General features: G+C 41.2%; 4 protein-coding genes, 1 long non-coding RNA gene and 1 pseudogene across 5 annotated transcripts; 3 read left to right on the forward strand and 3 right to left on the reverse strand.

The window, feature by feature from the left end:
* Positions 1-7449: 7449 nt before the first annotated feature.
* Positions 7450-8685, reverse strand: htr1ab (5-hydroxytryptamine (serotonin) receptor 1A b). Its single transcript, XM_062434759.1, has one exon. The coding sequence runs from the start codon at positions 8683-8685 to the stop codon at positions 7450-7452; it is 1236 nt and encodes a 411-aa protein (XP_062290743.1).
* An 11122-nt stretch (positions 8686-19807) lies between these two features.
* LOC133995754 (uncharacterized) lies at positions 19808-23517 on the reverse strand (annotated as a pseudogene).
* Positions 23518-30957: 7440 nt separating this feature from the next.
* Positions 30958-32792, forward strand: LOC133995756 (uncharacterized). The gene is made up of 3 exons (XM_062435228.1): positions 30958-31035; positions 31162-32197; positions 32635-32792. Exons 1-3 carry the CDS (start codon positions 30958-30960, stop codon positions 32790-32792), a joined length of 1272 nt encoding a protein of 423 aa, XP_062291212.1.
* An 11457-nt stretch (positions 32793-44249) lies between these two features.
* On the forward strand, positions 44250-52345 carry rnf180b (ring finger protein 180b). The gene is made up of 8 exons (XM_062434622.1): positions 44250-44320; positions 45152-45255; positions 45931-46026; positions 46366-47127; positions 47991-48119; positions 48278-48497; positions 49175-49300; positions 50225-52345. Exons 2-8 carry the CDS (start codon positions 45199-45201, stop codon positions 50419-50421), a joined length of 1587 nt encoding a protein of 528 aa, XP_062290606.1. The 5' UTR covers positions 44250-44320; positions 45152-45198; the 3' UTR covers positions 50422-52345.
* Positions 52346-52661: 316 nt separating this feature from the next.
* Positions 52662-57074, forward strand: LOC133995484 (regulator of G-protein signaling 7-binding protein B-like). Its single transcript, XM_062434894.1, has 6 exons — positions 52662-52793; positions 53008-53180; positions 53892-54022; positions 55408-55546; positions 55683-55753; positions 56983-57074. Exons 1-6 carry the CDS (start codon positions 52662-52664, stop codon positions 57072-57074), a joined length of 738 nt encoding a protein of 245 aa, XP_062290878.1.
* Positions 57075-61098: 4024 nt separating this feature from the next.
* On the reverse strand, positions 61099-63040 carry LOC133995643 (uncharacterized). Its single transcript, XR_009927160.1, has 4 exons — positions 62958-63040; positions 61994-62142; positions 61580-61664; positions 61099-61185 (listed from the first exon to the last, which is right to left on the reverse strand). It is a non-coding gene; the product is annotated as an uncharacterized LOC133995643 (long non-coding RNA).
* Between the last annotated feature and the right edge of the window lie 964 nt (positions 63041-64004).

Below are 64004 nucleotides of genomic sequence, written 5' to 3' on the forward strand. Positions count from 1 at the left end.
ATCCAGTATTAGGCAGGTGGTCATAATGATATGGCTGATCGGTGTAGCAAGATACATTGTGACTGGCCTAATTTATTTTGACATAAGGATTAATTTCAAAAGGCTGATTATTATATACTGCAGTGTGAGAGATCAAATTGAGAGTCCAATTCACAAACACACAAAGATGATTGTACTACAAGCATTGTACTGCTAGCTAGTTAGCAATATGCTACTAGTATTGTACTGTACAATACTAGTAGTAGTAATAGTACAATGCATGTAGTACAAATTGTACTACATTCAGTGTACTGCTAGCATTGTACTACTGCTACTAGCTAGTAAGCAATATAATAATATTGCACTACAAACATTGTACTGCTAGCATTGTACTATTAATACTAGCTAGTTAGCAATATGCTACGAGCATTGTACTGCTAACATTGTACTACAACTACTAGCTAGTTAGCAATATACTACTAGCATTGCACTACAAGCATTGTACTGATAGCCTTGCACTACTACTAGTTACCATTGTACCTCAGCATTGTACTACAACAACTACTACTGGCTAGTTAGCAATAAACTTGCATTGTACTACAAGCCTTGTACTGCTAGCATTGTACTACTATTACTACTAGGTAGCTAGCAATATATATAGTCGGCACATGTGTGCTTGGGGTGAATAAACTCAAACAGTGGAAACAGCCTAGTGGTCCAATTTCTGTGAATAACGCAAGACCAAAAAATAGCTTAAAGTTCTGAAAACACCTTTACAGTGTTAGTGGAAAAATATTAAGTTTATGCTGAGGGCAGCGCTAGAAGAAAAGAAATACTCAGTAATCATCTATGGTGTTAAACCTCTGGGGACCATGAATGAACATCTGATCAGTAAGATTAAGATTATCTGACTTGCTGTGTGTGTAATTGTTGGACAAGTGGACCAAAACAACATAACGATCCTCAGGTTGCTAAATGCACTCTTCTTTTTACTATCCTCCTTGCTTTTTCTTGCCTCTCCCTAAATTACATGACAATGCACTTTTGAGTCACTCCTCATTATAATTTAATGTCCTTTTGGGTTTAAAAAAATAAAAAATAAAAATTAGATAAGTAAGATTAAAAATAATCACATTTGGTGAATCTGCATAATTTAGCATTTCTTGTAATTTCATTTGAAACTCTGATATGTCCTCTTAGTAAATGCAATCAGTAGACACATCCAGACTAAATGCTGACATTATTAAGTTTCCTTTTATCTTATTTGGCTTAAATCAGCTGGAGGAGAGCGGGAACACCTGCAGAAGGTATCAAACAGCACTACAACAAACAATGAGCCTCTGTTTCATGTCCTGCTAAAAATGACTTGACTGTGAATCCAAACAAAATGACAGAACTGACACCTGCAACTGAGGCAGAAGGGTCAAGTTCTGGTCCAGGCTGCCAAAAACAGACCAGACTTTAAGCTTTAAGAAAGGACTGAAGAGAGAAGAGAAAAGCAGCCTGAGAAATAGCAGTTTGCAGAGACAAAGTTACAACATGTAAAAACCCCTAAAACCACACAATGACTTTGCAATAAGTGAGATATTAGACCATTAGACCTTTGACTGTGAACGTACTGTGGTTGTGAAATATTCCTGTAACTGTTAACTTAGTGTTGTAGTGATATTTTCCTGTCACTTTTATCTTACTTGTAAAAGAGACTATGCTCCTATCTTCTTTTTCATTTATGACATGGTGCTTTCTTGTATGCTATGGGTCTATGTACAATTTATGTGGTTTTATATGTATCTGGTTCTGAAACATTTTATGAGGGATATCTTCATGTTTTACATATTTCGTACATATATGTATATTATTTCACAAATATTGTCTTTTTTTTTATCTATTTTTTTTATCACACATGGTTACTTTTATTTCATAGTACTAGTTTATAGTTCTACCATTATGATTTTGTATTATTTATTTATTTATTTACGTTGTTCTATAAGTTGATAATTATTGTGACAGGCCTATGTAACATTGTATTTAATATTAGTAGTTAAAGAGATTAATTGTAATACTGAAGACAGATCATGACCACTAGATTTAAAATATGTTTTCCTTTTACTTCACTTCACATGCAGGACCAGAGCAGCAGAGAACTGAAGTCAAGAAAAATGAGCCCAACCCTTGAGTTGGTGAAGTTAATTTAATAAAGATTGGACAAATAATAAGGCATGACTTCATTACCATTGGAGGAGCCCTTTGCTACACAACATCATGACCTCAGAGCAGACACTTCATTTGTTTGCTTCCAGCTCGAGGAGAGACACATGACCAGGAATCCATGTCTTACATTCCATTGACAAACTTTTCATCACCCCAGAAACACAAGTTCCAGAGGCTATTCATGTCACAATGGCTAAGCAAGTAGTGTTCTCCATTCCTCACTGTGTATGTCCTGAGTGGAGACTGCAGAAATTAGTGGTGCTGCTTATATGGAATTAAAGGTAAATAATTCTGTCCCAGCCCATAATTGAAGTCTGTGTTTTTACATTATTATGCAATTATATTATCATTATATCAGTGGTATAAAATGATCTTCAAATGACCATAATATAATTTATCCTGATTATTTCTGAGACAATATATCCTCCAACAAAAGTATTTATCGTGACAGGCCAAAATGAGAGTATTAATTCTAACATCAAGATGAATTCTGAATGAAAACTTTGGACTCTTACCTTGAACAGTAAGGATAACAGATTTTAAATTCATTCAAAATGGAAAACAAACATGCATCAAATGAATTGACAATTGGCCCTGACCTAATACTGTTTATTTTTGTATTATAAGTATTGTGAGTAGATGATGATTATATACTATATTGCACATTTGCCACAGTGGTTGCTGTTAAGTAAAAGTTATATCCTTGCTTTAAAGTCTAACCCCCTGCTAGTAGCCACATGAAATGTTCATTACATCCTCAAAGAGTGAGAGGGTTTGAAAGAGTGAGCAACATGAGCTAACTTCCATGGTGACAAAGCTTTTCTTTGAGCCTTAGCAGCAGAAGAGCTTCAAGACTTTCTTCATAAATTAATACACAGAATAATGTTCATAAATAGTGAATTTGTTTTATATGATTTGGCAGTACAGTATATTATAATAAAGTTTAATCAGTTCCCTGACAGCAAATATAGTAAATGCTGTTTCACCCCTATAGTGTTCATGAAATATATACAGTATAAGTTCCTATTTTAAAAGATTAACCAAAAATCAAAGGTTGTCTCCTTTTTAAAGAGAATCCTCTGCAGCTCCCGTTCTGTTCTGCTGTTTCTCTCTAAGCTTGTTAACAACAACAGTTCCAAGATGAAATCCAAAAGAGATGAGGAGGGCTGATTCTCTCTCGGTGGGTCCTGAGAGGCTGTGAAAGCCCGTAACGTAATTCCTCTGACAGCAGAATGCCACCAGCAGCTCTGCAAGGGAAACATGACTGAACAGTTCAAGAGCGTATGGATGAAATTTAATCCACACTATTCACCTTCTCCAATATGCAGGCTGATTTACAGCCAAGTGCACTTGGCAGCAGTCTCTGAGGAGGCACAGAGAACAAACTTGGAGAATACACAAAGCGACCCTGATGATCATTTCCAACCATGTCACAGTCTTATGACTGCATGTGGTTTTAGTATTGTCCTGCTCATTTTTCATCCATGGAATGTGAGTAATATCAGTGAAGTCAGCATGTCATGCATTTACTCAGGCTGTTGTTTTGAAAATTGATTTTTTGAAATGTCTCCTGTCACTAAAGCGACAGTTAATCTAACTGACAAATCCTGCTGTTTGTAGGAAATAAGACTTCAGGAATTGGGTAGAGCAAAAGCATAACAACTGTGTTGTGAAGTCAATGCGTCAATACAGATTTTGGTCTTTTTTTTAAAAAATGTTCTGGATATGACAGAGCACAATACATTTTTCATTTCATTTTTAACCTCAGAGATATACTGATGTAGAGACCTTATTTACAATATAGCCAGGCAAAAAAAATACAAACAATACATCCCAGGCACAAGATACACAGATAACATAAGGATGACGGTAAAGCATGATAAAACTAAATGAATGAAATACTAACGTATTAAAACCGTAAGCAATTAAAAATTACAAGTTAAATTTCCTTCGGGATAAAAATGAAGTAAGCTTTAAAATGTTCTGTGCCATACTGCAGAAGAAGTATTGTTGACAGTAGACACAATTTGCAAGACGGAAAATGTTACTAATTTTTCATCATCAATGTTTGACAGAAAATAGATAAAGAAATAAAATCTTAACTCATGATCCACATTCTAGCTTTTTCTGAAACCTTCACCTGCATCTAAATGTCTGTCTCAGATGATGGAGTTGTCCATGTGACAGGACACTGTCTGTGGACATCAGCCCAAAACTGTGTTGTCTGAGAGGGGGTCAAAGGCCATTGACTAGGAGTCAGTAGAAGCCAAAGAAAGATAAAGGATTGCATCCACATCCAATACCAGAAAACATCTTTAAAAGACGTGAGTAACCATCTCCGCCCATAAACCACCACCTTTAATAACCTAGTGGAAATTCCATTTGCAGGATAACTACATCTGCTGAGGAAGACTGTGAGATGCAGTGAATGCTCTGGAAAGAGCTGACTGTGCTTGAATTAAATCTGCATTAACTGCTGTCGTTTTTGTTATTTTTGTTTTGATTTTTAATTGTTTGTTTGCCACTGAACACACATTTATAATATGTATCACATATATAATATAATATAATATAATATAATATAATATATTATATTATATTTCTTTAATTCTTTAATTGGTGCACATTCATTGTAGTTATTTATTTTTAATATTTTGGCATACATTACATAGGCCTACATTTTTGCTTGGCGGTGGTGGTGTACTAAAGCCATGAGTGTTTTGCTCATGCTAGCTGTTCACTTGAAAGCTATAATATATATCAAGCTACATAATATTACATTGCTTGCACCACACCTCTGCCAACATTGTACATATTCTATATTTACCCAATAATCCATTCTATGTGAGAAATATATATATACTTAAAATATACTTTTGGTTTAAAACAATTTAGGTCTTGTATGACTGTTTGTGCTGTAATTAATTTCATCATTAACGAATAGGAATAATGGGAAAAAGTACAAAAATGAGACCCAATTTGTAATAAATCAAAATGATCCTTTAAACTGTCTTCATAAAGAAAAAGTTTTAGACACTTTTGTTGAGAGAAAATTGGCTTCCACCTCACTATACGATCAGTCAGTGTGTAACACTGTGAGACAGAGAAAACAACAACAACAACAACAACAAAACACTGGCTTATTGTCTGTGGTGACTGCCAGCTGTGGGCCCCTCATCCACACCTCTGTATTCCTGTGTTGCAGCAGGCCTTTGATCAGGTAATTGCCCCTTCGGCCCCCGGAGTTAGCATCCCCCATATGTCGCTATGGCGACCACCTCTCCAGCATCCATCTGTGTGCCCCCTTCACAGCCTTTTTAAGATGGACTTATATGTTATGAGGCTGTGAGTGACAGAGGGAAAGGAGAGTGAGACACTACATGGAACACCCCAACCACTTCAAACTTTTTATGACTGCTCAAATGTCTTTTTCTTTTTGTCTCTCTTTCTGTTTTTTCCCCCCTCATACTACCAGTCTCCTGCCTCTGTACACTCTTCCACACATATCCAAGATGCTCTTCATATTAGTATTACCCCTGGATTGATGAAAAGCAGTTTCTCCCCCAAACTGTAATAAGGATTCTCTTTGTTTCATAATCTAAGACACAGCAGATCCACACATGAATGTTATGAGGGAATCAGAGCGCAGGTGGAGCTCAGGGGGGGAAACAGTTTGGGGGCTCAGGATGCTGTTTGAATACACTTTGAGGAGCGTGACACACTCTCTGATGCAGGGCACTGTGAAAACTGTCAGACACAAACTAGTCACGTCCCCCTGTGACAAATTTAAATTCACATTATAAATAGATTTTGCTCTTTTATTTCTATTCAAATAAGGTTACTAAAATATATTTCCACACTAACAGAGTCATATTATGTATTGTGCATCATGTTCCAGTTTTCCACTGAAGCTGTGTGTTTTTGCATCATTCCATCAAATATAAATATATAGCGTGCATTAATTTTAGACACATTTCCCCAAATGTTATATTTGGTCTCTCTGAATAGTGGATTTCAACCAGAATGTAAATAAAATTTGAATATTAATTAAATAAGTTTGCAGGTCGTTAGGGAACAAAAACAAAGCAACATTGCTGACAGCTTCAACTGAAAAGTGTCTAATAATGTGCCTTGCTTGAGGGCCCTGCAGTAGTAGACACAGTTTAGTTGGAGGCCAGATGTTTAACGCTATCATTGCCATGCATATCCATGAATAGTTTGCAGGAGCTGCAAAGTGTGACCATAATCTGAACTATAAGAGGAGGAAAAAAAAACCTGAAGAAAAGATGTGAAGATGCCTTTCTAGAACAGATAAACAGACCCATTTCAATCTTTTAATATATATATATATATATATATATATATTTATAGAATGGTGCCCTGCATAAGACCTCTGGATAAAATCTGTAAATGTGCCTACTGAGTGCTGTTCATTTCAATCTTGATCTTCCATTTAACTAATTGCATATAACATTTAAGTACTTTAACATGTAGAGTGACATATAGTATCTTTTAGAGTATAGTAGAGCTGCACCTAATGATTATAATGATCATTGTCTATGAATCCCTCTATTTTTTTTAATGAATAGTCTATAAAGTGTTAGAAAATAATCTTTCTTAATAATCAGTCTTTAAGTTGATTTTTTAGTCCAAACAAAGGTCAGAAATCCAAAAATATTCAATGTGCAAATATATAAAAGCACCAAAACTCCACATTTATGAAGCTGGAACATTCAAGCTTCTTAATTTACCTAAATTATTCAATTAAATTATCATAATATATATAATCATTTTGTATTGATTCATTTTAGAACTGCCTAAATATATCCAAGTTAGTCACTTTTAACTTTTGCCTTATTTTACAGCTTATTTTAGAATTCATTCAGTTTGCAGGTGCTGGATTTAAATGCTTGAATTAAAAAAAAAAAAAAGTCTTCAGAAATGTTATGAATAAAAAGTTATTTCTTTATTGAACATTACAGAACAGGATGAGGAACATGGAGCTACAATCAAACGATCACAGCTTTATCTATGCATAGGCTACAGACACCTGTGGGAATATTTCAATAGTGATAACGATGGTGATGATCAACAGTAACGATGATGAGCCCTCGATTCAGTTTTAGCGTCACACTTTAATCACAATCACAGGCTGTTGGCTTTTCGGCCTGCTCCTCTTTTCAATATGATGTCTTCGGATCAATAATCAATAATGAATGATCCGGTGAGTCTATTGTGACACCACGGAAGCCGAAAGCATCACGGTCTGCAGAAATGACACTTGATTATTTTCTTAAAAGCGTTCTGAAAGTCTTTGTTGAAGTACGCGTAAATGATGGGGTTGAGCAGGGAGTTGGAGTACCCCAGCCAGTTTATGACATCCTTCAGCCAGGGGGGCATGTGGCACAATTCCTTGCAAAAAGGCATGACCAGGGCGACTATGAAGAAAGGCAGCCAGCAGAGGATGAAGGTACCCATGATGATGCCCAGAGTCTTTACCGCTTTACGCTCCCGTGCCAGCGCGATCTTCTTCTTGGCCTCGGTCGCCTTCTCGTGCCTATTCTCAAACAGCGGTACAGGGCTCGGGGTGTTGGGCAGCGGCAGGTTGCCTTTGGAGTTGCTGTGAACTTCGATGATCTCCAGAGACTCGCCGTCCTCCGCGTGTTTCACTGCGCCGTTGATACTCGGCAGCGGCCGCGGCTCCACGCTCCGTTTCCAGCTCTTGCCCTGCGCGTCTCCGGCCGTCTTTTTGTGGAACAGGGCGGGAGATAACGCCAAGCAAGAGTCTGACACTTTCTTTTTCTCTGTTTTACGCACAGTCCTCCTGATCCGAAATCTTGCAGCTTTGAATATCCGCCCGTATAAAACGAGCATCAGTGTCAGCGGGATGTAAAAAGCCCCGAAAGTGGAGTATATTGTGTACCAAGGGTCTTCCCTGATCTTACACTCCTTAGGGTTTGCCATGTTCTCCTCCTGGCTGCTGGAGCGAAAGATCAGCATAGGTGGCACTGAGATGGAGAACCCGACAAGCCAAGTGACACTGATCAGAACCGCTGCCCTCCTTGGCGTCCTCTTTTTCATGTACTCTATGGGCTCGGTTATGGCCCAGTATCTGTCCAGAGCGATGGCGCACAGGTGCAGGATGGACGACGTGCAGCATAACACATCCAGGGAGATGAAGATGTCACACGTAACCTGCCCGAGAGTCCACCGGTCTAAGACCTGGTAAAGCGCCGCCATGGGCAGCACCAGCACCGACACCATCAGGTCTGTGACAGCCAGGGAACCGATCAAGTAATTAGCCACATTCTGCAGAGACCGCTCCAAGGCGATCGCTGCAACCACACAAGCGTTCCCAAATATTGCGCACAGGATGAGTGCGCCAAGCATGAAAGATATGACCACTTGGTAACTCAGCTTCACCTCTTCGTCTTTAGGTTTGGACGTTAGGTTGTCATACTGAAACCAGGCAGTCGTGTTGTTTACGTCCTCCATTGTTAGTTAACTCGAGTGTTTTTGGAGAGTTTCGGTTACTTAGTGGAGAGCCCGGTGCGCACCACACCGTCGCACCTCAGAGAGCGCATAGTGGAGTCTGAGCTGTGAGTGTCGGCTGCTGACGAAGAATGATGCTGCATATTTATATCAGTGATGATAAATGCGTCACTTGTCTGTAAAGATGCAAGGAAGTGTGTTTGTGTCTCTCATCAGTCTGGAGCTCAGCCACTGGAGATGTTTGACTTTATTAGATCAACTTAGGAAAACCTGCAAAGGTGTTGTGTTAATTATCTTCTCCTCAGGCTGCAAGTCAATAAGTAAGTTGCTGCTTGTTTTTAGAATTTAATGTTCTTGATTCAAATGCGCCCGATTTGACTGGGTTATCATAACATATCTGTCCCATAGGTTCAGGAGCAGGAGTGGACCTAGGAATTGACAAGATCCGGGGCTAAGACCAGAGCATGGTTTACATGTTCAGAATTGAACTTTACTGCATTTAATGACTACTGGAAAGATTAATAGTAGTAGTCATTTATTTTAGTCCTTATTATCAACTCTCCAGAAAGAATGCACATAGAAATAAATAAATAAAAATAAGGCATTAAATCAAAAGGAAAACAAAAAAATATTAATTTTCTTCTTCTTCTAAATCTCACTCTGTAACACTGCCTCAACTGAAATGTCATCAGAAGTTTTACTCTTAATAACAATTGTAATAAACGTCAGCGGCTTGTTGAAGTCACTGTTCAGAAAAAGTGACTTCAACAAGATTCAGGGCCTTTATAGAATGAATTTTGATAACATTTCTAGCAAAATTTGCATTGTATTTTCATAATCTTTGCTCAGTGAATGTATAGGATGTTTAGTTTGTCAGTTCTTTCAGACTTTTTTATCATTGCTATGGTGATTGCTATGCATGCAACCCAGTGCATTTCATGAAATAGTCACAAATTGTAGATTTGTGTTCATGGACATGAATTTTCAATTTCTTTTGTGGCACTCAGCATGACTTTTAAACAAATGTATTTAAACTGTCTTTCGTTGTTTCCAGCAAATTTTTTTCCCAGTCAGGACTCAGGAACACAGGAGCTGTATTGTTTTTTTCTCATTTATTTGTTTTTTACAGGTAAAGGCTTGATCCCACTGTGTCTGCATCGTGACCCATCTCTATTTTTGACAGGCAGCAGGTTAAAGGTTTTTACACACTGGGGGCATGACAAATAAACAATCTGAATACACAGAATAGTTGCCTCTTAATATTTCGCATGAAAGCTTTTCACACCGGCAGCGATACACATTTGCCACAGAAACACAAGCTCATTCTATTATCAGTCAGCCTAGTGAATGCATTTTGTCCAGGCGCTCTCCTCTCAGCTCCCTATGAGCTGCAGCTGACAGACAGCCGGTTTGTAGACAGAGACGCTGGATGGTGCCAACATCATCCAGTGATGATAAATTCAGTGTCTCTGTCCACAGATGCAGCCATCTGTCAGCTGGTCCCAGGGAGCTGAGAGGACAGCGGCTGGGCAAAATACCTTCACTAGGCTGACTTACAGCTTACATTTACTGAACTGTCGGCTCCATGGAAAGAAATCATTTATATTTATAAATACGGGTGTGCATATGATGGTAAGTGACACATGAATCAATACACTGATTCATTTTATTCACTTAATTTCCCTGCCCACCGTTGCAAGTTAGCATACCTGTCTTTAGTGATGCAGGTGAGCTCACATACTGACTAAGAGTCTTTATCAGTCAGTGTAGATGAGGTAAATAAGTTCAAAATATGCAGTGGGATATTAAAAACCCACTGCCTTCACAATTAACAGCTGTCTATAACAATTTCACTTTGTGATTGGTGGATGCTTCTATTTGCTGTGTAAAAAAACTCAGAAAAACTAACCTTGTTCTGAAAAGAAATGGTTGCTTTTTCACCACATAATATTTGCATTGTGTGCGAAAGTACTCATGACAGTTGCACACAGTCAACAGTTTGAAAACATATATAACATATATTGACATACAAAGTAATCACACTAAGATATGCTCCTGGTTCGGTAAAACAAACCATACCAAAACATATCAACCAGAAACTACTGGCAGCTGCTCTTTTAATTCAGTCATTCAGTTACTTTCATCTTCATGTTAAACTCAACTCTAATGAAGTCTAATGTAGTCACCCAGATGGTGGTGATCAGGCAGTGACAGCATGAACTATACAGCTCCTCTGCTCCATCTACTCTATATGTACTGCTGCTAACGCAACACCACTAACACACCGTTAGCCTAGCCTTCTACTTCCTATGTTGCTGAGTAAAACGCATAAAACGGTTTACAAATCTGTACCACCAAGCTGTGTTAAATTAATCAGGGACACTTTCTAAGGAATGGAACAAGACTAGCTGATGTATTCTGGCAGATAGCTGCTCCTAACGTTAGCCAGCTCAATTCACTCAACACTTGATAAAAACTTCATAAAAACTCACATTTTAATCCCACTGCTTTAGATTAGAAAACTTCATTGATCCCCTAGAGGGGAAACTCATTTGCCACAAAGCAGCTCATACATACATGATACAACCATACGGAGAGTACAATCAAGTAAATAAATAAATAAAACACATTAGAAACATGATCTACAGCATTTGATCAGAACAACAACTAAAAGCGTTCATTAATCATTTCATTGCTGCTGGAACAAAAGACCTTCTAAAACGTTCAGTAGAACACTGAGGCATCAAAAGTCGCTCACTGAAGGAGCTTTTTATGTTGTTAAAGACACTGTAAAGGATGGCCTTCAAGGGGTAAGACTGTTTTTAATTTGGACTTCGTTCTCTTTTAAATAATGACTTGAAGTGAGTCTGGGTTAATGCCGATCACAGAGCCAGCTTTTTTGATCAGCTTGTTGATTCGGTTTTCGTCATCTACACAGATGCTGCCTCCCCAGCAAAGCACAGCACTAGCCCAGATTCCCTGATAGAACACATGTAAAAGGTTCTTGCTAATGTTAAAAGATCTGTTTCGGTTTCCTCAAGAGTCTTGACTGAGCCTTCTTGAAAACCGCCTCAGTGTTCTTTTTAAAACTTAATTTATTGTCCAGAAGGACACCAAGATATGTATATGTTTCAACAACCTCGACCTGTTGACCCTTAATACTGACTGGGGAGAGATCGTCAATCTTCCTTCTGAAATCAATAATAAGCTCTTTTGTCTTACCCACATTCAGTTTTAAAAAGTTTGCATCACACCAGCTAACGAACGCTTCAACCTCTCTTTTGTAGGCAAGGTCATTTGCCTTTGCTTAAGCAGACCCACAAGAGCGGTGTCATCTGAAAACAACTTGGTTGTGAAACTCACATTCAGTAGGTCTGAGACGGTCCAATGACTTTACTGATAAGACTAAAAAAAATAAATAAAAAGGATGAAATCTAGTGATTACATTTTAGTAATGTAGCGTAGCATGTATGGTTAAACAATGAATACATTTTTTTTGAAAAAACAATATAGCTTCTATTCTCCTTAGTCTCAACTGACAGACATGGTGCAGGCACGAAACCTACTTCCACATAAAATACATCGTGCTGATTGTCATAGGGAAAAAAAGGGAACATTTGTGTCGACTACTCAAATCTTTAGATTAAATTTAGATTTTTACATTTATTTATTTCACAAACTGCTGTAAGACTGGGTTGTGTCATTGGGACAGATGTGCGATGATGACGCCTATTCAATAGACTAATAACAGTCAAATCTGAGGGTTTCCTTTTTTACACCGGTTCCTCCAGGATTTACACCATAGTTTGTAAGCACCTTTGGCTATTGTCACATTATATTAATTAGATGTCAATAAACCAAACACAACACTAAAAATTAAAAAAGTGTGGGAGCTTTATGTACCACTGAACATCAGTGCTTTATAGGCAAAGCCAAAATGCTGCCTTCTCCTGCTGTGTTCATAACAATGCAATGGTAGAACAAAAAAATGTTTTTGTTGTTGTTTATTATTATAACCATTATCATTATTATTATGTAAAAAGTTTTCCCATAAATAATTATTTTTATGAATTTTAATAGAAGTTCATGCTGCTAATACGTTTTTTACTCCACTATGATCAGTTGTGATAAAAAGTGACATATGTCTGTAAGAGGAATACTTTAAAATAAAAATCCATAACTATCTGACCAGTATTATCACTTAGGACAGGAGTTGCAGTTATCAGATAATGATAGCAGTATGGGTTTATCAATAGGCAGGTTGTATTCCTTTCAAAACAACAGCAAATTGCTTGTGTTTGCCTCAGTTACGTAACCATTAGACCAAATGAGTGCTGTAAGTGAGACCTTGGAAATATGAATGTAGCTTCTTGGCAGCTGAGAAGCAAAATTTAGAAAACTGTTTATAGGTAAAAACTCAAATTTGACTTTGACAATTAAGGAGTTTTGGAAAATCCTCATTGATTCCCCCATACTGTAACCCAGAGAGACATCAATATAAGGACGTGAACATCATCAGTACCTGACATCACTTACACTCAGACAAACAGTCAGACAAACCTTACGCTGACCTACATTCAATCTCAATGATACTACTATGAAGTTGTTAACTGACTGTAAAAGCTTGTTTCATTTGCCTTTACTTCAGACACATTTTATAACTGTGTATCCTTTGTCCTGCATTTCAGATAGTTAATGTGTAATTTCCAGAGCTGCAACCTAACAATCAGAACAGTCATGTGCAAGCTGAAAGAGACATCAAACAAACAATGACGTACACAATGAATCATGTTACACGATGTGGATGTGGCAATGAAAAAAACAAATTATTGTTTCCCACTGTACAGTTTGCTCTTGCAAACCTCGGCCTCATCAACACTACACATGTGAAGTATTCACTTCCTGTGTGCACTTAAATATAGTTGTGTTTACATGCTTTACTTCAAGCTCTTGTTCAAGGCCATGCACACGAGCACACAGAAGCACACAGATCTATGAATTTACGAAGTTCACATTACAGGTCAACCATGCACAGAACACCTCCATAGGAAGGCACTAAGGAGGTCCTCCATGTGAGAGATGTACAACACTGCCATCTTGTGGATACTCAAAGACATAAACTCTGAAGCAGCACTTCGATACAAAACCTACAGTAAGCATTTCATGGACAAAAATATCTAATGTTCCATTTTTTGAGAATACAATTGACAGAAAATGTTCTCTGTGGACACTTACTCACCATTTCCATTATGTGTCTTTGGTAAATGGCTGTTATAACCCTGCCAAGATTGGTGTCAAATGCACATCACTGTGGAAAAAGGCACTGTTGCCATTGATGCTTCTCATGAATCCTCCAGCTCTATGAATCCGATTAACAGTTTTATTTAGCCTTTTATTGAAGATATTCTCATCAAATGCAAACATCAAATGGTTATGAGTGTTTGCCTAGTCTGTGAGTGTGTATGTGTAAGTGTGTGTTTTTCTGCCAAACTGTGGCAGCTAACAGTTGAACCAGGCATGACTACTGGCTGGTCAAGAACAGGTCAGGTAAATTAAAATTTAAATTATGGGTTGCTCTCTTGATAACTGTCAGCAAGAAGTGTCACATTGGAAACCATTAGATAAGTTGCAGAAAGCTTTAGCAGCGTCTTGATTTAAAGCTGCCGAAATGAAGTGAAACTCAGTCAGGATGTTGTCAACTTCTTAAAGTAGGTCTGGTTGTGATAATATTTGATGGGAGGCAGAGGAACACTGAGGCAGAGATACAGAAAGGGGGTGGGGAGTATATTCGGGATTTAATCAGCTTGTGTGACAAAATGTGACCTTGACGACTTACTTTTTCCTCCCTCAAATGAAGCAATAGCAGAAAACTCATGTGAAAAAACAGGCATGGCCTAAGTAAAGAGATTTAAATTATCTTTTGTCAGGTGAGTCCTGTAAGAGTATACTAGAAAAAAACAAAACACAATAGCAACTTAGGCATGAATGACTGATATGCAGTGCTGTATCATCATCATCCTTTTTACTTTGGGGAATATGAATAAGGACACTAGAAAGTGGAGAAGCAAAGGGTTAAAAAGCTCCCAGATGGACACAAAGGGAGACAGAAAGAGGACATGTAAGAGGTGGGGCAAAATAATTGTTTTTGCTAAATCCTCCTGAAACAGCAGAAGCCAATGTGGTTCCACAGAAGGCCATTACCAGCGGTCAATTCAAATATATTTTCCCTTGGAAACCAATCAGGCAATTTAATTTGGCTTTTTTGATTCACATCATAACCATGACACAGGATAAGGTGGTCCAATTTACAGGAAGGAAGCACAGAAAGCATGGCAGGATAATACATTTGGGAATATGGGTTTTGTTAAGAAAAGAAAAACATTTAAAACCTCCTTGCGAATCAAAGTTTGTTGCAACCTAAGCTTTTAGAAGAATCTACTCAGTAAATGTTTCTTTCCAGTGACTGTAACTCAACATATTTAGCAGCTGAGCATTATTTTTGTTTATTTTTATGTCAAAAGAAGTGATTTATTGTTTAACTAGATGGTAGTGTTGGATGATTATCTTTGCAGCTTGGGGTGCAATGGCCTGGCTTGAGTCATTGAGTCAATTTTACTGGATTATAAATCAGTCAGCTGTACCATCTATCACAGCGAATAAACAGTCTCTCCTGTGGGGATACAATGGGGAACGTGTGATTGTGACAGACAGGAGTTCTGGATGACCACACACAGTACTGCACACACACAATGCACATACAAACAGAGATAGCACACGTAACCAAGAGCAGAACCTTATGAAAAATGGCTTAAATTACTTTATAAAGCTAGAATGAACCCACAGGGGAGACCAATAATCCGTACTTCTATCTTGTTCCTTTTAATAGATCCTTCCCGATCTTTATCTCTTTGCCTTTCCGACCTTATCTAATTTCTCCATCCTCTTTCAGCCAGCTGCATTTCTTGGAGAGGGCTCCTGGCTGCTGTCTGAGAGAGGAGAGCCAAGTAAACCGTTTGAGTTTTTAAAAAAACAGCTCTGGCAAGGCCAATTACACCCAGACAAAGCACTTTGCATGTTATTGTGTTAGGGGTTCATGCTTGATTGACTGAATGGGTTCTAATGAGGCTGGGGATCGACATGCAGGAAAGAAAGAAACGCTCCTTCGTTTCCTCTGATGGATTGACTCACCCATGCACCGAACGTACACAAACACACGCAGGTATAAACGCATTCGCTGGTGTACACTATTAAGCGCAAATGTGTGCAGCATGCATACAGTACATACAGTGAAAATAGTCATACACAGACACAGAAATCAACACTTATGCAGACAGCCCTCTTCCTCAACTTACAACTACATTAAGGGCCTGATTTACTAAAGGTTTGCTTGTGTAAAAACGTGTGCAAACTTGACATCACCCGCAAAAAATGTGTAAGCTGATCTACTAACGCAGCGCACTTAAGGTTTGCGTCTTTCAACTGTGCAAGATAATACGCGGTCCATTTAGTACGTTTGCCATAATGAATATGTAATATGGGGCGTTTCAACCCCAGAGTTTTGTTATAACTCAATATATTTGTTAACCTCTTCCACTAGAACCTGATCACATTTCATTTTGCCCTTGCAGGCTTTCTGCTCGTCCAAACTCTCCATAAAGACACGCAAAATCCTCATTTAAATACTGCTGTCTCCTAGTGACGGGCAATCCGGCTCTTTTCAAAGATTCGGCTCTTTTGGCTCGGCTCCCTTAGAAGAGCCAGCTCTTACGGCTCCCAAACGGCTCTTCATTTAGTATCTCTCTGAGCGTTCTATTTTAGCCTGATTTGGCAATTATGAATGGTTTGTGAATTGGTAAGCAAGTTTTCATTAAGTGTTCTCATAAAAGCCTTATTTGTAAGCTTTTTTTTCATTACAAAAAAAATACAGTTACTTTTGTTTAACACGCAAATCAAACCTTTGAACACCTGAAAAACCTTGAACTGAACACAGAACAACTGAACACATTGACATGCTTGCACTAAAATCCTCCTCTGTCTCTGCTGTGTATCTGGCCTGTACCACTACACTCACTGTCTTTGGAGTGTCTGTCCCCCTTCCTTCTTTCACATAATGGTATGATCCTAGTCTGTCCTGCATGTGATTGACCGAATGGTGTGCCCATCAAAGTAAACTCCCGCCCCCACCTGCATGGGTTCTCAGCCAAACGACTGCTGAAAAGGAGGCTGAAGATTCGGCCCTCTCCGACGCGCATCAGTTCTTCTCGTTCACTACAAAGCATCGGCTCTTAGAGCCGGCTCGTTCGCGAACGACACATCACTAGTATGTACATGACACAAATTGGAGTGCATTTTTTTATGGTATGAGTACAATTTTTGCATGAAGCGTGACAAGTATGAAAAGTACTGTATTGCTTGCCTTTCATGTTTGACTTGCGAGTCATGAATGTGTAGTATGCAGTACTACAGATGCTTGTGTAAAAAAGACTAGTAAAAGCAGACGTACTGATTCAACTCTTTACGCCAGTAAAAGTAAGACTTAGTTTAATGACTTTGAAGTCGCCAAATGACCTACTTAACAAATTTCGTTAGTTTATATAATGCAGGAAAAAAATAAATAAATAAAATAAAAATATTTTTTTTATGAGGGTCACAGTCACAGACAATAAACTTAGCATTTCATAATTGTGGTAGCAGCGGTGCAGCAGATGTAATGAAGTCCACGCAGCACGCTGGATGCAAACTAATATTAAGCCTATAGCCTATTCATTATAATGTCGATGGACATAAATTGAGTTATTTTGCCTTAATAATGATAAAATAAAAAATGTTGCATTTAGTGTTGCTTGAAATGACCAGGGCTCAGCTAGGGTTGCCTTTTAAAAATCGTTGATTTCCCGGGATTCCCTGGATTAATATGTCTTATTTTCAGGAAAAATACCGTGCCTCAAGCACACCTCTTATTATCTCGATAATATTAAACTACAAGGATCCTGCTTTTGTGAGCAATGGTGTACGGGATTGGAAAAATATCGGAATGAAATTACAGAGACATGCTGATTGTGATTCCCATAAACAGTGTATGGAGCAATGGCAATAATATTTGAAAACCAAAACAGCTGGATCCGTTGCTGTGCAGTTAAATACCAAGGAAAAAGTTAAGTCCAACAGGGAATATGCCACCACTATTGTTGAGATGTTGCTTTATCATGGCAAACAGGAGCTTGCTCTACAGGGGCAGTTATGTACATTTTTTTCGAAGCATGATGAGGCGTTCAAATCTAGGTTTAATGGCCCCTTCAATCTCGCTAGCCACGAATCTCAAAATGAGCTGTTGGAAATAGCAGTTGAAAAGGTGAAAAGCCACATCATTCGCAGTGTTGAGGAAAATGGATTTTACACAATTCTTGTGGATGAGGCGCGTTCCTTTAAGCAGTGTGCAAATGACAGTGTGCGTAAGATACGCAGAGGAGCTGGAAACAAAGGAGCGATTTCTGGGATTTGTGGATTGTTCAGAGGTTGCAAATGCAGATGCAATACACGGCCACGTTAAACACTTTCTGGAGGGCTGTGGACTGTACAGTTTACCCATCGTTGCACAGTGTTATGACGGGGCAGCTGTAATGTCTGGGCATGTCAGCGGTGTTCAGGCACAACTGCTTGGGGATCATCCATCTCCTATCTATATCCATTGCATGGCCCACAAATTAAACCTGGTTTTGGTGGACACCTGTGAAGTAAATCGCACAGCAAATGGATATTTTCTCACCCTTGAAAGTCTGTACACCTTCTTCACACAACCAGGAACGCATCATGCATACAAGAAAGCTCAGGAAGACATAGGAGCTACCAAGGAAATTACAGCACTGAGCAACACAAGATGGGCTTGCAGGTGAAAGAACGTTGATGCTGTAAAAGAGTCATTTACAGCACTGACAGCCACTTTGTCAGGATTATCAGAGCCTCCTTATCGCAGGTTTGTGGAGGCGGCTGGTCTGCTGAACAGCGTGAAACGCCCCGATTTTAAACATCTCGTGGGATCTTGTGCGAGATTTCGACAATGTTTACAGCTTTAGCAGTAGCAGCAGAGTAAGTGGTAAGTGTTTATTTTAATAAACTCCTGGTGTACTTATGAAACTTTCCAATGCATCGATTTATGAGTAAAGACCCTATTTGTATTACTGTAGAAGTGTGATAACAATCCAGGCATTATTAGTGGAGTAATTTACGAGATACACTGGTGGTTCCGTTAGCGCGTGTACTAAGCCATTCGGCTGATGGCTCTATCTCCACTATTTTGCGACCAAATGAAAAAAAAGGGCTGAGGCGGTGATTAGATAGACCTCATGGTGCATATGACGCTAGGTCGAAATTACGCCGAACTATCACTTTAACATGATATAAAATATTTTACAGTGGCAGAATATTACGTGCGCATTCCACTAGAGGTCTAGCGACTTCGTGGGCTCTTTTTAAAGGAGTTTCAATTCAAGAGGTGTGCGCAGCCGTGTGTTGGGCCTCGCCCCACACGTTTGCTAGGTTTTATAGGTTGGATGTCACAGCTCCAACTCTCGCACATTCGGTCCTCAGTGCAGGCTCTTCCTGGAGTGTGGCTCCTTCCCGGTGAAGTGCCGCTGGGGACAGTTGTCTTCGTTACAGGCATGTCTGGCAATCCGGGAGTCAGTATTTTTCCCATAGTGAGACACGAAACTTATGCTATGAAAGAGAACTTTAGGTTAAGAAATTAACCCTGGTTCTCTGAAACATGAGTGAGGTATCTCACTATGGGACATGCTCCCTGCGCTTGTCCCCAGAAGCAATTTTTCATTACGCCAGTCCTGACTGGCAGATAGACGTGTGGTCTGCTCCTTGGAGGAGGAACTTCCTCTTCCATATAAAAGCCAGGCGTAACGTCGTCCATTCAGTCTGAGCAAGCACACCTCTTCCTCGCTCCAGGCAAGGAGGGTGGTCTGGTGAGATACCTCACTCATGTTTCAGAGAACCAGGGTTAATTTCTTAACCTAAAGTTCTCTTTCAACATTCGTTTCGGTATCTCACTATGGGATATAGAGACTCCCGTATTGCCAGACAAGTTCACCTCGAAGACCAGTTATTAATACACTGCCAATCAGACAGGCATATTTGCTGCTGAACCCACGCGCAAAACCGTGTGAGACAGTGTAGGCGCAGTAACATCCAATTTGTAAAACCTGGAGAAAGTCTGAGGCGTGGCCCAGCTGGCAGCCGCACATATCTCCTCAATAGAAATACCCTGAAACAGCGCCCATGACACAGCCATGCCGCGAGTTGAATGAGCACGTAGCCCCGCGGGGGGTTGCAAACCCCTGCTATCATAGGCCAGGGCAATAGCCTCTACAATCCAGTGTGACAAACGCTGTTTCGTAAGAGGCTTCCCCAGGTGCGGCGTAGCCCAAGACACAAACAGCTGCTCTGATTTCCTGAAGCCAGCCATTTTGTCAACATAGGTGCGTAATGCGCGCACCGGGCAGAGCGCGGGGTTAGGCTTCAGCAAAACCTTCGAATCCCCCATTAAAAACTGCATACAGGCCGGATTCAACGACAACGGATGAATATCACTCACGCGTTTGGCCGAAGCCAACGCGAGTAACAACGCTGTTTTAAAGGAGAGCACTTTAAGCTCCACCTGATGTAAAGGCTCAAATGGCGGGCACGACAGTGCATCAAGCACCATAGACAGATCCCACGGGGCAGCCAAGCTCCTTGACACCTGTCGAAAGCGCCGAGCCCCCTTCATAAACTGACAAACGAGGGGATGCTGACCCGCCGTTTTGTCTCCGAAGCCTATGTGACATGCTGATATAGCGGCTAAGTACACTTTGACAGTGGAGAAAGCCAAACCTTTGTCCAGCAGCTCCTGCAGAAACGTCAAAATAGCAGGGACGGGGCTCTGGAAAGCCACTACTCCTGTTTTAACGCACCAATTCTCAAACGCGCGCCATTTGCAATCATATGCGCTGCGCGTGGAGGAGGCTCTGGCACTCTGAATGGTGGCAATGACACCTTGTGGGAGCCCAGCAGTAGCCAGATTTTACCTTTCACGGGCCAGGCCCATAGAGCCATGCGCTCCAGATGAGGATGGAAAATCTCTCCGCGTGCCTGCGTCAGGAGATTCCCGCGGAGGGGCAGAGGCCACGGCTGGCTGTACAACAGCTGAAATATCTCCGCTAGCCTAGCAGGATTTACCTGGAAGATGAGCGGAAGAAGTAACAGAATGCCACACAGGACCTCAAAAGAAAAGCAGTGCACAAGGAGATAGAAGACCTGAAAAAGAAAAGAGTGGTTTTGACAGAGGTGTGCAGCTACCTCCAAAAAGATGCTGATGAGTTAGCAGAGCAGGCAGAGGGGAAATCTGGGACATTAATGGCACAACTGATAACAAAGTCCAACACCCTGAGAAGAAGACGTAAAGAAAAACAGGACGAACTGGTCCAAACTGAAAAGCTGCTGGAAACAAAATCAAATGAGCACATGGCACATGTCATGACTGTCCTGATTGTGCGTTGTCATGGCTGTATTCACACTGATTATAAATGTTTAGTTATTTGTTGTTGTTTTTTTACACATGATCACCTGCAGCTGTAACTTCCCTGTTGTTTAACCGGCTCGGAGCTCAGTTATTGATCCATGTTGTCTGTGTATTGACTCGTTAACGGACACAGAGCTAGCTACCTTAGCCACTGGAGCATTGTTTTTGTTTTTAATAAACTTTGCCCTTGAGTTATTATCCCAGCCCATTTTGAATTCTGTTGTATCATAGTGGTATTAGTGGTCTGTAGTCTTTATCACAAACTAAAACAGTTAAGTTAAAAGTGTCACTGATGTAAATGGTTACATATTGAAGTGGCGGTGAGGTATTAAAAAATATTGGGATGGTCTTGAAAAAGTCTTAAAAAGGTATTAAAATTAGCTTCAGCATTACTTTATATACCCTGAGCCAGTGTTTCCCCTGCCAACGGGGGGCTATCAAGATGAGAGTCAGACCCCTCTCCCGCACTCTGGCGAGGGTGGGAGTGATCAGCTCCAATGGGGGAAACGCGTACAGGAGGACACAAGGCCACTCGTGCGCCAAGGCATCCAAACCCATCGGGGCGCTCTGACCGGTGAGGGAGTAAAACAGAGGGCAGTGAGCGTTCTCTTCTGACGCAAAGAGATCTATCTTCGCCTGGCCGTATCTCTCCCATATCTGAGCCACCACCTCGCTGTGGAGTTTCCAATCCTTGTAGCGAGGGTTGCCCCTGGACAGTAAGTCTGCCCCCAGGTTCAATATGCCCGGTACGTGAGTGGCTCTCAGCGATAGTAGGTGGGAGCCGCTCCACATTATCAGTCTGTGTGCCAACATGTGCAGCTGACGTGAGCACAGCCCTCCCTGTCTGTTGATATATGCCACCACCGTGGTATTGTCCTTTCTGACCAGAACATGCTGTCCTCTCAAAAAGGGCAGAAAATGTTTCAGTGCCAGTGACACAGCCTGAAGTTCCAAGCAGTTTATGTGAAACAACTGCATCTGTGAGCTCCTCGTGCCATTTACTATTCTGCCCTCGTAGGTGGCTTCCCAGCCCGCTCGAGAGGCATCCGTAGTAATAACTTTCCGGACTAGGATCGTTCCCATGGTAACTCCTGTCATCAGGAAAGCCGTGCGTCTCCAAGGGCGCAAAGCCAGGATGCACGCCGTGGGGACTCAGACGTGGCGATGTCCGTGGTGCGTCGGGTTCATATTGAGTGACGCAACCCACCGCTGAAAAGGTCTCATGTGTAAACGGCCAAACAGAATGACCGTCAGGGCCGATGCCATCAGCCCCAGCAGTCTCAGACACACTCTGAACTTTAGCCTCGTCCCTCTGCGGAAAAGTGCCAGACAAGCCTGAAAGGCTCCCACCCTCTCCGCTGACAGACGCGCTCTGAATGCGGCCGATTCCAGAGACAGACCGATGAAAGTGATGTTCTGAGTGGGGATCAAAACACTCTTTTCCCAGTTCACCGTGAAACCCAGGGCGGCCAGATGTGACGTGAGCAGTCCGGTGTGAGCCTGCATTTGCTGGGGGGATTGTGCGGCTAGAAGCCAATCGTCTATGTAGCCAAGCGCATTCCTCCCTCGCTTAGAGGGGCAATGGCAGCCTCGGTGCATTTTACAAACACCCGTGGACTTAATGAAAGGCCGAACGGGAGCACCAAATACTCATATGTTATGCCCTGGAAGGCAAATCGGAGATATTTCCTGTGCGGGGGATAAATAGGGATGTGAAAGTATGGGTCCTTCAGGTCTATGGATATGAACCAGGTGCCTGGGCGCACAAATCTTATCAGGGCTGTGTGCGTCAACATCCTGAACTTGTACTGTCTCATGTATTTGTTCAGAGCACGCAGATCTAATATGGGTCGCAGACCCCCGCTTTTCTTCGGGACCAGAAAATACCGCGAATAGAAACCGCTGTTTCTCTCTTCTGGCGGCACTATCCGGATGGCTCCTTTGTTTAGCAGAGAGTTGATTTCCTCCTGCAAAATATGGGCTTTTTCTCCCTGCGCCCGTGATTGTAAAACCATGTTGAATCTGGGTGGAGTGGACGCAAACTGGAGCCTGTAACCTCTGGTTACGGTCTTTAACACCCAGTTTGACGCCACGCATGAACGCCACTGCTGAGCCCGCTGCGCCAGCGGACCTAACGGTGGTCTCGCTGCCACGCTGGGCAGTGCAGCCACAGCGGTCAGCCTGTGCTGTCCAGCAGACAGACTGGCCCGCTGCACCACGAGTGGGGTTATGACTCCCCCCTGTGGCGTTATGTGGGGCTGCACAGCCATGTTCTGTTTCACTTTTATTTTTGTTTTCATTAATAAATGTGGCGGCGCCCTCGGCTTTGAACCTGGATGCGCACCAGAAAACATTTTTATTGACAAGTTCAGGGGAAAGGGACACTGGTGTGTGTTTGCGCACTGGTGTGTGCTTATGTGACACAGCTGGGGCTCTGCGGAGCCCGCTGCAGGTCCGACCTTCCTCCTCTTCGTGTGGCTGTGGACTGTGAGAGCCGGCACGGCCTCTGCACGCCTCTTGAAGGGCCCGGAACATGGCCTCTTTGAACTTGGCAGGAACAGAACATCTTTCAGAGGGGGTGAAGCAGGCGTCTGACTGGACCCGCCAGCCCCCTCCATAGACAGCGCACTAGGTGGCGCGTCTCTTCTTCTTACCCCCGTGAGCGGCAGGGGGGGCAGCTCGGTTCCCCTGCGTCACATTAGCTGCAAAGGGCTTCTTAGCCCATGCACCCTTAAGTTCAGGTGGCTCGCCTGGGCTTGGGGCTGGCGTTTTGGGATGCGGTAACCTGGCCGGGTCACAGCATGGGCAAATGTCTGCCGGGGTGCTGCGGGGGGAGGGGCATAGTTGAAGTGCTTCACCCTCCTTCTTCTTCTCCTCGCATTGTCTCTGCATGGTGGCAGCCGCTGGACCAAATAGGCCCTTCGGGTCTACGGGGACATCGAGGAGCTGAGCCTTCTCCTTCTGAGAGAGGCTGGAGAGGTTCAGCCACCTAGCCCTCTCTTGAGTGACCATCAGGGCCATGGCTCTTCCAGAGGCTTGGACGGCGCACCTGTGTAGACTCAGGCAGAGGTCCGTCACCACGCACACTTCGTTCCACAGGGCTGGGCTGGGTGAGGCCGTCATGTCATCCTGCAGTTCCGCCTAGTAGGCCATTAGCAGCGACGACGCATTCAGGGCCCTCACTGACATGGCCACAGCTAGCCCTTGTCAGTCAGTGAGGACTGAAAACACTCAGCTTTTGATGGTAGCGTGGGGCCAGCCGCCGTCATGGTGGACTTCTGCGAGGGATGGAGGTGGGACGCCAGCAGAGGTTCGACCGGAGGGAGGTGTGAGAACCCCTTCTTTTCCATGTCGGCCCAGTCCAGCGCCGAGCCTCCCTGGGCGAGATTCTTGGCGGAGAGAGGATTGTTCCAAGACCGCATCGCCTCCTCCAGGTACTCAGGGAAGACCGGCAGCAGCTGTCTAGCAGATGCTTTGACCGTGGGCAGCCTTCTCCCTTCATAGCGAGACGTGGAGGCCTCAGTGGGGGCTTCTGGCCACGCGATGCCAAGCTTTGCAGCCGCTCTCTTACAGACATCATGCAGGTCAGTGCCGGCGTGCGGGTTTGGAGACCCGCTGCCCACATCACCCCCGGGCACCGGCTTTGCAGCCGGAGAGGGGGTAAAGGGGTCCTCCAGGTCCTCGTAGTCATAGTCAGACCCGAGGCTAATGGACTCGTCCCCTGAGTCAGAACCGTCGACCACGATGTCCCCGTGCTCTGCCATCAGGCAAGCTCCGGGCTCATCTAAGTTGGTTAGCGGAGCAATGGCATCGAGCTGTTCGCCCCAGCCGGCACTCGTAGGGATGGCATTTCCCTCGGGGCTCTCCGCTAACTCCTGTGACGAGGGGTTGGTTACCCCCATCATAGGATCCGCCGTCGACAAGCTAGCTTGTCGAGCGAGAAGAGGTTTAAGACTGAATGGACGACGTTACGCCCAGCTTTTATATGGAAGAGGAAGTTCCTCCTCCAAGGAGCGGATGCCACGTCTGTCTGCCAGTCAGGACTGGTGTAATGAAAAATAGCTTCTGGGGACAAGCGCAGGGAGCATGTCCCATAGTGAGATACCGAAACGAATGTTGAAAGAGAATTTAAGGTTATGGATATAACCCCGGTTGTCTGATTAGCATGAGTGAGTGTCTCACCAGACCACCCTCCTTGTTATGGAAGCGAGGAAGAGGTGAGCTTGTTTTGAATGACAAGTGCCGCTATGTCAGCCTAATATATAGGAGGAGGGTCCCGTCCCCTTCTGACATAAATGTCACTGATGCCAGCCAATTGGGGCTGGCGTAATGTTATTTGTGCTTCTGATGAGGTCACGCAGGAGGCGTTCCAATAGTGAGACACTCACTCATGCTAATCAGAGAACCGGGGTTATATCCATAACCTTAAATTTTGTGGTTATCTATATAGAAAGTACATCCCGCTATAATCCGTGAATCCGGGAGATCTCGTGGGTCCTCACGGCTCCTGCTGCCCGCCAGGGCCGGGCGGAGCCGAAACACAGACAGAGGTGGTGGGTGTTGACGGACGCCGTAGGACGGAGCTGGAATGCAGCGCGGCCGTTCCGAAACGGATCCGGACCCGGTGGAATTTAGGGGTAACGAAGGGAACTTCTTGGAGCTGCTGAAGTTGCTGGCTCACTACAACTCCATCCTTGAGCAGCACCTGACTAACCTAGTGAGCCGAGTGACATATCTCAGCCACCAATCCTAAAATGAGCTCATTGCAGCTCTTTCCAAAGAGACACTGAGCACCATAATCAATGAATAATAATAATAATAATAAATCAAACTTATATAGCGCTTTATGCGGTGCTCAAAGACGCTTTACAATTTCCCTATTTAAAACTATGAAACAAATGTTTATAAGTTATAAAAGATTAAAAAACAAACAAACAAAAGAAGACAAAAACAAAGGTTAAAACATGACGAGTCCAGTGGGAGCTAGGAGTTGAAGGCTAGTATGAAAAGGTGTGTTTTTAGTGCAGATTTGAAAGAGGAGAGGGTTGGGGAGATTTTGATGTGAGGGGGGAGTGAATTCCATAGGGTGGGGGCAGCAACAGAGAAGGCCCGATCACCCCAGGTCCGGCACTTAGTCCGGGGGACTTGTAGCAGGTTGGCAGAGACGGACCTGAGGGATCCTTAAATTGCTGATGCCAGACTGGATGATTTCAGAGTAGTAGGAGGAGCGGGTAGAGTTCAGGGTGTCTTTGTAGAGCTGTAGATGTTGTTTATACATTTCCTGGTGAACAGTAAGACCCGTTTTTGAGGCAAGCCGTTCCAGTTGGCGTCGTTTGGATTTGAGATGGTGGAGTTCATCAGTGTACCATGGGGCAGAGTGGGTGAATGAGACCAGTTTAGACTGAACGGGTGCAAGCTGGTCAAGGCAGGATGAAAGTGATGAGTTGTAGCAGTTGACCAGGTTGTCGGGGGAGTTGTTGTGGGTGATGGTGAGTTTTGAGATGGACTCAGAAAGACATGTGGAGAGAGAGGATGGGTTGATTGACTTAAGGTTGGGGGGGGAGGGAGTGTGAGTTTGGAAAGTGATGGCCAGATGATCGGAAGTAAAGTCAACAACGTTTTTTCAGTTATTGTCATCGATATAACGACAATGGATCAGTTTTCTCTTTCACTGAGATGTCCCCAAAACAGGGAACAGCATTGAGCGCTTTATTAAATTTGAGGAGTTGACTGATGGCGACGCAGAGTCCTTTTATGATCTCCTGCACAATGCGCTGACAAATGACCTTGGTCTCAATGTAAGTGATATGATTGAGTGATATGATAGGGCAGGCATATGATGGTGCAACTCAGGGTGAAGCAAAACTGCTCAGACAAGGCATTCTATGTCCACTGCTGCGCACACAACCTTAACCTCATTCTTATGGATGCTGCATGTTGTTTGTGTAGCACTTAAATATTTTTTGGTACACTTGAGACCTTGTAAAGCTTTTTAACTTCGAGCCTTCCAAGGTTTAAAATACTAGAAGAGGAACAGGATAACTCTTTCCCCTCATCCACACCCACCAGGCCGTCAGAAAACTGAATCAGCTACTTCCTACACATACACACACACACATATATATATATATATATATATATATATATATATATATATATATATATATATATATATATACACATATATATATAGTAGTTTTTATCAACTTCAAGGATTGTTTGACTCATCAATGTTTTGTAAGTTTGAGCCATGTGTTTATTAAGGTCTGAAATAAAACAAGATGAGAATTTAAATATTCCCAGCACTTTCTGTGATGTAGTATGCTTGCTTATCATAGGAAGTAATTAGAAATGACTCTTTACATTAAGGTAGTAGCCTAGTGAGAACAGTTGAATCACTTTTTTTTCTCTTTTTCATCTAACCGCAGTTCTTGCAATTTCCCGCAATTTTTTCAAGTTCCTGTAATTATTGCAAGTTCCCGCAATTTCATTGCATAAATATCCTGCATATTCCATCGCATTTAAAAAAAAAAAAAAACTGCTGCATAATCAAGGACTTTTGCCCGCAACAAAAAAAAATATTTTCTGGAAGGACTGGTATACATCTGCAACCAACATGGACTGTGACGAAATTACCATTGAAGATGCCCCCGCCACTTTAAAATCCTTTGTGTGGCAGCATTTTGGCTACCCCATAGAAAAAATGAACAGCAACAGAGTGACCGACAAAACATGAACTGCATGCAAGCACTGCAAGAAAATAGTGCCGTACACCACGGCTAATACAAGCACTATGCAGAAACACCTGCAGAATCACCCCAGCTCTCTGTTTTTATTGCAGCTGATATGAGACAGTTGCCAGGAGTGAGGATCTGCTAGGGGACTCTTTCTCTGCTGAGCCACAACAGATTGCAACAGCTCGAGAGGGAAATTGAACACTACAGAAGAGAGGCCTCTATCCCACGCAGTAGCTGCCCTCTGAAGTGGTGGAAAGAAAACTGCCATCAATATCCTTTGCTGTCTCTTGCGAAAGCATACCTTTCTGTACCTGCTACCTCTGTTCCAAGTGAGTGTGCCTTCTCTACTTTAGGAGACATAGTTAGTGCCCATAGGTCTCAATTGCTGTCAGAAAACGTAGACATGCTTATATTCTTGAAAAAGAACCTGACCATATCTTAAGCTGGGCTGTGAAGTTGTAACCATCTCTTATCTCAGTATCATGCATGAAGACAAATGTGGTCAGTCTCTGTTTGCACTTTAATATTAAGTAATAGTTTGATTATGGTTTGCATCTATTGTTTGCACTTTAAAAATAAGACTAAGAAAAATGTAGTTTTATTTATTTTGTTGAAATACTGTTTTTATTTTTTATGTTCAATTTGTGGAGAGGAGTTCAGTTAGGTCACACACAGTTTCAATTAGAGGTTAAAAACTCCTCCATAGTTCACAGTGCTTACATATTGTTCTGTCTTTTACTGTATATAATAATCCATACTAAGAAAGTAGACCTGACATTCTTCACAAGATTAGCTCTGCATCGTTTCTGTATTTTATTACTTTCAGTCAAATAAAACACTATTTTTCTAGTCCTACATTTGGTCATTGACGTTTTCTTAAAAATATTGTTAAAATCTTGTCTCGTGAACCCAATATCGTGTATTGTCTCAGCTGTATCGTGAGCTGAGTGTATTATTACACCCCTAACATTAGGTACGAAATTGACATGACTGTCTGGTGTTGCTGGATGTGACACTAACGTTTTATTGTGGTCAACCCCAAAGGATTTCCACATGGCCTGGTTAGAACTATCTATCGGTGGGGACATTACGCATATGTGACCCTATGGATGCTGCTCTCTGTATTATTTCAATAATTATTGACCTGTACTCTGCTCCTTAGGTGGAATTGCCACTGTAATGATATGCCACTACTTATTTCACTGTGTTTTTTCAAGCCAACATGAACAGCCTGTATGACCTGGCAAAGTCAAAAGACCTTACAGTTTTCCTGTAAGCATGTGCTACTCCACATTGGACATGATTGCCATTTCATCTAAGGTCAACACACGCAACCTTTCAATCTCTGTCAATGTAGCCAGACATTCAACTACTGTCATTATTCATCTATATCATATACTAATTTAATTTGAATTATTTTCATTTGCTCCAGCTGCCTCACTGGGATACTTGAGTGTCCCCTAGAGAATATGCCCTGTGGCCATACCTGTATGTTTGCATATGTGTATGTGTGGGTGGATGCCTCCCTGTGTTCTCCATTTTCTGCTGTTCTCCTTTTGCCCAGCCTTTTTTTATTTGCTGTTACCTGTCCTTTTCTCCAGCTCTCTTCCTTGTCTGACCTTTCTCTCTCTCTGCCTTCCCTCCTGCATCGATAGCCAGAGCTAATAAGGCAATTAAAGCCTAATTACAAAAGTCTTCAGAGAAAGGGAAGGTCTCAGGCAATTTCATGACGATAAGGGAGCAGTGTGTTTACTAGTCTACCTTGCAAGCTCTCTCTCTCGTTCTCTCCTGAGAAAGGCCTAAGGAAGCGTAAACACAATCCCATCACGATTTTACTTAAGTCTTTAGATTTATTTCTGTATTTTTAGTTTCATTAAAGAACAGATAACACAAGATTACTAGCAAATTTGTTCGGCTTCAGGCATATTTATCCAACCAGGATCGGCCCACTCATTGTCAAATTTGTGAGCATGTATCAAAGGGCCCTATGCAGCATGTCAGCCAGGTTACCTCTGTTTGGCACTCAGATTAAGTGGACGTTCATGGGGGTATTCATTGCCATTTGACAGACAATCATCGTCTCTTTGGGATGTGAGCTGCTTATCACAAAGGTCTGCAGTGGAGCTCCAGGTACATACGATCACTGTGTACCTGTAGTCTGAAACTTCGACCTGTTCCTCGAATACTTATCATTTACCTGGCCACATCAACATTTTCAGCACCTCTGTCACCTTAAACTCCTAGAGGCAGTCCAAACTGTGACACACCCTGCTGGAAAAAGTCAGAACTGAACCAGCATTCCAGATAAACTATGGTGCGACTCTATCCATCGATGCATCCATGGAATACAAATCTCCATCCAATTAATTTATGGTTGGAATGAATGTGCCTAGGTAAAGGATGGATCTAGTTAGTAAATCTAACATGCCTTAATTGAGCTGAAACATTATACACTCTTCTCCTGATGGTATATCTTCCTCGAACCATTGTGCCAACAGGGTCAACTGTGGATAAGCATTCCTGCACGCGTCGTCTTTGTATAGAAAGTCCTCTGCTTCGAAGGCTTACTATAGCATTATATTACCCCTTTTCCACTGAGCTGGAACTAGAGCTTGCTGGGAGCTGGTGCTACAGCGAGTGCTCAGTTGGTGTTAACCCGAGCAACTCTTACGAACCTGTTGTGTTTCCACCAGCAAGGAGCCACGCGATTACGTCACTGTATAACGTAGCCAGCGTGCGCCTTTGAAACATTTCCATGATTCACCAGTGAGAGGCAGCAACATGTCACAAGGCATATAGCCCGCCGGAAATGAAGAAGAAGAAGAAGAAAAAGAAGAAAACAAATGAGTAGAAGAAGAAAACAAAGAAGCGGGAAAGAAGAAGGAGAAGATGACGAAGATGGAGCAAATTGCGGCCGCGATGCAAGTGCTGTTCATGTGTTTGCAAGCGCACATAGAAATACAGGAACGGAAAATGTTACTGCTTAGCACCATTCTTCTGCGTCGTCAGCGTACCAATCGCCCACAAAGCCGATTACACGCCAGGAGACAGGTATGTTTGATCGATGACATTGAATGCATGAAGCTAGCCTTTAACTTTGCTTACTTAACTGTATGTTTAATCCAGTTAAACGTGAAACACAGAGACTAAAATATCGCCCTTTATTCATCTCTGTAGCTCGTTCTACGGCTCGTGGCCAGGCGGAGATCGCATGTGATCTGGGAACATCCACGCTCACGCCACTGGTGGGACACGATTGTTCCGGATTTCAATGCTCAGCAGTTTATGCAAAACTTCCGGGTGTCCCGAGACTCCTTCATGTACATCTGCGATCGGACAAAGACCATCCTGGCAAGACAGAACACAAACTACCGCTTGAGTGTACCAGTGGAAAAGCGGGTCGCAATTGCCATCTGGAAACTGGCGACGGGCAGCGAATACAGAACCATCAGCCATCTGTTCAGTGTCGGCCTGAGCACCGTGTTCAACTGTGTCCAGGAGTTTTGTAAAGCAGTCAACACAGTGCTGCTGCCAGAACATATCAAGATTCCTGATGGTCCAAAGTTGATTGAATTGGCCAAATTTTTTTCCAATCGATGGAGAGTCCCACAGTGTGTAGGTGCTATAGATGGCAGCCACATTCCCATAATTGCACCAGAGGAATACCCCAAGGACTACTTCAACCACAAAGGCTGGCATTCAGTTGTTCTTCAGGCTGTTGTAGATGGAAGAGGCCTCTTCAGGGATGTTTGTGTCGGCTTTCCAGGAAGTGTGCACGACGCAAGGGTTTTTCGTCAGTCACATTTGTGGGATGTTTTGAGTGGTGGACAGTTGCTGGGGCAGAACAAAGTGAACATCTCCGGCTGTGATGTTGGACATTATCTCCTCGGTGACCCCGCCTACCCCATGCAGAGGTGGCTCATGAAGCCGTTTTCGGACACTGGGAGACTGACCCCTGACCAACAGAACTTCAATTACAGGGTGAGCAGTGCACGCTCAGTAGTGGAGATGGCTTTTGGGAGACTGAAAGGACGATGGAGATCTGGAGGTCTCCTCAAAAGAAATGACTGCAAGCTGGAACTGTGCAAGACCATGGCCCTGACCTGCTGTGTTCTCCACAATATGTGTGAGGAGCATGGTGACAATTTCATGGAGGAGCTCCCAGGCAGACACATCAATGTTCAGCCTGCTGTCCAAGCCTTACCTGACAATGGTAATCCAGAAGGGAGTGATGTCAGGGCTGCTTTGATGGAGTACTTTTGTCAAAATTGAGACACTGTATATGTTCTGCCTCCTAGGCAGTACAGTGTGTGTATATATAATATTTTTCAATGCATGTGGTTTTGGATTCATAATATGGTTTTTGATTCATAATAAAGTTTATGGTGTTAATTGACTTCTCGCGTGTATTTCTGGCGGGAGTGGGGTTGGAACTAATAAGAAATGAAGATAAGTGTTGCAAGATTTCTTCAGAACTTGTGGTATGTCGTTGTACTCAGTAAAAGACAAGAGGGTTTTGGCAAACAATTTTTATTGTCAAATAATTATAAATAATAAAAAAGTTATACACAATAAAAAAAGTTTTATGCACAATAAAAAAAAGTTATATACATATACAGTTATAATAAAAAAACTGTTCAAGGGCTCAAGGCTTCGTGCATAAGCCCTCCAGCACCGACACCATTCGCCCCATGAGCCCAACCACGGCGCTTGCGTTTTCGTCCATGCGTTGCATGGTCTGGAGCAAAGGTGCCCAACGGATTTCCCTGCTAAAACACCGCTACGCTCTCGGAAAGTGCGGGAGTTGAAGAGTGAGATTGCCGCACAGCAGTCTGTTTTTACCAGACCAAACACCAAGGGTAAGGCTGCAACAACGGCTTCTTATCGAGTTTCTCATGTTCTTGCTTAACACAAGAAGTCGTTCAAAGATGGCGAAGTTGTCAAGGAAGCCTTCATCGAGGCTGCTGATGCGCTTTTTGGCGAGTTTAAAAACAAAACAGAGATCGTTACCGCCATCAAAGACATGCAGTTGTCACGGAATACTGTCACGACGCTGCGAGGGAATGGCAGAGGATGTTGAATCACAACTGAAAAAGGACATCGATGCATGTGAGTGTTTCTCCCTCCAGTTCGACGAATCAACTGATGTGGATGTGGCACAATTATGTGTTTTCATCAGAATGGTTTTTGAAGACATGCGTGCAAAAGAAGAGCTACTCACGATTTTGCCTTTGAAAGGACACACAAGAGGTGAAGATATTTTTTAACTCTTTCATGGACTTTGTTAAAAACAACAAACTGCCCCTCTTCAAGCTCATCTCCATTACAACTGATGGTGCACCAGCCATGGTAGGCCACACTAATGGGTTCATTGCACTGTGCAAACAGAGTGAATCTTTCCCGGACATCCTTAATTATCATTGTATTATCCATCAGCAAGCATTGTGTGGGAAGATTTTAAACATGAAAGAAGTTATGGATGTTGCTATGAAGATAGTGTGCTCCGTTCGGGCCAGGAGCCTACAGAGAAGGTTATTCCGCGCTCACCTGGAGGAGACAGGCGCAGAACACATCGACCTGCTGCTTCACACAGACGTGAGATGGCTCAGTAGAGGTACATTTTTGGCAAGGTTCACCGAGTTGTTACCTGAAATTAAAGATTTTCTGAAGCTTTCAAAGCACACAGAATATGCACAACTGGAGGACTCCCAGTGGCTTTTGGACTTATCATTCCTGACAGATATAACTGAAATGCTCAATGATTTGAATCTAAAGCTCCAGGGTCAGGATAAACATGTGATCAACATGATCAGTTCGGTGAACACAATCAAAAGCAGGCTGCAGCTGCTTTCAAATAGGCTGCAACGCTGTGACCTGCGAAACTTACATGCAAGCAGAACTTCAGCGTCAGGGCAAAAACTCTGCACAGCTTGATGGAGCCCGTTATGAAAAGCAAGTGCAGAGCATCCTGTCAGAATTTGAGAGGCGTTTTATTGACTTTGCATCCATTGAGCCTGTTGCCAGTTATTTGTGTTTTCCTTTTTTGGAAAATATTGACGTGGATTTTGTTGCTTCAAAAATAGCATCAATGTTTCAGCTGGAAACCTCTGCAGTTGAGAGTGAAATACTCACACTGCAAAATGACATCGAAATCAAATCCAGAGCAACACCTGGCACAAAAGGTGACTTCTGGCACCTGCTCCTGGAACAAAAGTATCCTAACCTAAGAAGATGTGCCTTCAACCTGACAGCACTTTTTGGATCAACTTATTTGTGTGAGGTTGCCTTTTCTCACATGAAGATCATCAAGTCAAAGTACAGGTCCACAATGACGGATGACCACCTTTTGGCCTGCCTGAGACTTGCAACCAGCTCCTACTGCCCTGACTATGAGAAACTGGCTTCCTCTTCCCAGTGCCAGAGGTCACACTAAGGTTGAAAAAATAATTGTCATCTGGATGTGTCAATTTCTTATGTGCATTGTTAAATAAATATGTCACTTCACTGTTTTCTAGTAGTTCTTCTAGTTTTCTATTGCTACTTGTAAGTTTACGGATCCCTTTTTTGGTTTTACTGGTTGTAAAGCATGTAGCAAAACATTGTCACCCAATTCTGTGTTTCATCTTGTTAGTCACTCCAACTCAGTATCACCAATTTCACACTTTTTTGAATATATGGTAAACAGACCTCATAGAACCACCACAGTGGTGGGCTGGTCAAACTGGCAGGAATATCACTGACATTGAATAAAATGTGCATAATTCAGTGTAAGTAGTCAAGTAATCAATTTTATTCAAACGTAACGAAGAACCATTTTTAGGCAGTTATATGGAAGAACATTTTGATGTAAATGAAAAGCAAATGAAAAATGAACACAGAAGGATCTACTTATTTACATATTCTTATACTCATAGTATATTATTTATTGTATGTAAATCTTGTATACTCAAGTATTCATATGCTTATATAATGCCGGTACAATGTATCATATCTTGTGTGTATATATATAGATATAGATAGATAAATATATTTATACGTGTTTACATATTATATATTGCAGTTATGTATGTATGCACACCCTGCACAGGCCAAATATGACACATTGCTATGTTATTATTATTATTACTACTATTATTATATGCTGCCATTATTATTATTATTATTATTATTATTATTACTACTACATACTGTGATATACTGCTATTATACTGGCCTTAGTATTATTATTATTATTATGATGTTATACTATATATATTACTGTACTATTATTATTAAAAGCCGTTTACAACCTGATGATGGAGTGACAGCGGGGACAGCCAATCACACAAGAAACGGCAGCCAATCGAGGAGCTTGTGGGCGGTCTAAACTAAGGGAGACAGGCTTCAGTTTGAGTGGCCTTTTCCCGCTTGGTCCTAGTGCTTGACGTGTTTCTGTTTACCATAGCGTAACATTGATTTTGGACGGTAAAAACTGCAGGGGACAAAAAACGGCCTTTTGAAAAAGTGCAGGGGACATGTCCCCCCCCCAAAATTACGTCCGTGCTGCACGCACTGTGGATGTCTGTGTGAATTGGTAGATCTCAACAGACTAGAACATTTTAAAGTAGATCTTGGCTTAAAAAAGGTTGGGCACCCCTGGTCTGGAGGATTGCCGCAGTAACGTCCTGGTCCTTCCGGCTCTGCTCCTGGGTGCGCTCCTCGGACCTCTCCAAGTACTCGAGTAAATCTGAAGACTCCCGCTTCCTTTTCCCTGTGTAAAAACAGTAGAGTAATCAGTTAATACGAAACATGCCTGTTTTTACATATAATAGAGTATACAGTTTGCCTTCTAAACTTTTGGGTAAAAGTGCTATAAGATGCATGGGTCTGAACAAATCCTCCCATCCTCCTCCTCCCAGTCCAAATCTTACCATATCTGGACTAACCAGCTAACACACATTATTTATAAAAGGTGCTTTATCAGTAGGGTTACAGTGCAAACAGATACAGCAGGTGCAGAGGAAGACCAGAGGAAAGGGCTCTGAATAAAGCCGCACTGTTACATGATAGTGTATTGAGTAAGTGACGCTGTGACAAAAAACTGTGGAGCATCTGTACTGTAGGACTGTAGGTGTGGTGTTTCTTTTGTTATATTGTAAAATCTTACCATATCTGGATTGGGAGAAGGAGGATGAGCTGGACGGTACAGGCGAGCTGCACATCAGTGGTCCGGTGGAGCCCGCTCCCTCATCCAACGCAGACAGTCCTGGCAAATGATAAAATTAGTGCTTTAAATGTGTAACCATCTGTAAATCCCAGCCGGCTAATGAACAATGGCTAATGCACGTTAGCCCCGCTAGCCGGCTAATGAACAATAACACCGCAAGCCGGCTAATGAACAATAACACCGCTAGCCAGCTAATGAACAATAACACCGCTAGCCAGCTAATGAACAATACCCTGCTAGCCAGCTAATGAACAATACCCCCGCTAGCCAGTTAGCCAGCTAATGAACAATACCCCGCTAGCCAGCTAATGAACAATAACACCGCTAGCCGGCTAATGAACAATACCCCGCTAGCCGGCTAATGAATGTTTACGTCGCTAGCCGGCTTTTTGTGCTAACATAAATTACACTACAGAATTGAGGCAACAGCGTTTATCATTACATTCTGTTCACAATAGATCAGGATTGTGAATAGGGACACAACTTACCAGGATCTGCATCGCTGGTGGCAAGGACCGACTCGTCCACCAACATCGACTCCAGCATAGCAGTTGCGGAGTTCAGTGCTCCGGTGGCCTGATTTGCTGGCCGGTCGCCGAGAACCCCGTGCATGAGGTCAAAGAACGGCATTATTTTCGACCTCCCACTGCCGCTCCGTTCTAGTTTTTTTTTTGGTCGCTTTAATCTTTTTTCAACTTTTTTAGTTTGTTGATCAGCTGATCCACACTGCGCTGATATCCCGCTTCGACCATCCCCTGCTGGATATTTTGAAAAATCGGCTTTGTCTGGCAGGCCCCGTCCAGCTTGGTTTGGACTTCGGCGGAAGACCACAAAACAAGGAAACACTGGGTCTCCTCCTCTGACCACTGCTGCTTTGTCTTGTCCATTTTGAAAAATGCAGGTGAAGACCGTGTTTGCGCATGTAGTCCTGCTCACATAGCCACGCCCCCAGCCTGCTGACGTAATCGGGTCTTGCTTTAGACCAGCAAAGACTTGGTGCTAGCTCTAGCTCCCATTCTGAGGCTCGGGGCTGGAGCTTTGGCGGTGGAAAAGCACAGAGCAGGTGCTTAGTCAAGCTCTAGCTCCCAGCAAGCTCTAGCTCCATCTCAGTGGAAAAGGGGTATATGTGTTAGCTTCCTAATGTATGCAATTGCTGTAGAAGTGTAATCAATGGGGTAAAGTCATGGACTCTGGGGAAATTTACTGTCTATTATAGCAATGATGGGCATACTCACCTTGGACAAGTGTAGCACCAGCATTTAGTGTCTCAGCAATAATGGTCCTAATGAGGGCATCAAGGTGTTCATCAGAAATGGTGTCATAATTGTCATCCAGTCCGAATTCAAGTCATCGTCATCTAATTGTACGAGTGCTGACCCCCAGCCAAAAAGAGATTGATGTCAATGACATACCTGTCTCTCTCAGTTGCGTTATCTGATCCTGGGTGAGATCAAACTTGCATGTGTATGCTAACACATCACAACTGACACTCTACAAAGAACTGTAAAGAATTACGACAAATAGCACTCCACAACATTTTTAGGATGTAGCTGAATCCTTGACATGACTCGGAGTGAGAGAGGTACGTCAGTCACACCATACATTTCTGTGAGGGAATTCTGAATGCTAAATTTTGGGGGACATTAGCCTTAAATTCAAGAGCCAAAAGTCACAGAAATAATTTTAAAAGGTTTTCATTTTAAAAGTGGGTTAGATCTTTTACTGCTCCAATACTGCTGCTGTTCAAATGACAATCCTGTTAAGAAGCTTTAATGCCTGGATTCATTATCCCTTATATCAGAATGTACATTACCTATGTTCAAAAATATATTTTATACTAAATGTAAACAATACATTTCTTTTCCATCAGCCTCTTTAGGTTAACTGCATACAGGCAGTTTACCCTATGGGCCAGAGGGCATTTGGGGAGGGGGAACAGAATCAGTTCCTCTGCCTCTCCTCCCTCTCCCTTTCTCTCTCCCTCTCTGCTGGGACTGGGTTGAGACGTACTGCCTTTGTTGGACCTCCATCAACCTGTCCCTCCATCCTCACCTGCGTACCCACACTTGAGCACTCCTCTCTGGGCTACACTCCCAGCCACACACCCCAACACTTTTGCGACCCTGGTTCCCTATCTGGACCTCCATCAACCTGTCCCTCCATCCTCACCTCCATACCCACACTTAAGCACTCCTCTCTGGGCTACACTCTGGTAGTGATGGAGGTTCCCTATCTGGACCTCCATCAAGTCTCACCAGTCATCCAGCGGTGCACATTAGTTATATGATGGAGGATTGATATACACTTTTCTTTTAATTTTGTGACACATGTGATGACACAGAACCAGAGGTGGTTTGTTCATTCTGACCCATACCAACAACTCCTCGTTGTGGCACTGCAGAAGTTGTTTCTTCACTGACTTAACAATGTGCCACAGGTCGTATTCATGCTTTATGGATATATTTTCCTGGCGCAGTACCTTTTGTACTGACGGGTGGCAGTCAGTTTCCAAAACAGCTATGGTCACATCGTGTTGTTCTAATTTAGAGAGGCACCTCTCCAGACCATCCACTTTTCAAGCCATTAGCAATTTTTCTCCTCTGTGACCTTAACTTTTTCTTGTGCCACCACCAAGTTAGAGTTTATGTCTAGGAGTGAGTATGTTCCATATGATGCATTTTGACCTGGGCTGTCATATCTGCAGTCTCCCGATACAATTAGTGGCTCATCAACCAAGGAACTGAGTACAGCCTCATTGTGTAAAGTCCTCTGGGATCACATAGGCCTTCTGGATGTTGAACCACTGTCTTTTTGAAATTGTTTCCAGACCAATTGTTTCACACACCTCCATAAATGGGGACCACATTCTTTGCCAGTGACGAATACAGCCGCAGGAACAGATACATTGCACTCCATTATTCCGCGAACTAAGGGCTGAGAATGCCACATATAATCATGACCATCAATGCATTCTGTTTTAATCTGAATCCCAAATCCTCTTTTGGTGACAGTCGGTGGCCTCACCATAGACTGTATATAAGAAATGGACATAACATCCGTGACGTCACCCATTGGTTTGTGTACTGCTGCTCGGAGGCCAATAGTTTCGGATCTGAGCAGTGCCATCTTCAAAATTTCAGGTGCATGCCAGGAAAAATAAAAACGCGGATTCTACTTATATGGGCAATAGGAGGGGCATGAGGCAGAGCTTTGTTAGCACACGGTGACTCGTAACTAAAACTTTACTCTTTGTCAGTAATGCACGTTAATGTTAACTATGATATTAATTGAGATTCTAATTTTGGCTAAAATAAGATGCAAGTCATTTTGAATGGGAAATGCAATGTTACTTACCGAAACATCTGAATATCCGAATCCTCAGTGTATCTGTTAGTACATCCAAAAGCTGTACAGGTCATTTTTAGGCGACTGAAATGTTACGACAATGTTACACAAAACTCTGAACTCAGAAAACTGTCGTTGTGAGACAAGCTCACCGCTTTCTATTTCCATACAGTCTATGTCTATTGCCTATCTGTCCGCCCTCCTGAACCTGTGAATCAATCAACCTGTCAATCAAGACGTAGCCACGCCCTAATGCGTACCCTGCTTTATCGTCAAATATAAAATCAGTGAGGGCACAATTTCGCAAATGATACATCATACTGTATTGAAGAAGGTTTTAAACTAGCGATTGAGACCATAAACATATTTTGAAAACGTTTACTGAGGTTAGAAATCAAGTGAGAAGTTGGTGAATTTTCCATAGAGACGGAAGTCCTTTTGACACCAAAATGGTCGCCCCCTGATGGCCTTTTAATAGAATGCAGTTTTAAGTTACTTCCGCGTTGGCCTCCGCTCAGAGGACCGGAACTCCCCGTCTGGGCCTCACCAAACATTTGCCACAACCCTCCAAATGGCACACATGAAATAGCTGTTTTCTCCTTGGCTTTAACTCTGTAAAACTCATTCCTACATCGAGGAGCAATACAGTAATGGCCTCCCTTATGTCTTCTCCTGTCCTGTGGTTCTTCAGTCTCCATCGTCTTTAACTGTCTTGATTTGTCTATTGTTTACTGCCTCTGTCTCTCACTATTATTATATTTCACTGTCTGTATCGCTCACTTTCTCTAACTTTCACTATCTCTATCTCTGTCACTATATCTTTCACTATCTCTAACTGTCACTATCTATATCTTTCACTATCTTTATCTGTCACTATCTCCATCCTTCACTAACTGTCACTGTCTCAACCGTTACACCTGGTGAACTCAACCAACCAACCAACCCTGTGACGTCACAGGTTTTCGTACCGTAGCATGGCGGCGCCCTTGTCAAGAAAGACATAACGGGGCGTCTTTTTCTTTTATATGTTTAATGAATGAAGGCTTTATTTCAAACATGTAGAAAAACAAAAACAAAGAAAAATATAAATATATGTATCTTACATAACAGAAAACAACAGTCAAACGCACAAAACAAGGAAAACAAAATTGATTAAACATGTTTGAAAAGGAGTAGGAAGAAGCATTCGCTTATTGAATCCTACCCCTTTTCCAATTTTATAATTCAACTATTTATTATTTATTTATTTCCTGTGTGTTTATATCTTATTTATGTATGTATTTTAATCCTAATTGTTATTTATATTTACTTATTACCATATCTAAATAATCAAACATATTTGTCTGATACAGACTCAAAAGAAATAAAATAAATTAAACAGATAAACAAATAATAAAGAGAATAATATGTGCAAACCCTAGTGCTCGTCCCACCCTCCTTCCTCCCTGTACCTAGTGTAAACCATGTGCTTATACCGCTGTTTAAACATGTTCATGCTTGGACATTGCTTCAGCCCCCCCGACAACCTGTTCCACAGTTTCACCCCACATACCGACACACAGTGAGTTTTTAAAGTTGTGCGAGCAAATGGATGCTTGAAGTTCATTTCCCCCCTGAGATTATATCCCCCTTCTCTCTGAAAAAACAGTTTTTGAATGTTGACCGGAAGTAGATTGTTGGCTGCTTTGTACATGATTTGTGCGGTTTGAAACTGAACTAAATCTATAAGTTTAAGTGTTTTTGATTTCAAGAATAAAGGGTTGGTGTGTTCTCTGTAACTAGTGTTGTGAATTATCCTAATGGCTCTCTTCTGCAATATAATCAGCGGTTGTAGTGTACATTTATAAGTGTTTCCCCAGATCCCTACACAGTAATTTAAATATGGTAATATTAATGAGTTGTAAAGTATGTGGAGTGATCTGTGGTCCAGGAAGTGTTTTGCCTTACTTAATACTGAAATGCTGCGTGACAGTTTGGTTTGTAGATGTTTTATGTGAGATTTCCATCTCAGTTTATCATTCATAATTACCCCAAGAAATTTATTTTCATGTACCCTTACAATATCTACCCCATCTACTTGTATATGAACGTTATTACTTTTATAATTCCCAAATAGCATGACTTTTGTTTTATTGAGATTTAATGACAATTTGTTTCTATCAAACCATATCTTTATTTTAGAGAGCTCTATTGCAAGCATCTCTAGAAGATCTTGTAAATTCCCCCCTGAACAAAAAATATTTGTATCGTCAGCAAATAAAACTAATTTTAATAACTTCGAAACCCTGCAGATGTCGTTTATGTATAAAATGAACAGTTTTGGACCCAATACTGACCCCTGGGGGACACCACAAGCAATGTCCAAGCATGATGAAGTACAGTCCCCCAACTTCACAAACTGTTTCCTGTTCTGTAAATAACTCTTCACCCAGTGTAAAACTATCCCCCTGATCCCATACCGTTCCAGTTTATTGATTAATATGTCATGATTGATTGTGTCAAAAGCTTTTTTGAGGTCAATGAATATTCCAATTGCATACAGTTTATGATCTATAGCATTTGCAATTTCCTCAACTGACTCCATTAATGCCAGTGATGTTGAGCTGTTAGATCTAAATCCATATTGACTGTCAGTGAGAATTTTATGTTTATCCAGGAACTTGTCTAATCTATTGTTAAATATTTTTTCTAGAATTTTTGAGAATTGTGGTAGTAAAGAAACAGGCCTGTAGTTTGTGAAGTGGTGTCTATCACCAGTTTTATACAGCGACACAACTTTTGCTATTTTCATTTTGTTTGGAAATTTACCGGTTTGGAATGACAAATTGTCATGGTTGTGTGTTGCGAGATGCGTCATACCTCACAGTCCGTGTCATGGTGATTATTGGTACTTGTCCAGTTCCTCCATGGTCCTGATGACCACAACCTTGGCTTGCTCTGGCGTTCCGTTGAGTTTGATGAATACTTTGCCATTATTAGTCCATGTGCTTTGAATTTTTCCCTGCTTTCTCAAGTTGCGTGCCTTCCGTGCAATGTCAGAATTTCGTTTTGTGAGGTGCTCATTCATGAATACATCTGTTCCTTTAAGTTTCCTTCCCTGATTCAGCAGCGTAGATTTGTACTTCCTATTTGTGAATCTCATGATAACGGCCGGTGTGTTTCTGTCATTTCTCCGGGGCAGGGTATGGCACGCTTCCACGTTGTTTAAATTCACATCAATGCCCTTTGAGTGGAGGAAAGCAGCCACCTGCTGCTCTGCCGATCTGCCATCCTGCTCACCGGGCTCCATCCCGTTGTCATTGGTCACTGCCCGGGCGTATGACCGCGGTTTAATGCGGAGTCCGGTGATGATCACATCATTTATCCTGGAGTACTGCTCCAACTCCGCCACTCGGTTCTCCAGTTCCTCCAGACGCCGGTCTTTCTCGGCGTTCTGGATCTGGAGAGCCGTCACCTGCTCCACCAGCTTCAGGATTCCTTCCTGCTGCTCTTTAATAGCAGAAATTTCTACTGTCAAAAAATCGAGGGTCGCCTTGAGATCACAGGCCCCCTCAGCTGTTGTTGCCTTCTTTGGCGGCATACTGTTGCTTGGTAACATTTGGTATGTATTTTATTTGATTTTATATGATTTTTGATAACACTGGAAACCCATTTAGTAAATAATGTTAACTTGATTGACTGCTTGCTGAATGTTCCTGTATGTGTAATTGTGAATGCTCCTGTGTGTATGTGGGTCTGACCTAAGCCACTTTTGGGGACGCAAACCAGACTTAACACCAGTTTGTTGGGGACAGCTTGTGCAATTGGGGACAAAAGCCATGTCCCCAATTGGTAAAACACAGTTTTTTGGGTCATTGGTTAAGGTTAGAGTTAGGGTAAGTCTCCAGAAATAACAGAGGTAAGACTTTTAGTGTGTGTGTGTGTGTGTGTGTGTGTGTGTGTGTGCGTGTGCGTGTGCGTGCGTGCGCCTGCCTGCCTGCCTGCGTTCGCATGTGCACGGCTGGTGAGTGGGTGTGCATCGTGAGAGCACTTGCTGAGCCTCCTTCTTCTGGTGACCAGATGGTGATAGAACCAGTCGCTCCACCCGACTGTCCCTGACATCATGTCTCCAAGACAAAAGGAGAGAGTATTTCACAATATTGAGGTTTTATAAATTCCCTTAAAATGTACTAGTTACAAAAATCAACTGATACATTAAGGGACTGTTTGGCCCCTGGAGTCTGGGGTCCTAGGGTTGTTCGACACTTTGCCTGGCTCAGCTCTAAATGTGAAAACTACTTCAAGATACCGCAGGGAGCCAATCACAACACACGCAGGGCTAACATACATGTGGACAGCTACAAGCAGTTTAGAGTTTAATAACATTTAAATTCAAGATGTCTCATATCTCACAGTTCTTTGTGAGTCTCCTGTAGTTTCACCATGTCAGATGTTAAGGCCAGCTGTTAATAAAGAAAAGTGCAAAACACACAGTAGTCTAGTCTTGAGGAGATAAAGGAATAGGGAATTTGTCAGAGGCCCAGAGCAAGAAGTTGTAGTCTTCAAAAAGCTTGTGTTGTGTGTTACGCATTTAAATTACCTTAATGACCTCTTTTCGTCTCCCTGTCATTTCTTTTCTTTTCTATTTTGACATCGCGAAATCAGGAATTGTGTTTTGGTCGATTGGACTTACCGTAGTGTCCTAGCTGTCGTGACGTCACGGCCTGCTTTAAATAGAAAAGGCTGTCTAACTTTCTTCTTGTTGTTTGTTCATTACCGCCACGCAAAAACCTTCCCTGCTTTCAGGTAGGCGAGTTTAACTCATAAATTGGTTCACTTTTTCACTGTCATTGTATGAATAATGTTAATTTTCGATGAAAACGCCACGAAGGAGCCTGTTGTTGTTATTAACAGAGCTGAGCTAGCAGCATGACATTGTTTTTAATCTGCCATCCGACTGTGAGAGATGTAACGGTATCTGCTGAAACACCAGCAATAATAACAGCATTATGTCAAAGCACCAATGCAGAGAAATCCTCTCTACCTGTTACTGAAGCAACAACTGAATATTACACCTTACAGTTCAGGGTCACTAGGTACATGTGAAATATCACACTTCTTTACTGTTGGTTTTGGTTTGTTTTTCATGTTTTTAAGCTGCAATAAAGAAAAAGAGAAAGATATGTTTTAGACAATAGTGTGCTTTTTTGGCAACAATTTCAAGATTACTAGGATCATGAATGGTCTTCATTACTGACCAACTCTAAATTAAGCAGCTGTATTCATTTAAAACAAGTCCAAACAAATTCATAAAGAGGATTAGTCTGAAAGTAGCTATACCAGTTTAAATGCAGCCCTGCAGGAAACAGTGTCAGGCTGTTAATAAGTGGCTCAATGCAGTGTCTTCATATACCTGTCTTATAACCTGCTTGTCTGGTAAAACATAGTTTACAGACATATCTGACTATACAGAGCCTACGTCTTTGAAAAAATTCAAGTTGGAGTTTTTCTTTCCCCCTGTCAGGATTCCAACTAAACCTGACATACAACTTTTTAAGAAGACAGCATAGAAGGTATACTAGTGCAGGTGTGTTTTCAGTTGCATTTATCGACTGTGTTTCTCATCGTCATCAACAGAGCTGGACTAAAAACATCCATTTTCGAGAGCTTGAAGAAAGAGGAGCATGCTGCGCTGCAGGAGGTGTCGAAAGGGCGTAATAGATGGGCCGTGTTTGGCAAAGGTGGGTGAAAATTCTGTTGGTAAGATAAGATATTCCTTTAAGTAGAGTCTGACAGCTGCAGAGAGAAAGGAACTGCAATATCGCTCCTTCACACACTTTGGGTGAAGGAGTCTGTCATTGAAGGAGTGCTCCAGTCCAGTCAGAGACAGCTTGGCCATCATTCTCCTTTCTCCCACCACCTCCACCAGGTCAAGGGGACATCCCAGTACAGACCTGGTACTGTATCAGTTTATCCAGTCTCTTCCCGTCTGCAGCTGAGATGATGCTACCCCAGCAGACCACCCCATAAAAGATGGCTGATGCCACCACAGTGTGTGTATCTATCTATCTTTTTGGTTTTGGACTGTTTGAACAAAAGAAGACATTTGAAGATTACCTCTTAGGCTCTGGGTCTTTCACTATTATCTGACACTTTAGACTAATTAATCAATCAGTGCAAAAACAAAAATTTGAGATTACTTGACAATTAAAACAATAATTAGTTTCAGCCCTGATTATACTTAAGAGTCTACAAAGTCATAAAAGGACATCTGTGTTGCTCAAAGATAACAGCTCAAACTCAAAGATAACAGCTTGTGTTTCAGTCATAAAACAATATGGATGGCTATCAGTGCCAGAGAAACTGGGTCTGTGGGAACTGTTTCGGCTGATTGTGTGTATTTTATATCGGGGCAGGTAGAGGCCACGGATGAAAGCGCAGCTGCTGTCTGCAGCATTTGGCATGTGAATGTGGACACGTTGCCAGAGTGGATACTGACCTCAGTTCAACAGGTACAGTAAGTGTGTCAGCGTAGGAATACAGTGTGTGCAGTGTTAAATGATAGTAAACACTACTAACAGTGGACACTGAAGAAAGTAAGATTTATTTTTTTATGTGGATTTGGATACATTGTTATATAGTTTGACATTTGCAGCTTTGAACTTCTTATATGTGAAGATATGCTACAAAATGTGATGAGCGTTGACATTTTATAGGCAAAATATTAAATACAAAAATGGTTATTGGTTAAAAAAGGTTATTAATTGATAATTGAAGTAATGATTTGTTGCAAACCTACTTATTTTGTGACAGACAATAGATTTTATGATAGTATTCTGTTGTCTGTTCAGGCACAGTGGACTGTAGGAAAACTGAAGTGCCAGAACTGTGGAGCTCGTTTGGGCGGCTTCAACTTCATCAACCGCAGTGAATGTCCCTGTGGGCTGGACGCCACTATCCACCTCAACAAAAGTCGTGTGGAACGCGACCACAAACATTGCTTTTTCATTGTCCAACCGAGGAGGACGAGACCTGAGAGGGGACACAGTGGTTTGCTGACAGACGGCTCTCAGAATAAAGAGGAGAGGCCTGAATTTAGCAGAACTGCACTGGACAGCTTACAGCTCAACTGTGCTGCCGTCATGTCCTACATTCATCCTGCAGAGGACTCGGCTTCACTGACTGACAGTGAAAGCAGCCAGTCATTTTCTTTCAGTCCTCTTTACTGCATCTCCCATAGGAGACGCCGCAGTTTGGAGGATGATTCTGCCATCAGGTCTTCTTGTTTTTGCCCTGCGGGACGTTCTTACAAGTCTGCGGCTGTGATGAAGAGAGCAGGGACAGATGAGTTTACACGGGCGCCTGTCTCATATCCCACAAGTCAGCCGTTTGACACAGATGGTGCTTCATCCAATGCTGTCGCCTGCCGTTCTTCTGTTTCTGGAGGGGGACCGACACCTCTGGATCAACAGCTGCTGCAAACTGTGGAGGATGACGAGCCTTCTGCAGAGCCTACACCTGTCCATGAAGAGGTTTCTGATTCAGCCCTGTTCCTCAGAGGAAGAACCATCTTTGACAGTGCATCCGAGCAGGAAGAAGAAGAGGAAGTGGTGGTAGGTTGTAAGCCTGTCACAATAATTACGTTATTTACTAGTTGTATAATAATGTAATTATCAACATGACCTTCATCAATGACGTTGATGATTTTTTGACCTCAATATTGCCACACAAAAGTAGTTATGGTGACAGGCCTAGTAGGTTGCTGTTCTTTACAGTGAATTTTAAAATATCTGCATTAATTAGGAGTGTAGCCAATGATGAGTACACTACAGTAATATTATTCCAACTATTCTTTCCTCTTTTAAATTAAATTTCACATAACATATTATAACAGCCAACGGTTAATTTGCAGCTCCTGTAAGAGTTTACAGAAACTGAGAGAAAACCAACAATTGTCATTTGAAGATAATTTTATGCCACTGATATTATGATAATATAATAGCATAATAATGCGTGGGGGGGTGGTATTGGAGAGTGGGCGCTACACTTGTGTAAAAACACAGACTGCCATTATGGGCCGGGACAGAGTTATTTACCTTTTCATTCTTCTGCAGTCTCCACTCAGGACATACACAGTGAGGAATGGAGGACACTACTTGCTTAGCCAATGTGACATGAATAGCCTCTTAGCTGCTAATGTGAAGTGTGGTAATATTGAGGTCAGACATGATCAAGATCATATCCATGTATCATACGACAAGTCCATATATAGACTATAGGTAGATGTATATATATATATGATAATTACGTTATCGTATGATAAGTCGATAACGCAATTATTGTGGCCTACCTAAGAGCAGTGTAAAATCTTAATAAATAAAATAAAAAGAAGAAACTCAAATATATATTGAAAAATTAGAATAAAAATGACTGAACAGCTGTGCTGAAGTTTGCGTGTTTGTGATGCTTTCCTCAGCCTGAAGCCTCTATGGCCTCCCCAGCCTCAAACAGACTGAGCAAGAGGGAGAAGAACCGTCTGAAGAGTCTCCGGAGGAAACAGAGGAGGAGGGAGCGATGGCTGCACAGTCAACTGGAGCAGGAGCAGGTAAGAGACCAGAGTTCACACTGATATCGGGGGTGCATGTAGGGGACAGCCTTAGCATTATCTTTGTCTAACTCCAAATGACCCCCAATTACAAAGACATCGTCCTGATAAGTGCCTTTGAGTTTGTGAGATGAGTGGACACATGTTCTTGTGTCCAGGCCGGGAGTGCGAGCGGTTTACTGTTGGACAGTGAGGAGGAGGACAGAGAAGGCCTCACCTGTGCTGTGTGTCTTGACGTTTACTTCAGCCCGTACAGCTGTCAGCCCTGCAGTCACGTTTTCTGCGAGCCGTGTCTCCGCACGCTCGCCAGGAACCGACCGACGAACACACCCTGTCCCCTCTGTCGCACACTCATCTCACACACCAACTTCCACAAAGGTGAGCTTTCCCCAGGATTCAATTAATACTGTTAAATGATAAGGGCCTTAGAAGTTTTATATTTAAGACACAAAAATGCCTAACCTTACCCACCCTCACCTCGCTTAAAGAAATAGCAGTGAATAATCACTCTAAGAGTGGGGCGATCTCTCGTTTTTATGATACAATATTATACAGTTTCAAAGTTACCTCAGAAAATAAAAGGCTTGCGTGGAGGACTTGAATAGTGTAATATCTGTTGAGGACTGGCGGAAAGCCTGTTTGGAAGCTCAGACACAATCCATTAATTTTATCTCACATTGATCCAATACAAGTGGTTAATGAGGACTTATGTAACACCTTACTTGATGAATAAATTTGATCCCAATAACCCAGATGTATGTGTTAAATGTGGAGTGAAAGGCACATTCATTCACTGCCTATGAGAATGCCTGCAAATCCAGATATTCTGGACAGAAGTTTTAAATATACTTAAATTTGTCACAGGTGTGAAGATAAAAATGTGTCCTAAATTGTGTATCCAGGGAATTGATTACCTGTTCTTCTTGTGCCTCTGTGGACAGCCCTACATTTGATAGAATGTCCCCACAGTGCAGTAACTAGGAATAACAGCATACTATCTTCAACAATCAGATTCATTTAGTAACTGTAGGTACTTCTCCTATTTCTTTTTTCAGAACTCAACCAGACAGCAAAGACCTTCTTCCCAAAAGTCTATTATGCCCGCAAGCAACACTTCCAGAACGCTTCGTGTGTCAAATGGCCTCTGCCCAGCTGTCGCAAACGCTTCCGTACCTTCTGGGGTGAGAAACTGTGTCATGTAGTCTGGGTTTTTTTGTGTCCAGTAAGTAGGTCAGTGTCATCTTTAAACAGTAAAGTTTGTGGATTAAATGTAATGTTCAATTCTATGAGCAAACTCCAAATAAACAAATAAAACCAGAACTACCTGCATGGCAGATACCAGTAAGGGTTAGCAGAAAAATATGATTATTTCCACTGTACTGTCCCCATATCTTTCTGTGAATAACTGATACTCATTTAACCTCTTACCTGCTGCTGTTATGACCTTGTTGCCCAAAGTAGCAAGACAGACACATACAGTTTAGTGGCGGTAATAAACTAGGCAATATCTTTACAGCAATGGACTGTTCAGTCCTACAAACGGTGAAACAGCAGTGATACAAATCTTGTAAGATAAACATTATTTCATAGTAAACTTCAATGGTATGAAATATGGTAGTTATTCTACCCAACTAGCAATAAGAATATAGCAATACAACATAACAATAAAAATAAAAAGGACATATTTATGGCTCTTTTGGTGTATTTGTATATAAAGTTACAGTCTCATAAACATTGGACATCCAGGGTTGCCAATATTAAAATGAAATTATTTAATGGAATGAGCAGAAATTTATAGAAAATGTCCTTTTCTATATGTGATTACGATATTTATAAAAAAAAAAAAAAAGAAAGAATATTATGGAAGTCTTTTAACGCTTATTATTCCTTTTAAAGCTTTAAAGTTTTGTTCTTGTAACAGGTATTTTTTTAGGAATCAGTGATTATGAAATCATGAATTTTCAAAAGTCAATAATAGATTTAATGTTTGGGAGGGACATTTAATGTTTCAAATTAACTACTCTACAGAAATGCACACCAGCTTAAGGATACATTTTGTTTAATCACTTTGAGTACAGATTGTAATTTTATCTGTTTAACTTCAGGATATCAGAGACAAGCAGGGACGGCACAGAGACGCTGGCACTTTGCCCATACAGGCTTCACGCTGGATGCTTTGGACCTCACCGACATGCGCGGCTGGCTCTTCGACATCGGACTGGTCATCGTCTACATCCACTCAGTCAACTGGATCCTGGCTTTCCTGTTCCTCTGTTTCCTCATGTACTACTTCTACTGTTGAGACATAGGAGAGTTCAAGAGTTTGCAGTGTAGGTTTATGTCTTCTTTTTCTGAAAAGAGGGTTTCACTGTTCGGTGTTAAAGTATCACAAAAATTGGTGGAGTTGGTAAAGACATGAGTGGAAGCCAGCAGCAGGAATCTTATAAAAATGACTATGGGAAGTGAATCTAAACAATTGCAAGCTTACAGTTTGCACGAAAGGTTGGAAAAGTCAACAATTTGGGTCAAATGACTACAAACTAGTTAAAAAAATGTAATGGTAATTTGAACAGAGCTTCCTGTTTCTCCATGCTTCCAGTCTTTATGCTAAGCTAAACTAACAACATCCCGACTCCAGCTCTGAATTTAACGCACACACATGAGATTAATATCGATTTTCACATCTCAGTCTCATAAAGAAACCAAATAAGAGTACACAAAATGTTGTAACTATTTCTTTAATATTGCACATGCTGATTTTAGGAATCACACAGGCACTTTACAGAAAAAACAAAGAAGAATCACTAAATAATGCATACAGTACAAACTTTTTAAATTCAAGTAACTTGTAACTCCTTATAATTTGTGTCCAGTGTCATTGGAGAAAGTTTGGTCTTTGTTTTGTTAAGTAAAACTTAGTTAAAAGATGTTGATGTAAGATTTAAAATTGAGATACACTGCTTTCTTGACAGTAGCAATTAGAATGATGTAAATAATAGAATTGATTGAGAGGTTGATAGCAACAGAAACAGAAGGAACTGACAGAAAATCAGATTCACAAATGGGGAAAATACGCACATCAAAATGGTGCCTTTGCTTATTCTGTGCCTTCTGTCTACAATAATGTGAACTGCACTAGAACAACTTTATGTTTTAGTTCTCTAGAACATTTAACCATTTTCAATTAACACTATTTGTCTTTTTCTTGAAGGAAAATGACTTGCAAAAGTCTGATTAAACTCTTAGTATCTATATTGTTTAGAGTTTGTCTTACTAAAAATAGACTGTTATAGAAAATAGTCTTTAATTTGAGCTGTGCTTCCTTTAATTTGAATGTATGTGGTCAGATTTAGCATTATACATTAAACTGACTGTAAAATAAGTAAAAACTAATCTTTATCTTTTCAAGCTGTATTATTTTAGAAAAGAAATACTTGTTTGTTTTTTGTAATCTTTGTAAAGGGTTTTGTTTACTGTGAGTTCAATCATCAGAAGCTAAGAGCCACATATTTTTCTCAGGAGTTGGTGGAGACCAAACCAGGGGTAAAAATAGGTGAATGTGATAATATTACCAACTGTGTGTACTCCATGTGAAAACTGTGAATTGTTTGCCAATAATTTAGGGTTGTGTAGTGAAGTTCTTGTAGCCAAAAAAAGATGATGCAGCTTTAAATAAATGTTTTAAAAGAACATTCCCAATCACATTAGCTGAAGTAAGGGAGTGGTGGCTTAAAGGTTAGAGAAGTAAGATTGTGACTGATCGCCGGTTCAATCCAGATCTGGATAAATCTGGATGGGGAAAGCTTTCCCCTCTGTCATGACCACCACTGAGGAGCCCTTGAGCAAGGCCCTTAACTCCAACTACACCAGTGGAGCTGCGTGTTTGCCAGCAGATCAGACTGTGGTGTGAATGTGTAACTGTGTTGATGTGATCAGTGCTTTCCTGAAATAGACAGTATGGCTCTCAGTGAAATTCCTCTGAATAATTAAAGATTAAAAAAAAAAAAAAGTCTGGCAATAGTCCTTTAAATCCAGGTCTTCAAATTGAATGTTAATCTATTAATGATGTCAGTAGGCTGTGATACAGTGTGTTTATTGCATTAAAGGTGCTTCGTTCTGTTTTATAATCCAATATAGCATATAATCATTGAGTTTCTGGACCACTGTGTGTTGATTCTAAGGGGTTAATGGTGAGTCGGAGGGTGACGACTTGTTTTGCTGTTGGCTCTCTGAATCCTCCATACACGTGAGTGCGCGGCGGAAGACGGCGGAGCCTCCTCCCTGTCGGCCTTCGTGAGGGGCTGAAGGTGACTCTCCTCTCGGCGGGGATGCAGAGGCAGCTGCTGGGGGTCCGTCCGGCCGGCTACACGGTTCTTCTCCGGAGAATAGCGACACCTGTGCTGGAGCTTTAAAAACATTAACCAAACCTTTTGACCCTGCAGCGTCTTGTGAGGGGTAATTTTTTTCTTATTTATATAGAGGACACAGCCGCAACCAGAAAGAGGAGGGGGTGTCTCTTTCTCTCTGTGTGTCTGTGCATGCATGTGTTCTGCACCGTACGGGCGGAAAAAGCGCCCAAGATCCGCAGGGAGCATTTTTCCCATCAGTAAAGGGGCTCAGACGGAGCCGGAGCGCCGTGAGAGCACGGAGGGGGCCGTGGACTGCAGCAGGATGGTGAGGAAAATGAAATGATGTGTGCTGATGATTGACAAGAGGCATCAAGGGACAGATTATTGTATTCACTAGAAAGAAACGATTTATGTGCAGGTGCAACAGTGGCGCAAATTAGACAAGCAGCGCTTTGCTGTTTTTTGTGGGGGTTTTTTTCTATAATAAGTCAAAGATTCATACATAACAGGCTTAACCAAAGGTAGTTTGATTTTTCCAGACTGTCCAGGAATTCAACACGCTCGTAGCGCTGTACCGAGAGCAGGTGATCTGCGTCGGGGAGATCTCCGCCGACTGTCCGTCTCTGCGGGCTCAGATGCAGCACACGCGGGCCAAAGGATGCTCCATGGCCCGGGCTGCGCACCAGGACCTCGCTGTCATGTCTGTTTCAGGGTAAGATGTATACACGATTTCTTCCTCCTCAATAAACTGAAATCATATTAAATATTTCACACACTTTAACCTCTTCAAACACGATTCTCCCCTTAGGAAGCATAAAAAAAATCTCTTTACACGGTGTGACAGCATTACACGCACATCTGATTGTTCCCGCATATAATGACTAACACAATAATGTAAATAAAAAATACAAAAACATCAGAAAATGCCAGTATTGATATTATTTTGTGATTACAAGACAGGAAAAGTCTAAAAACTTAAATAATACTAAATAGAAAACAACAAATGTGGTTAAAAGGGTTTAAGCTGAAAGGAAGTGCACTGTAGGCTTGAAGACACTGGTTTACATTCATGTCTTTATAGTAAGGATTTATATGTAGTGTTTCATCTCCAACCTAATACCGTCAAGCATGCCTGCAAAACGGCAGGACTGCACTGTTTCTGCAAATTAGTTCACACTGAACTCTGGAAATACTGGTGTGGAAGTAAACTCACAGTTACTGCTGTGAGTTCACATTAAGCATTAAGTTCAATGTGCTCCACTATCAAGTTTAAAGTGTGTGCAAAGTCATTTTCTCTTTATGCAACGAATGCCAATTAGTGGAAAAACACATTTGCCCTCTCTGATTGTATCTCTTTGTGGCTGTCTTCCTCTCTGCCCCCCCACACACACACTAACCCCTCCTCCTCCTCCTCATGCTGCAGTCCAGAGGACGGAGAGATCCACCCTGAGATCTGTCGGCTCTTCATCCAGCTGCAGTGCTGCCTGGAGATGTTCATAACAGAGATGCTGAAATCCATGTGCCTGCTGGGGGTGCTGCAGCTTCACCGAAAAAGTACCATCACAATAACAATGTTATGATGTCAGACCACATTTAAAGAAAATATTAAGAAAATACAAACATGATACAAATACAGTAAAATAGCCACATTATATTTTAAAACCAATTTCATGATTTTTTAAAATACTAATATATTGAAACTTGCTTTCCTTCCTTTCTTGAAACTGATCAAATTGTAAACAAAATCTTATGAACAAAATTTAAGTTATCGGGGAAGCAAACAGGCACAGACTGTGTCAATTTAACCACCTTTATGTGCATCACATACAATGAAGACTATGGGTCTAGCCAACTCTGTCTTCACTTGTTTCGTTTAAAAAATGCATGTGACTGGAAATAAGTGGCTGTCAATAAGAAAGAAGAAACATATTTAGTAAAACATCTTTGAAATGGTCCCTTTTCACAACAGATATATTAACTAATCATAGTAGGAAAAGTACAAATGCTTAAATAATGAAAGCTGCTGCAGTTTCAGGGTCCTGGTATTGTGACTACTGGCTCACTCTCACGCCGTCATGTCAGTTTCATGGCTGTATCGCAGGACATTCCAGGTGGTAATCCATCCTGAAACAACCTGTTTTAAACCTGTTATATAATCTTAAGAATAATGTCCTGAATACACTCATTCATATATTATGTATTCAAATCTCTTAGCATTGCACATGAAACACATTTTTTGTGTATGGAAATCTGATAATGTACTAAACTATACAGTTAAGCTTTTTCAAATGCATTTCAGAAAGGTAAACAAAATGCATTTTAAGTCTATTTCAACTACTAGTTTTCTACTTGAATTAGTTTGACTTGAAAAGCATCTTTAAACTGCATTTTGAACACACAATCAAAATGAAGCTATAAAATCTCTGCTGTTCTAAGATATTGTGGATCAGTTAGGCTGAACCACACACTGTAGAGACAGCAGGGGGCAGCAGAGAGCTGTTATTATGGTCAATATGTACAGGAAGAGCTTGGAGCCATTTTCATTGTGTCATTATTAAGAAATTCTAAAGATGAAATTAAAACAACACAGAAGGGGCAGTTTCCTGTTACATTCTTAAAATACAGACTGATGAAATTCAAACTTGTATTCATTATTTGATTGTTCAAGTTTTCAGTAAACATTTCTAGCAGTCCCTGCAGGGCCACAAAGTATTTATCTTTTTAAAAAAGTCATGATAAGTTATACTAAAGACCTTTCGTTCACAGAATTATTCACAAAACAGATGACATTTTTTGAAATACTGCATGATGAACACCAGGATTTGGTGTTTTATAGAAAGAAATCATCCGTTGCTTTACGGTTGTTGTAGTTTTATTAGTGTTTGCACCCTCTTTGTTGACCATGGCTCAGTGCTATTGTCTCTGTTCGGACCTGAAAGGAACGGACTCTGAGCCGAAGGTGGACTTCAGGGTGGATGAAAGCTCGGATATTCCCATCCTGGAGGACCGATCCTCCTCTTCCATAGACTTCCCTCATGAGCAGTGGCTGGTGGGAAACGATATTGAAAACATAGAGAGGTACACTGAATGCACCAGCTTTTTAAAATTCTTTCTTACACTGTTTTTGAAGGATGTTTACTATACTGTGAATTTAAATAATGAATCTGAATTTCAGATAACCATCTGCTGATACAGTGTTTCTTTACCCTCACAGAGATATGCGAGAGATGCGAAACCTACTCAGCAAACTCAGGGACACGATGCCTTTGCCACTGAAAAACCAAGGTGTGTAATGTTTGTGATTGATTCCAAGGCCTTTTTCAGAACTTTACTTTTTTATCTTATTGTTCAGTTTTACTGACCACAACAGTAATAGATAATTTATCTTTTAATGTGTTTTCAAGAATATTGATTAAAAAATGTCTCTATGAGAACTGGGAGCTGATGCAGTGATTCCTAACCAGAGGGTGTTGACCACACAAGCAGTCATGAGATCAATTTAAGGGGTCATCAGATGATAACAGGGGTAGTGAATCATGAAAAGTACAGCACCAAATGATGTTTATTTTTTTCAGATGTTAATCATTGTTTATTTTATTGTGAAAAGTAGTGAAATTAGTTAACTAGTGGGATCGTTGTGACGGTGGATTGGGCTGCAGGAAGCTATCTAATCCTTTTATTTGTGGAGTTTGAGTCAGCACCATCAGACATGTAGCAACACTGTTTTAGCCAAACGTTATATTAATATAACTGAAATTAAATCATGTTTTAATGGGTTCATCTATTCATGTATTTACTGTTTATCTAGGTCCAAGTCACATTCATTTCATTTTAACGTATCATTAGCTGGAAAATAGTATAAACAATGATATTATATTTTAAAAAGTACGTCATATTGTACCTTGTGGTTTTTCATCATACTTTCATGGTTTGGCTTTGGCCAATATGATTATGAAACAAATTTTATTCTCTGTAGTATGTAAGTCTGGAGAATCCTAAAGATACCTGGAATTACTGGTGTGATAAAAATTAGTCTGATCACAATGTAACCACATGTTGACGTATTAACATTATCATTATTTAAAGCAGAAATACAGAGTAATGAAAGTAATTTTAGTGCTGGCTCACTCTGCAGGAGTTAGTAGTTTTTGAGAGGTTTGATATTATTGGAAAAATCACCCAAAAAAGACCACTTACATTTTAATTTGCAACCTAAACTGATCTGACATTAGATGCATCAGATTCCTTGTTCACAGTAAGGTCATTATTTGTGTATTACCTGTCTGTATTGAGTTGAAGTTTAAATTTTGATCAGCTGGACCCACTTTGGGCAGTACAGCAGATCAGTTTGCATCAAATGTTATCTTAAAGAAGAGCAAAGAGTCCCAGCTCTGCTACTTCAACACATTCTGTGAAAATCAATCATATCCTCATCGCAAATATACCTTGCAATATTGTGATGTTATTTTAAGGCCACCTCTAAGCAGAATGACATCAAGTCTTGTTTGTTACAGATGACAGCAGCTTGTTGAATCTGACTCCTGACCCGCTGATCAGACAGAGGAAGAGACGCTTCCCTGGACTCTGCTGCATGGTGTCTGGCTGAGAGTCTGAAGCAGCACATAGCACTGGACTTTTAATTACTATATGACATGTATTGATTAGGGATACATTAATAATATCCCCTTTTAGTCTTTATTTATTTACGGTATTTTTGTCTTATCAGACGATTTTCCATGTTATCAGAATTTGTAGTCTTGTAGTATCTGTTATCTTATTCTATCCAGTTTGTCTTTTTCATCTTGATTTGTATTTTGTTTTGCTGGTCGGTCATTTGGTTCTTGAGTTCTGCAGGTCGACCCTTTTTGGTTCTGGACGTTGTGCTACGTACAGTTTGGGTTTGGAATGAGTTTAGGTTTGAGTTACTTGTAGATTGCAGATCCCAATGCCCAGTTGGAATAAGAAAAGTCCAAAGTCACGCAATGTATTATTCAATGATGATATAAAAAAAAACAAGTGATATATATTGCTAGTTACAGGTCTCAAATGTAACAGTACCTTTTGGGTTTCGTTGGGTCGGGCATGGTACGGGTTTGGGTTTCATTGGGTAGGGCATGGGACGGGTTTGGGTTTCATTGGGTCAGGCATGGGAGGGGTCTGGGTTTCGTTGTTTTTTAGGCATGGGACGGGTTTGGGTTTCGTTGGGTCGGGTTTAGGTTTCAGTTTTAAGCCCTTGCAGAACTCTGTTTTGTTCCCTTGTTCTTTTGAGGATGAGGCATCTTTGCGTTATGCTTCCTTTATATCTTACACATAAGGTAATTTCCTCCTAATCTTTCAGTTATTTTATATGATTAAGGAGAATTAAAATGTACATATTGGGCTATGCACAGGCATTTTCAGTTTTCAGGTCTCACTATGTTTGTGTCAAGCCTCCATGTTTGAATGTGTATGTGTCACTACGTGAGATGTTTAAGTCTGAAAATTCTCCAGACATATTTCATTTTGAACATCACTCAGCAGAGGTTTTTTGCTGAGTGACTTTCTGCTTACCTGTGTGGTGTGACAACTTATAGACAAAGCAATTAATCTGCAGTGTTATGATGCATACACCTAACCAGCTCCTGTAACTCGTACATTTCTCTATAGAAAAAAAGGATTATGAATTCATTCAACAGCGTGTGTAGAAAATAAACTTTATGCAAGATGAGTAAAAGATCTTTAAAAACTTTGCCTAAACTTTACATTTTAGACATTTTCAGCAGATTGTCAGGCTTTCTATTTTCACCTGCATAGTGTAGATGATGCACAATGGTATTTGTCAGTTAGTGTACTTAATACTTTGTCATAGAATGAGATACCTCAACAACTACTGTCCAGACTACTATGGAATGTTGTTAGTTCACAAGGTGATTGACCTTTAGTGCTGCTGCAGCTAAATGTCAAATTGTTGCCATGGATATTCATGGTCCCCAGAAGATGATTGCTAGTAATTTATGTGACCTCCTGACCTTCCGTCTAGCATCACCATTAGGCAAATTCTCCTACTTATACCCAAAAGATATCAAAACCAGAAATATTAACATCTACAAAATACCAAAATAGGCAGATTTGACTCAAAAGCCTGCTTCACAGAAGATCAACCCATTGATTGTTAATGATTTCATGACCTCTCCTCTACCGCCCCCCTCAAAACTGTTTTTGGGAGGCAGTTTAAATATAAAGATGACATAATACAAGACAAAAGTTATATTAGAATAAAAACTATTACGAGAATAAAACCGTTTATAAAAATGTGACTTTTTCTTGTATTACTACTACTGACTTATTGTCATATACCTCTTTTAAATGTACAGCTTTTTAGAGATTAGCTAATTCATCACTGTGTTGTTTCTACCCAGCACTATAGTATTTTGGGGTGTTGTAATCATCACAGCCTATAGGGGTCACCAGTAGGACTTTTCAGTCTTTTCCACTGTGTATCATGTTATTAGCAGTCTTCCCTGAAAAAGCACATTTTTAACTTTCATCTTCAGTTTTGCATCACAAGGGCTTTGAGGGAAACACCTACAGAGGAGGAATATTTGGAGTTGGATTGGATTTAATAACAGCTACCCTACATCATTTGAATTGTGATTGTTAATGCATCACGTCACACACAAAAAACTAAAGTCCACTTGTGAGGTTCTTCATTTGAAAGCATTCTACTACAGCCATTACTCCCACTGAATGTAAGTGCAATGTACTGTTTGAACATTTGTAAACACGTGTTTGTGAACAACCCTTAAAGTGTTTTCTTTCTTCAATGTAAAGTGGTGATGTCTTAAATAGCTAAATTCTTTTGTTTTGGCATGTATACGACTCCGGCTAGAATTTGTGTAGTTTGTGTGTCCTGCAATGTAGAGAATCCAGAGCTAAACTTATGTACAGCATAGGACATTTTATAATGTGAATAGTTTTTTATGCAAATAAGATGAATAAAAACATGTCTAACTTAAAGTTCAACTCATGGAGGCTTATTTGCTTTCTTTGAGTGAGATGAAAAGATTGATACCACCTTCGAACTACATTAATATCAATTTTCTCATCTGTGTACTTGGCAGAAGCTCTATCAGATATTTAACTTTTATCCCATTTTAGACACTTTAACGATGTTTTTAACTACATATTTTAACCGGAAAAAGGATTTTAGTAATCAGACATGGACTTTGTTGTTTCTAAGAACAGTAATCTACTAAGTGATCCATGCAGGATGCTCTGTCACATTGAGCCATCATTAAGATATTTTTACCTGTTTTATCACAGTAAAAGATTTTAGCCATTAGATGTTTTGATATAGTAAATCCATGAATCTGCTGCCTGCATCAAATTAAACACCCTGACACTTGCTTACAAAATAACTAAAACAGCTCTCGCCTACCTAAACTCCCTCATCCAGGTCTTCACTCCTCCTTTCTGCTGATACCCACTACAACAGGGCCTGTGTTGCTAGACACTCTTCTGTAGTTCCCCGGTGGTGCAGTGAGTTACCAAACAGTCCCACCCAAACTTAAAGAAAAGACTAAACACCCAGCTCTTTCATGAACACCTTCACACTTGGTCTTTAAAAAAATTTAAAAATGTATATATATATTGTTTTAAGCCTGCAGGCACCTACGTCATTCAGACTCAAACTGCTTTATGGCTCTTATTTGAATTGTTCTTTTGCCCACATCCTTGCTTGTGCTGTATCAACTCTGTACGTCACTTTGGATTAAAGCCTTTGCTAAATGAAAGATTATAAATGTCTTTCAATCAAGTGACTGAAAGACATCTGTATGGACCTGTATGTGTGAACAGGATTATATACACATCCAGTGACATTAAGGTTACCAAGGCAACCAAATAGTTGCTAACTGTTTGTGTATTCAAAGCATTTAAGAGATGGTGAGAAGTAATTCACATTATGTATGCATGTTAAACCAGCATGTTCCATCTGTACCCAACAGCTGGAACATCTGACATCCCTAAAGTTGTTTACAGCAGAACAAACATGGCAAGTGAAAGTGTCACAGATTGAGCCTTAATGTGACAGTTCAGGCTGAAATCAGGCACTCAAGGCCAGAGTGCATGCCCATGTTTGGTTATTTAAGCAATTGTTTTTTGCTGTTACATATATGCATGTATTATATTGGTAAAAATATTAGTCAGCCTAAAATTAAGACATTAAACAAAATGTGGACTAAACGCACATTTTAAATGCTTAAAGCATTTAAGTGATCGCACAAGATTGACAATGTTTACAGCTTTAGCAGTAGCAGCAGAGTAAAAGCCATCAGGTAAGTGTTTATTTTAATAAACTCCTGGTGTACACAAACTTTCCAATGCATGGATTTATGAGTAAAGACTATTTGTACTCCTGTAGAAGTTTGATAACAACCCAGGCATTATTGGAGTAATTCACGATACACTGGTGGGTCCGTTAGCGCCTGTACTAAGCCATTCGGCTGATGTTGGAGTGACATTTTTGAATGAATGCAATAATTCATAACAATTTATACAAAATGCAATTTGTCATATTGATGTTTCATCACAAAATTCTGAAAATGTATTAAAAAAAAGTCCATGTTTAAAGAATATAACTGTTTATTTTCCTGTATTTCACATGTTAGTCTCCGCTGTGTTTGTTGCTGTACATAAACAGAAGGAAACAACGTTCCTCTTCGGTTCTTGGTCCAAACCTGAAAAAAAGTAAAGACTCATTGAGTATCAGGGATTAACCCAAACAAACTTTCAGACAGATCGTTAACCCCAAATATTGTTTATTCTTTTATAAATATGAACTGAAAAGTTAAATCTAATTCCAGGAACCCTGGACCTCAGTTATCAGCTGTTTGTGGGTCATGTGATGTCTTATCAGCTGTTCTGGGATCAGCCAAACGCTATGTCAGTCTTTGTCACAGCACCCCGTCTCTGAGAACACACTGCTGAGGGGAGCGCTACAATTCGGCCTTTTGTTTACATCATCTCCCAGCAGCCATTGGCAACATCACACCCACAAACAGCTGATTAGTCAGTCAAGTTTCAAGAGCGATGATGTAGTATGAGGGTGGTGAGTTAGTGTTGCATTATGACCTGATCAGCAATTCAGGTGTGATTGGATGTCACCGTGGCGCTGGTGGTCTGCCTGACCATCTTCTCCACTGGGTAGCATGTCAATCTGTCAGGATTGAATCAGAGAACAAAATGTGAGCAGGTAAATATTCACTGATTAAAGCGCTATTTAACCCACAAGCTGCCTGGATCAGGTTACGCTTCAGGACGTTTTTTGTCATGGCCACCCCCTTTGTGAACATACTGCTCAGGGAGGGGCTTCAGTCGGCCTTTTATTTCATCACTTCCAGGCAGGAGGACAGGTGAGCTTGTCAATTACAGCAGGGAGTAGATTAACAGACACCTGAATCCATACTAAAGTTTAGTTCTCTATAAAGCAGACCTCGAGGATATACTACTACTCAAAGTGCTTCACAGTGAAGGGGGAACACTCACCTTATCACCAATCCGTAGCATGCCAGCCACTCAGGAAACGGAATCACTGAGCCAGGATGATTAGGTAGCCAGGCTAGGAATTTAGATCACTTCATCCTGGTCAGGGTCTGATCACAGGTCCCAGTCCACCTGAGGACTGCATGTTGCAGCTGAGAATGAAACATACGAGTGCTTGTTTGGAGGTAACAGGAAACACATTTCTCTCAATACAACCAGGTTATTATCCGTCAGTCAAATAAATAGTTGAGACATTAGGATGAAATAAAAATCTGATTCCAGCTTAAATGTGCCTTCTGATTTTCCTTAGTCCTAACCCACAAGCTGCCTGGATCAGGTTACGCTTCAGGACGGTTTGTCATGGCCACCCCCTTTGTGAACATACTGCTCAGGGAGGGGCTTCAGTCGGCCTTTTATTTCATCACTTCCAGACATGACAGGTGAGCTCGTCAATTTGCCTTTAACTCTTGCATCGTTTTTTTGGCGGTGCCACTTGTTTTCTTGTGCGGATATTAAAAAGTACACAAATTGTTCTCTGAAGAAGCGGTGTTCGACGCCGTCCTGTTTCTTATCCACGACCCGACGTAGACTTAATGAAGGTGACGCTAACATACACGCAGCGTTACATTAACATTTTCAACACAATGGGACGACTTGCTACCACGTGTGCTCTGGTTTCGCGCCCGAAGTGCCTTTCTGTCCCAAAATATCGGAGCATCTTTATGCAGAAGCGGTGTATACAGGCCCCGACTCACCGGTAAAAGACCGGTGTTGTGTCGAAGTATGTTCCCCCCTCGAATAATTTCCTCCTCTTAGCTGGTTGGGGGAAGCTTGGGTTAAGAAGGGGGCAACATACTTCGACGTTAGGAGAGAAGTGCAGGCTGGAGTTAACGGTTTACAGCTCTGTGGGAAACAAAACAGCGGCGGCATAAACTTGACAAAACACTACAGACCGGTTTAACTTTACCTGAGATTACCCGAACATGTTGCTCTGCTTCAGCCTGCATCATCTGCTTTCTCCCGTCTGTTTGTCACATGGATAGATTGTAAAAACTCTGCTATTACAGCCATTGTGTGTCTGTTTGATCGGCGCAATGTTCATTTATACAAACCAACGACCAATCACAGTGCGCTCCTTTACCAACGACCAATCACAGTGCGCTCCTTTACTTCGGTTGGTTTTGTGGGGGTTTAACAAACTTCACAGCAGCTTTATCGCCACCTTCTGGACTGGAGTACCAACCTTTTATTTGTTTTTATTGTGTGAATTATTATTATAATTATTATTAGTATTATTTCTTCAGTATGCAGTTTAGTATATGTATATTTTGTAAATATATGGGTTTTTTTGGAGCAAAGAAATACAAAAAACAAACACAGCACACCCATGATAATAACCACAATCATACATTAAATTAAACACAAAGCAGGTTTTCTTTAATGAGTGAAAAAAGTATAATTATACTCATAGGGTTTCCCTGAAAAAAAATTAAGACTTATAGGCCTTATTAGATGGATGTTATCAGCTACATACAATTTATATGTGATATATAATGTATAATGTGCTAAAAAATATGATTAACAACAAGAAATGTTAAGTATAAAAGTAAATGAAATAAGAGAAATAAAACAATGGAAAATGTTTTAAAAATGGTGTCATTTAAAACTCAGGGAGGTGCTAATGTTATAACCTAGCACAGTAGTTGCAGACTGACTGGCATGAGTATGGTCTGAATCAGCTTTTTGTGTAAAGTGCCTTTAGATAACTATTGTTTAACTATTGTTGTGATTTGGCGCTGTATAAATAAAATTGAATTGGCAGTGTTTGGTTAAACTGTGAAGTTTAAAGTGATAGTTGTGGTTCTTACTCAAATAGTGGCTATTTGCTGCTTTACAGGAGTGTAATATATCCATAACCTGTCAGGTCCTTTGCTTTGGTAAGAACGAGAGATTCATGCAGAATGTTCTTCTCCAAAATGAAGTGGATCTGGACCAGCAAAGAACACCATTTTGA

This window comes from Scomber scombrus, chromosome 15 (genome assembly GCF_963691925.1).
Source record: "Scomber scombrus chromosome 15, fScoSco1.1, whole genome shotgun sequence".
Lineage (NCBI taxonomy): Eukaryota > Metazoa > Chordata > Actinopteri > Scombriformes > Scombridae > Scomber > Scomber scombrus.

Bases quoted from the DNA above. Each gene is read 5' to 3' on its own strand.
- htr1ab (XM_062434759.1), bottom strand. From the start codon at position 8,685: ATGGAGGACGTAAACAACACGACTGCCTGGTTTCAGTATGACAACCTA.
- LOC133995756 (XM_062435228.1), top strand. From the start codon at position 30,958: ATGTTACTGCTTAGCACCATTCTTCTGCGTCGTCAGCGTACCAATCGC. The intron at 31,036-31,161 runs GTATGTTTGATC...TCATCTCTGTAG, and splicing joins GATTACACGCCAGGAGACAG to CTCGTTCTACGGCTCGTGGC. The intron at 32,198-32,634 runs GTAATCCAGAAG...CAAGGGCTCAAG, and splicing joins CCAAGCCTTACCTGACAATG to GCTTCGTGCATAAGCCCTCC.
- rnf180b (XM_062434622.1), top strand. From the start codon at position 45,199: ATGCTGCGCTGCAGGAGGTGTCGAAAGGGCGTAATAGATGGGCCGTGT. The intron at 45,256-45,930 runs GTGGGTGAAAAT...ATATCGGGGCAG, and splicing joins ATGGGCCGTGTTTGGCAAAG to GTAGAGGCCACGGATGAAAG. The intron at 47,128-47,990 runs GTAGGTTGTAAG...TGCTTTCCTCAG, and splicing joins AAGAAGAAGAGGAAGTGGTG to CCTGAAGCCTCTATGGCCTC.
- LOC133995484 (XM_062434894.1), top strand. From the start codon at position 52,662: ATGTGTTCTGCACCGTACGGGCGGAAAAAGCGCCCAAGATCCGCAGGG. The intron at 53,181-53,891 runs GTAAGATGTATA...CTCATGCTGCAG, and splicing joins GCTGTCATGTCTGTTTCAGG to TCCAGAGGACGGAGAGATCC. The intron at 55,754-56,982 runs GTGTGTAATGTT...TGTTTGTTACAG, and splicing joins TTTGCCACTGAAAAACCAAG to ATGACAGCAGCTTGTTGAAT.